The sequence below is a fragment of the Caloenas nicobarica genome, chromosome 1 (assembly GCF_036013445.1).
Source record: "Caloenas nicobarica isolate bCalNic1 chromosome 1, bCalNic1.hap1, whole genome shotgun sequence".
Lineage (NCBI taxonomy): Eukaryota > Metazoa > Chordata > Aves > Columbiformes > Columbidae > Caloenas > Caloenas nicobarica.
This window is the reverse complement of record NC_088245.1, coordinates 142830378-142902466: the sequence shown is the minus strand read 5'-3', so window position 1 is coordinate 142902466 and position 72089 is coordinate 142830378.

Genomic DNA, 72089 nt, shown 5'->3' with positions numbered 1-72089 from the left:
AGCACAGAAAAGGAGAGAAAGGTAGAGCAGTGTGACTTGTCTGTTACTAGATGGCAGGACTGGTGTTTTTTTGGTAAGGTTTTGTGTGTATGGTTTGTGTTTGTATTTCTTTTTTGAGAGTTATCACTCTGACAGGACAGGAGCTGGTTTCTGTCATCTAGTCCATGAGAAGTAGTGCATAAATTCATACCTGGTAATGAGAATAATTTACACTGCAATATTGAGAGCAGCTCTGAGGAGAAAGCCTTAGGGGTGCTGGTTGATGAGAAGCTCAACATGGCCCAGCAATGTGCACCTGCAGCCCAGAAAACCAAGTGTATCCAGGGCTGCACCAAAAGCAGTGTGACCAGCAGGGTGAGGGAAGGGATTCTTCCTTTCTGATCCACTCTTGTGACATTGCACCTGGAGTAATATGTTCAGCTCTGGGGCCCCAGCATAAGAAGGACATGGACCTGTTGGAGTGAGTCCAGAGGAGGGCCACAACGATGATCAGAGGGCTGGAGCACCTCTCCTATGAAGACAGACTGTGAGAGTTGGGGTTGTTCAGCTTGGAGAAGAGAAGGCTCCAGTGAGACTTTATAGCAGCCTTCCAGTACCTAAAGGAGGCCTATAAGAAAGCCAGAGAAGGGCTTTTTACAAGGGCATGTAGTGACAGGACAAGGGCTAATGGCTTTAAACTGACAGAGGGTAGATTTAGATTAGCTATAAGGAAGAAATTCTTCACCATGAGGGTGGTGAGGCGCTGGATCTGGTTGCTCAGAGAAGCTGTGGATGCCCCATCCCTGGTAGTGTTCAAGTCCAGGTTGGATGGGGCTTTGGGTAACCTGGTCTAGTGGAAGGTGCCCCTGCCCGTGGCAGCAGGGTTGGAACTAGATGATCTCTAAGGTCCCTTCTAATAGAAACCGTTCTATGATTTAATCTTGGATCATCCCAAATAAATTTACAGACAGCTGTAAGGGAGCCTCACCAATATCTGATCTTGGAAGCTGAGTCATCCTTAAGTGTGACCAACTCTTCCATAGGATTCTCCCACAATAGGAAGCTCTGTTTCCTAGTATTCTGGGCCAACGTGTAGTATCGTTTAGAGGACAGAGGGCGGCGGTCTTGCCTCATGCCCTGAGTTTTCAGAGGGGATTTATTTTCCCTAAGGGCCACATCTTTCCTTTTGTTGGTTTGCTCAGGAAATGCTAAAGAGCATGTAAGGGAAGGCTTCTGACTAGCGCATCTTGAAGCCCTTGCTGGTTTGAAGGGGGATGTTGTGACTAGTAGTACTGCTTTGATGTCCAATATATGTGCAATTCTGCATTGCAGGTCTGATGTATTAATAGATGAACTGGCTATGTAATATATATATATTATGCTGGGGCATTAAAACTGTCTCCTTGGGCTTGCTTAGCACTCAGTTACTTTAAAAAAAAAAATCTCTTCACTGCTTTCATCCCTTCTGGTTCATGTCTGTAGATGCAGTTCTTGGTGGAAATGGATTCATCCTTGCGTTTGTAGTACAATCATTCTCTTCAGATGCTTTTTTTTTTGTGGTATTCTCTTAGTGTCAGTTTAGCTTATCTTCTGAGGCAGCTGTATGTGTCCCTATCCCACGTGGGCTGAAGGGGAGCAGAGGCTTCAAAAATGGTCCTTGGCAGCCAAGAATGTGCAAGTTCATAAACAACTGTTGCTGTGATAACACATCAGCACAGTCCCTAGGCTGAGTTTTCACTGGTAGGTGCCAACATTTGAAATTATTAACCTGGACTGGGAGCTGTGTTGGTGGCCGAGAACTGCAAAATGGGATTAACCACTTAAGGCATGTTAAGCAAAGATATCCAGTAGTTCCCAAATGGCTCTGAAGGTTGGTGAAGGGGTAATGTAGCATTTAGGGGGTTTTGGCTCTTTAGTGGTATAGACAGGAAATGTGAGTATGTGAGTGCAATAGTGGATGAAGTCCACGAGATTTCTTTTGCCTTCTTTTTGACAGTCTTAGCAAAAAGTCCAAGGACTGATGTAAGAAATTGGCACACTTCAGATATGTTCAAATCCCTCTGTTCCTTGCAAATGACCACTAACCAGGCAGTGCTGGGAGTCTGCTGGTAATGTCCATACTGAGGCCACATCATCGAAATCTTCAGGATGGTTTTCACTAACGCTGAACTTGTGCTAAGGACTGCAAATGGAACTGTTGCTTGGGAATCTAAATATTCCTCTCTTCCTCTAGTGACGCATCTTAAAACCAATTTGCTCTATATTTAGAGGCCATCTAGTACAATCAAAACTATTATTTTGTGTACAAATATTCTCTCTGGACTGGAAGAACAGCATATATTATTCAACTGACCTGTATGCTAGCTTGTTTGGGGTTTTTTGGTATTCATTATCAAATAAAACTGAATCAGATTAACTTCACTGTATTTACATTCAGTTTTAATTTCTGGTGCACATGAACTAACTCCTTGCCCTTATGTCATCTTATTGGGATGAAGAAAGGTTTGTTTCACTGATTTTTTTTTTTAATTATTATTTTTATTTTTTTCAGTATGAAAATGATTGTTACTACTTCTATTTATATAGCAGCTGTGAAGCTTGAGAGGTCAGAATGAATTGAATAATATATCCTTATGTTACTATATAAAGAACTTTTTTTTTCGTGGTCATAGCTGTGAATTTCATGGGTTATAAGCTTGGATTTAACGAAAAAATATTTTTTAATAACCTGTTTTCTCACTGCTACTCCATCCTTTCTCACATGAAATATGTTTTGTTAATATAAAACATGACTTTTTTTGGACTTCTTGATGATGTCTTACAATATTTACTCCTCTGGTGGTGTGCATGCAGTATCACATCAATACAACTTCAATGGCCAGATTTTCCTGGTGACTTGGTAGAGGGCTTTCAGGAGTTTCAGATATGGCAATTGCTATATGATATTGGATTCTCTGCTGTTTTTATGAGCTGTTGATCTTCTGTGAACTTCTAGCACCAGCAGTTTTTGCTGAGGAATTTTACTTCCCCCCCCGCCCCCGCCGCCCCATATCTCCTTAAAATACATGTCTCAAACTTAATCTAGCCTCTTATTTTCCATAGTAAAGCAGTGTTGCTATCTGTTTTCAGTGATGAAGGAAACTACTTGTCTGCCAAAGGCTTGAAACAATTCTATTATTCTATGAGGGTAACAGCAATACCTCATTAGATTCATAGTGATTTGGTGTTTGAGAACTGACTACCGGTGGTGGATTTTTTGCAGACACCAGCAGTGTAGCCCTGCAGAGCTCCCATATGGCCATTACTGAAAAATACATACACTTCGAAGGTGCATTTGGGTCTGAGTGTGGTGTCACAACATAGTTCTTAAATTGTTTAACTCTATATTTGAGCCAAATCCTGATCTGGAAAAACTGGAGCAGGTGGGGTTTATCTTTCCTGCAAGTCTGTGATGCAGCCTGTCTGTTCTGCAACACTTTTTGAACTTTGACCAGGTCAGAAAACCTGTTGTTGTTGAGGTGATTTGCTTGTGGCTACCTTCAAGTGTTAGCATCAGCTGATGGATCTTCACCCAGCCCTCAACAGGATGAGGAGAAAAGAGCTAATAACTATTTTTACCAGTGCTACAGGAAGATGAAATATTTCTCCCCGCTTCCCTCATCTGAGGCAAAAGAGTGCAGCTTCATTCTAGAAACTGGTAAGGTAGTTACCATAAAGAAAGTTTCTCACCACTGAAATTGTGCCCTGTGGCAAGGGTCTGTGAGGTTTAGCCTTTGAGACTTAAGCTCTGCAGCGTTCCTTCAGTTCTGCCCTTAGGCTTGGAGTTAACTGGCAACAAGTTAAGGGAATTTAAAGCATGAAATGAAATTTGGGTGAATGGCAAAATGCCTAATGAATTCAGAAAGGAAATCAGCATTCACTTTGTCCTTCCCTGATCTCTTCTCACAAATAAAAAGTGCTGTTGACAACTAGAGATTGTTCCAGTGTGAGTGTAAAATACCATACTCCTCCCTCCTTTATCTTCCTCCCAACCCTGGAAGAAAATATTGAGGAACAAATGGAACTTGCAGGTAGCTAACTAGTGCCCTACTCTTCCTTTTGCACCTATGGGAGGCCTGTGGTAAAGAGCTCACATGGGAATTACTATTCCTTGCAGGGGAGATTTTACCTAGAGACTTGAGTAAATAGTTTCCATTTCATTTAGCTGCTTGGGATTTTTGTTTGCCCAGGTAGACTGAAACAAGGGACACTTGAAGTGGATATAAGGAAGAACCTTTTTCCTGGAGAACAGTCAGGCAGAGGAGCAAATTTCCCAGCCGGACTGTAGTGGCTCCATCCTTGGAGATTTTGATGACCAGACTGGATGAAGCCCTGGGCATCCTTGTTGGACCTCAAAGCAGACTGTGCCTTGGGCTGCAGATTGGACTAGGAACCTCCTAAGGTCACTTCCAACCCGCATTATCCTATGAACACAAACCTCACCTAAGCCCTAAGCAGTACAGTCATGTTTGGTGTAAGCCTGTATGGACAAACAAGATGCCAAATTATCAGAATTGCTCACCCATACAAGTTCAGTGAAGGTTTTAGATAATTTCCTTCTGGGATGTATTCTTACTATTGTAAAGTAATAAAGGTATTGTATAATAGGGTGCATTTTTTTTTTAATCCCACGGGAATAACAGGAGTGCATCAGCATGCACTTGGTCTACACAGTGCCATGATATCCACAGGTAAAGAACAGAAATGAAGAAGCATCCTACTATTCCCAAAAACAAATGCATAGGAGAAAAGGACAGCTGATCTCCTTCACCCTTTCACAAATGCCTGAATGTTGTGCCTACACTGCTGCTTGAAGCTCAAGGCCAGTCTGGGAGGTAAACTGTAAGGGAAACTGCTTCCTGCCACATCTACTGGATTGCTTCAAAGACTTCTAAACAAAAAAAAAGAAAAGAAGCAAAACGAAAGTGGGGAGGAAGCCCTTTTTTTTAAATGCCTTTGCTGCAGGTTGCTATCAGATTGCTGTTGTGCTCTTAAGTTAGCCTACTGTGCCAGTTCCTGTTGTAGAGAACTTACTTGCACTTGGATGCAGGGAAGTTGTCCTTGCTTCAGATGATAGATTTGGAAGAAAACCTGGTAGGGAAGTGATTTGTAAGTCATTCAGGCCTTTATATGCCTATGTGACCTCTTCTTCCCCTCTAGGGAAACTGAGTTGAGTCTCTACAGAGGAGACTACTACACCGATGTTCTCCATTCAGTCCCTGAATGGCCCATGAGTAGCACCTCAAGTGCATTAAGGCTCCAGCTGATGGATAATAGAAATGAGCTATGTGGGAGTTCTAAGGCCTAATATTCTTGGCTCAAGTGCGTCCACTACCTGAGCACACAGCATCTTGGGATCAACATTATAAAGTAGCATGGCAAACGTTAGCCTTGCCTCTTTGCTTGCAGCACGAATGCTGCCCTGGCTGACTTTTTAAAATTTCTCACTGGAACAGTTGCCTTATCTGTAGTTTTCATGTTCCCGTAGCTAATACCAGACAAGTGGACGTGGAGGTCATTCGTTTCATTTGACCCAGCAGGGTGAGGCTCCTACCAGCAGCTGTTTTAAACTGCCTTCAGGAGATAGGTTAGTTAATTCATAACATAAAGGAAGTGCGGTGAAAACAAAGGATATCAGACTATCTTTATTGAAAGTATTTAGTGGGATCTATGATAGCCACATACAGAGTAGCCAAAGACTCAGACTTCCTTGTCTCATTAGAGGGAATCCAACATCCGGTGCATTGACCCCAGGAGGATGGTGGAGTAGGGTTAATTTTGATAGGTGTTGTTCCAGGACTCTCCTATTGCTTAGCAACAAGAGTTTTGACTCTCTTAAATCCCATCTTTGCAATTGAAAGGTGATGAGTAGGGAATTTCCAAGATGGAATGACTTGCCTGGTGTCATCCTGTCAAGGTTAGAGGTATGAGTAGGGCCTGAAAACCTTGAGTCTTTGTCCCACTCTGGATCTGAGCCCTGGGCTGTGCAAGCCTCTGCTTTAGAGCATGTGTCTAAATCATGGAGCATCTGACATTGATATTGAACACTGCAGGTTAATGTCTAGGACAGGATGTAATGTTTTATTTCTAGCTACTACTTAGTGGTAATGGCAGTAGGGTTTGGTGTGTGTGTGTTTTTGTGTGTGTGTGGGTTTTTTTTGTTAACCATGCCTGTCTGGAAGCGATACACAGGTTGAATAAAGCCAAGTATTTGCCTTTCTGTCCCAACTGCTTTATTCCCTCTTCAAGTCCCAAGACCAGCACATTAAAAATGCAAATGCTCTTTGTTAGGAGTTTCTGTGACTTTGTAGCGTTATCTGTGCAGCTCTTGATTTCAGGGGCGCTTCATACAGACAAAATTGATCAGCAGCAGGCAGAGGAAAATAGCAGTTGCCATGGCAATGGGTGATGACTCATCCCGGGTAGCAAGCAGCAAAAACTGAGGCTGCAGTAATTTTCCAGATGCTTAATCCAGCTCTGGTTTCTTTTTCTCTGGCTGACATGCAGAAATCCTCCTCAGCCTTTCTTTGCTCGGAGACCCACGCAGCCTGCGGCCGTACGTGATGCAGGGTAGTCCTTTGTGGTGCTTACCCAGGATGGTGTCACAGAAACATGTCTGAGTAATGTGCTGCTCAGCAGATTGAACTGTAGCCCCCAAAGGCAGTAAAAATAGAACTGTAAACTGCCCGTCTGCAAAAACACCCCAGTGGGTCACTGGCTGCGCTCAATTCCCATCTATCAACTAGCATCACGTTTGCTGCAACTCCAGCTATGATGCGTTAAATCGTTTTGTCTTGTTCCTTTTCAGTAATGCGGCTGTGCCTGTGCTGCATACAGAACATGCTAAAAGGAGGAAAGTGAACTGTGTTCAGCACATGCATTTCTATGAATTAGCTTCTCTTTCCTATAACCTACTGATTTTTTTTTTTTTTTTGTATATTAGTTTCAGTCTGCATGTGATGAAATGGAGCAGGCTAAGAGGCTTATCCAGGGAAAGGGCAGCAAAAGGAGCAACACCTTCCATGTCACTCAGGGGATGCCTACGTTGCACTTTTCCTGCAGAGATTGTATTGTAGCACAGACATCACCCCATCTGGGGCGCTGTTATAAGTATCTGAGTAATTATTTACCTGCTCTGGTGGCAACATGGAGTTCTCTGTGACTGCAGTGTGATGCTGAAAAATCCTAGAGTAACTAGATTAAAGGTAGCTTAAGCTTATTTACAGGAGGAAGGTACACATTTCCCTCTTGAGCTGGAGGAGCAATTAGCACAGGATGAGAGGGGAATTTGTTTTATGTGCTCACATGAGTTCATCTTGCCGTGGAGGTTGTAAACCTGCCCTGAGGTATGGAGAGAAGGAAGAGCTTGTGGGGAAAATAGGGAAAACAGCAACAGAGCCCTGTGTTTGTTCTTGGAGTGGGAGGAAAAATAGCACTGCTATTGCCAGCTGCTGTATTGTGCCATCCCTGGAAGGCAGATGGATTTCTGCTGGTGCATCAAGTGAGACCATCAGCTCCATCTCCCACAATGCAGTCTCTTGCTTGCAAGCCCTCATTAAAGTTTTGGCAGGGTGTGCAGCTGAAAGGAGCTGCTGCATTGCTGACAGGCTCTGCAGTGTGCTGCTGGCTGACAGCCAAACCCATGTAAAGACACCAAGTGTGTGGGCATGAGGAAGGTGTAGGTGATGTTTGTCTTCCACTACTTGTTGTGGTCAAGTCATCTGCCAATAAATGCATGAACTGTATTACATGAATATGTATTGTCTGGAATCTTTGTCCTCTGTTAGTAGGTGGGATGCGTAAGCATTTGATGAATGTGCTGTGGCTGCTCTTCAGGGGAAACTAGTTTTAAATCATAGAATTGTAGAGTTGTTAGAATGGTTTTGGTTGGAAGGGACCTTTAAATGTCATCTAGTCCAAGCCCCCTGCAATGAGCAGGCAACCTTTTGAGCTCATAATTTTACTGTGAGATCCTGAGCTACTTCTTGGTGTGCAGCTGTTGCTAACTGGCCAGGTTTTGTATATGCAAAGGGAGAAGTGATCCATGATTGTCTGATACTGCAACCTTGCTTATGGCTTAGGGCACTAACCCTGTTTTGTTTCATATCCTCATATGAGAACTAGTGTTACTATGCAACAGGTTGATATATGTGGTGAGTTTGCTAGAAGGCACAAGCTAGAAGCACAGAGTTTTGGAAATGTAACAAAGGTGAAAGCCAAATACGAGATTTTGATTCATTCATCTTGCTCCCCAAGATAGGAATCATTTACTACCTGGATAGAATGACATGTGTGACAATACAAATGCTGATATTCAGATAATCTGCAATTTCAGCAGTAATTATTGCAGGCCCCTATAATTGTGCTAATTTTGTTATAACATGCATGGCTAATTAGCACCAAAAGTTCTGCAGTCGTAACAAACTCCTTATGTGAAATTGTCAAATATCATCAATTACTTTAAGCTCATACGTATTTTGTGAGTCCTAGAAAAAATGGTGATCTCAATCATTTTTTTGGAAAACAAAAAAAACCCAGTTAAAACTCACCCATTTAATGTTGTAATATTTGCTATTGATAAGGATGTGTTGACATGCTAATGCATTTTGTGATCAGTTAGACTTGAGTACATTGCCTGAAACCTCACAGAAGTGTATCTGCTAAGCTGACTGCAGAGAATGGTATTTGTAACTAGTGGCATGCTATTTCCTTGGTTGGCCTGTTTGCAAGAAGGCATGCTCTGGATAGAAGTTTGAGGCCACTGTATCCAGTGAAGGTCCCCAAGGACTCTGGCCTGTGAGATGATTTAATTACTCCTTTTCAAAGTAGCACCATATTTCCCGGTGCCTTTTTGCCTTTGGAAGACGTAATTCCTAATAAATGTGACTAGATAAAACCTTTAATAATCAGGGCAGCCTTGGGACACTTGAAGTTGATGCACAAACCGTACACTATTAGCCTTGCTGCTTCTCAAAATAGGTACAATTGCATATTTCAAGTTTCCCCCTTCTGGATATTTTCTTTGAAAGCCTTTTTGTACCAGGGGTATGCTATTCTGAGCTCACTTGCTGGCCATCCTGTACTATAGGAGCCTTATAATGTAGAAATATTAATAATAGTTCTTATCTTCCCATCAAAGATGTTCAGTGCAGTGCTGGCATCAGCCAGACAGGATTGCTGCTGAAGCCCATGAAGACCTCTCCTGTCCCCTCTGTAACCCATGCTGTGGGTGCCATAAGCCGTCCAGGCTTGCATGCAAGCAAAACATCCAGCCTGCACGTCAGGATCTGTTCCCCCTTCACTGACTCCAACCTCATTAGTCACCAACTGTGCGATTGCTATGCTGTCAGTGTATTAGAGAAACAAATATGAATAGATGTGGAAATCAAAACAAGCTTGCGGGTCACTGAAGTCTCTTTGTGGGGCTACAGTAGGAGAGGTGTGAAGGTGTGTTCAGTGGAGACGCGCTGAGTGGTGCAGTTCAGCATGTGTGTGATTTTTGAGCCAGCTGGCAGCCTGGAGGCTGCTGGAGCAGGAGAACCATCCATCATTGCTGTTAGCTAAGGTGACACCCCACAGAGCCAGTCAACTCTGCAGCTAGAGAAGGGGCTGGCACTGAATCTTTGTGGGATGGGAGCAAAATCAGTAGCTGCCCTTGACTTCACAAAGCCCCAGGCTCATTTGTCTCCTTGGAAATGCTGTACCAATAGGTTTTATTTTTGCTTATCTTAAACTAACATGAAGCAAAATGTCTTTTACAGGAAAGAAATATTCAAGCTGTAGGAACAGCTTGAACTAAGTCCCAGATTCCAAATGCCGAACATAGCTTTTCATTTGGATTTTGAAACTGCCTGTTCTCCTTATAACACCCTCTTTAAATTTCTCTGATCCAAACTATTGTTTACTGAAAATAGGAATCTTGTGTCTCTTGAACATGAGGCCCTGGGGAAGCTTAAAATCCAGGTATATTGTATTTCATGCTGCCCTGTACCAACAAGGGAGTGGGGGAGCTTGGTTCTCATCTTGGTTAGTGCTTGGTACCTCTGTATAGAGAACCCCAATCAGAAGCTGGTTGCTACTAATTCAGTTTTGACATTTGGATGACTGTCCTTTGAAAACCATATCATAGGCTGTTGAAGAAAGACCATAGTCATCCCACTAATGAGATTTATAAACTTACTTGTTTACCTTCTTTTTTCTTCCATAATATTTCCTGGTGGTAATATGTATTTGGTAGTTTTGTGGGGGAAGCAGTGGTGGAAACATTACTTTCTGAAACCTTAAGCCATAGCTACTGAGAATTTTTTGGGAGAGGTTCTAGATCCCTTCAGGTAGGTGGTGTACAGTGTCTGGCATGGCAAGGTCCTAGTGGATATATGGCTGTTGCATTACCCCTGAATAGCACTGATATTAATTACAGTGCTATGAAGTTATGCTCTAATTGCACAGTATCTTCTAATACCAGGACAATGACTGAGAAGGTGAATCCAGCATTACTGGATGACAGCGGAGAAAAATCAAAGTCCTGTTGTGTTACAAAGTTTGTTAGTAGAATTTATTTTTCTCCTTCATACTCTTTTAAATATGCATATCTGAATTTCCCATGTGTGGGGATACATGGAGCTCTCTGTTAGTTTATCTTCTGTATAGGAGATACCAGAAGAAGCTGCTTGTAGTCAAGGTCATGTGATACTAAAGTCCCTGAAGACATTAAGAAAGAAGAATCCAATGCTTTGGATCATTTGTTGTTTGCACTATAATTTAGTCCTATTTTTTGTGGAAGTGAAGCTGAGTATAATACATAAATCTCTGGCCAGCTTCCACTTTACACAGGCTAGAAGTCTCTTTTATTTGTTTTATGAAGCACTTGCAGTTCAGTCTAGGACAGTGTGGTGTTTGTTTTTTTTTTTTAAATGGAGTTGACTACAACACAGTATTATCTGTGGCATGTCCCAAGTACCCACGCCACTCCTGGGCACTGATTCAGAATTGAGTGCCATCTCCTCTCTTCTGTGTCTTTCCCTAAGGTGTAGCGAGGTTTCTCTACAGATCTGTCTCTGAGGTTTGGGCCAAGTCTGCTTTGCTTAGATAAGAACTATAAGTGGTGAATGCAGTTATCTTCGTCTTTCTTCCTGTGCTGGCTACTCACACATTTTTCACCCACGAGCACTGCAGAGTTTCCTGTGCTCAGCAGCAGTGTATCAGCTCTGAAGTTTAATTAGTACCAGTGTGGCTAGGTGATTTGCTGCTGAGCACAGGTGTAAAGTCAGTGAAGAAACTCTGTGGAGGTTGCTTGATTCTCCCTCTGCCCTTTTCTTTTTCTCCCTCTTCGTTATTATTGCATTTGTGTCAGTGACTGCTTTTGCTTCAACCTCTCCTATCCATCTCTTGCACAGCACAAGAGGTGACTTGAACGACCTGTCATTGCAGAAAAGTTTGGCAAAGACTGTTGTATTTTAATAACAGCCCTCTCTTCTAAATTCCCCCGAAACAGGTCATTTATGTGTGTAATCACCTGTCTTGTGCATTGTGGAACAACACCAGGTCATATACCTGCTACTCATTGGTCTGAGGCTTTTGCTGCCAAAAAGAGTATTTGGCACCTTTTCTAGCACTATATTCTCCACAATACTGTCTTTATCTTAAGCAGCACTTACTTTTCCCAGACTGACAACCACTGCCTTGGGATTCCTGGGAGCATCAGTAGAGACAAAGAATTTTCTTCCTTCACAGAATCCAAGTTCTGCCTAATGCTTTCACTTTTTTTTTTTTTTTTTTCCTTTCTATAATATGCTGTCAGAAGACACTGGATCTAAGTGCCTTTATTTCGGGGAGGGAAGGGTAGAAATAAGCTCTGAAAAAGTAGGTTTTCACTTTGTAGCAATCAAACATAGGGATGGATGTTCTAAGGATACTCAATTAATGAATTTCTACAATACTGTTTTGTAGAAAAACACCACACTGTCCTCCTGCAAAATACTTCAATGCCTCCATTTCACTTGGAAGTCAAATGAGGGCGAGAGCGCCTTTGCTGCCCTGAAGCAGGATATCAAACCAGCCCTTGGAGTCTTTGTTTTCAATTTAGAGGAGCCCAGTCTCACCCTGCATCCCCATTTACCTTGTGTTCTTCCAAGTTCTGCAGCCCCCTTGGCAAACTGGAAATGGATGGTGTCTGATCACACAAGAACTTCTCTCTTGCCCAGTACCTGGGGATAATCTAAAACTTCCTGTGTACGTAATCATTTGGCTATTATCTGAAGGCCACTGCCCTTCAGCTTGCTGGGAATGTGTGAGATTATTACACAGACACTGGTATAATAAAGCGTGAGTTTGCTTTTTCATTTAGCTTTACTAAACAATTCTTCAGCTTTATTAAACGTTCTTGAGATTGCTATCTATGGCATTTGTAACTTAGTTTTTTTAATAATGACTTTGCGGTGGCAGTGTCTTTTTAATAAGAATTTATGCCTTTATCTGATGTGTTGCTTCTAAGTATAATAAAAATATTTAGTTTAAAACAATATAGTCAAATCACTCTTATTTGAAGAGCCAGCATCACTTGACTTCCAGAGCTTTCTGCTCTTGCATGGAAGTCTTATGTCCATCAAGTAGAGCTGGCCAGGATTTAACCCATGCCTGTTATTGCAAAGTTAGCATGATGGTTTCCTCCTTGAGCACAGAGCCTAACCGAGAGGAACTTAGACCTAATTCTGCATGGTAAGGGATGGCAGAATGTTGGCTGTTTTTAAATGATAACTTGATTATTCCTGCACGTGTTGCAGTTATGGCAAATCATGCACAGCGTACTAGCCAGTGTTTTTTTCACCTGAGAAGTAAAAATGTGTGACCATACTCGGTATATGGGCATGTGTGAGCTCAGCAAGCCCTTTGCAGGGAAGGTGAAGAAAAGTGCAGGTCACTACCTTAAGGGATAACACTTGGATGCAGAATGATCCATTCCCCATACTCAGTAATGGAGGAAAGCCCATAGAGTCCTCTCCTTGAGAGGATCTCACCCACGACTGCAACAAGGGTTTTGATGGGGCAAGAAAAAGAATTTTCTCCAGGACATCTTACTTTGAGGCTCCAGATTTTCCAGTGATGATGCGTCCTTGTGGAAAGAGGGTCACAAATTTTGCTTTGGGCTTTCCCCGCTGCTGTGGCAGTGTGTGTTCCCCAGCCTGATGTGACCCAGGAGGCTGTTAGGTGTTCCTCCTTCCAAATGGGTAGGCACATCCAGCCTCCCCTCACAGCTGCCTCTTGCTTGCACAAGGGTAATAATCTAAGCCAAAGTGAAAGGCTTAGGGGCTTGCAAATGGATGCTGAAGCATTTTAACAATAGTTAAAACTATTAATTGGGTTGGTTCGGCCCACCAGTTTTACCTGTTGGGCTTCTGTGCTCTATTCTAAAAGAGTAAGCAAGGCCTTGATACCATTTTCACTCCCCTTCTGAAAAGTGCCTTTAATTATGAGCTGCCAGAGCTCATAAATCTGGCAGATGTCATCAAGGGCAGACAGTTTCTCAACACAGGCCACTTAATCACATTCTCACTGCTAACAAAGCAGAAGGAACCATCAACTCCTGTCTTTTTTTGTGGTTAAAAGCTAATTAATCTCTCAAATGAAAACTGAATGAATTCACTCTGGGAGCAAAGTGTTCAAGGACAATCCTTGATTAAAAAATTCCCAGGCTCCAGCTGGAAATGCAAATAATAGTTAATTCCACTGTAGTTTCCTGGAGCCCACCAAAAAAAAAAAAAAAAGGTGCCAGAAGCAGATTTAACTTAGGAACTTCCATGAAAAGGGTATTATTTGTATATATTGGGTGACTTATTACTTTGATCAGAGATGCAGGGTTTGGTTTACTCTGTAGTGTGAGAGACTTAGTATAGACCTTCAAGAAAAATGTGCTGGCATGAGGCCAAACAAGGTAAGGAAGTTATAGATTGCTTGATACTGGAGATGCTTTAGAATTGATCACACTAACACGTTAGGATTATCAGAGTAATCTTGACCTTGTTTCAGAGGAAATAGATGGACTAGATGACTTAGAGCTCTCCTTCAGCTGCATTTCTGCAACAGGCAGTTTCCCTGTGATGCAAACCTGACTGTGATGGTGTGCTACCCGTAGTACCTGATAAGCACAGAAATGGCTTTAAATAGCCAGGAAAAGGGAGCTGGGAAGCCCAGCTTCTATTCCCGCTCTGCTAAGCAGCTGTGGACAAGTCCTTTTGCTTTCTGAGCAAACCTTCTGCACTTTATCCCCATCTCATCACTTCTGACTGTAGCTTAATTGGTGCAGGGCTGATTCTCAGCACGTGTTTGCAGAACACTGAGCACAGCACAGCTCCAGTCCTACTTGGGGCTGCAAGTTGGTAATAATCTTGATTTCTAATTTAATTTACAGATGAGGGAAGTGTAAAAAGAAGAACTTTGAACACTTGAAGTGTTGTCTCTTAAGCTAGGTCACTATTATTACTGCAAGGGATGTTTTAAAACACTAGGAACCGCTTCTGAGAGCAGGTTGTGTATGATGCGGTGGAGCCACCAAGAAGGGCAAATATTGGCCTTGTAAAGAGGATACATTACATTTGCCAGTTGTTTCACCTCTTGTGGGAGCTGGTGGATGTTGTATTGCTGGCAAACAATTAGTAAGTAATCAAGACCTAGAGAAACACATGAGTTTCTAAAATTACTAGCTGGGACTCAGCCTGCAGGTTTGCGTCCTCCATCGTGCTGGTTTTGTCTTTTGTGCTTTTCCTTGAGCCTGCTGACTATATCTGGATTTTTGTTTTCAGTTAAGAAGGGAAATAATCACTTTGAACTTTTTTTCTGACTTTTTTTAGTGAGGAAGGTAGTCACATAGAGCTTCCTACCCTCCCTCTGCTTTTGCCCAAAGTTCCTCATTTTCTCCTCACAACGAGCAGGTTGAGTAGCATGCAGGGAGATGTGAACAGTGCGGCAACATTCCTTAAAACAGCTCCACTATTTATTTGCATTTCTTGTGTCTTTGCTCCTCTGAGCACACACACATGCAGTGTGTTCCAGGCACTATGAACATGGTGTGCAATCACACCACAAAATTAGCATTTGAGGTTTTTTTTAATAGTGGTTTCTACTTTGTAATATATGTCAGCAGGAAGCAGTTTAATGAGTATTTTGATTTTATTTTTCCCCCCCCGCTTCCATAATGCCTGACATTTAGTCCCTTGTTAGTTTTCTTTCTCTTCTTGAGGTGCGTACTGCTGTGTTGGTACAGGGCTGGACCTTGATTCATACCTGAAACACAGGTGCTGAACAAAGGGGTGGATGTAAATCAAAAAGGTTTCCTTGGTTCTGTTTGCCACTGCAGGGGCTGGAGTAAAATACCTCCCACCTCAGCAGGAGAATAGCTGGGATTACTTAGCACCATTTCCTAAGGATGTAGGTTCTGCTTTGCAGCACGAGGTTGCTGCCCACAGCCCAGCAGTGGGAATTGTGGTTTCTTGCAGCAGGGTGCAGCCCGAAGGCCTGGCTGTGAGAAGGCTGCAAGTGCTTGTGCTCCCTTGGAGGTGTTTGGTGTGGCTTTGTCCCCTAGCTCTCTGTGGCCACGTTGGGGTATGAGCAGTCGGTGGGGAGAGAAAGTCCTTTCCCAGGAAAAGGAGGAGATGCTGTTTGTTGCTCTGCTTAGAAACTCCTGCCTGGCTTTGTATCTAATTGCATATAAAGTCAAATACCCTAAATAAGCATAGATAAAGAAATTTAAGCATGTATTAATATGTTTTTGTTCTATTCAAGTGCTGTCCTGAAAAGGTGGTACATATCTGAACTGGAATCTTACTCTTTTTTTTAATTGGCTCTAAATTTAAATTACATCTTTATTCTTGGTATGAATGTGACTGTTCCTTTTTAGAGAATATTAAAACACATTGTGTGATGAAGTCTCTGAGAACTGAGGCACATCAACAAAGTATTTGGAGAATCTATGAATGGATCTTTTTTGAGGGTCACTTAAATATTTTGGAATATTGGTACGCCTCACTTGGCTTGAATGATGAAAATATTGAGTCTACATACTTGTGTTTTGATTTAATGTTGACATTTTCTTGTAAGACCACCTTTAACTGTAGTTTCTTTAGCAATGACACGGCAACATTGGGATGCCAGAAAGTAATGCAGAAATGGGATGAGACAAGAGGATGCCATTTCAAGTCAAGGAAGTGCATCTAAGCCTCGGCCACAAGTGCCAGAAGAACTGCACAATTTAAGACAGATCTTTGTCATATACAATTGATGACATCCCTTATTTTATCAGTAAGCAACAATACCTAGCCTCAGATGTGAGGTAGACCACAAGATGAAGTCTATGGAAGAGAAATCTATAGTAAGAATGACCAAAGCTATTTCTGGTTGTTCATTAAATATATAGGATTAAAAATAAAATGAAATGTTCAGTGTGATTGCTAAAGGAGCACAGCCAGGGTGGGACCAGCCAACTTAGGTATGACAAAGACTTCTACATTGATTTTTGTGATGAAAATATAGCAGAGGTGGGCAGCCATTAGAAAACGGGTTTTCTTATTCATTCCTGCTATTTTAAACATTCTGAATATTTCTGGAGACTATATTGCTCTAGCCTGGAAGAAACAAAGATGAGTACAAATTTGCCGACTATTATTGTCCTGCAATTGTCATCTGGCCATCAACTCCAAGTAACTGTCTAAAATAATGGAATGTTTCCTGGGACATGTCATCTGTCATGGAGATCTTGGCTGGAGCAATGATGTGTAATTGCCAGTGTTGTTGGGTAATTGGGTGTTAGCTCTTTTCCTCTGTGACCCTGCAGCAGAGTTTGGAAACTGACAGAGGGAACATCCTGGCTTTGGCTGGGATAGAGTCAGTTTTCTACCTAGAAGCTGGTATAGTGCTGTGTTTTGGATTTAGTATGAGAAGAATATTGATAATATTAATACACTCATGTCAGCAAGCGATGTTTATACCAAGTCAAGAACTTTTCAGCAAAGAGGCTGGAGATGCACAAGAAGTTGGGAGGGGGCACAGCCAGGACAGCTGACCTAAACTGGCTGAAGGGATATTCTGTACCATTTGATGTCATGCTCAGTATATATTTGGGGGGAAGAAGAATGGAGAAGTGTTCGGAGTTATGGCATTTGTCTTCCCAAGTCGCCATTCTGTGTGATGGAGCCTGGCTTTCCTGGAGATGGCTGAACACCTGCCTGCTGGTGGGAAGTAGTTGAATGACTTCCTTGTTTTGCTTTGAGTGTGCATGCAGCTTTTGCTTTACGTATTAAACTGTCTTTATCTCAGCCCATGAGTTCTCTCACTTTTACTCTTCTGATTCTCTCCCCCATCCCATGCGGGGGAAATGAGTGAGGGGCTGTGTGGGACCTAGTTGCTGGCTGGGGTTAAACCCCAACAGGGAATGACTTCTCTGGTACCCAGGATGGAAGCCACCAACCACTTCAATGAAAAAGGCTTTAAAAAAAAAATTTTGCTGATAAATGGATGTCTCTAAAAATGCAATCTATCTACTAAAAAGAAAAAAAACCAAAGGCAAACTGATGCTTTTGCTCCTATACTAAGCATGTTCTTTCTGGGAGTAGAAACCTGGAAGCTTTTTCATAATTACCTTCTCTGCAAACTCAGGCTGTAGCTGTATGTGATGATGAGCCCCATGACAGAAAGGGACAAGATTATGTGCTCAGTCCACACAACAAAAAGTGCTGAACTGATACAGACTCTGCCAGGAAAACGTTGAGTTGTAAAATGTCAAAGGGAGAGTTTCATCTCATAGCTTTTATGCCACATCATTTAATCTCTTCTTCTGCAGCTGGGATAAAAAAAAGCTGGCTGGCAGTATTGTGTCTTCTGTATTGCTTAAAACTGTAGCTGAGCAGCTGTGCCTAATCCTGATCAAATTGGTCTTGCTGACTATCCAGTGATGCATGGCTCCCCTTGCTGAGGGCTGCAGAACCACAGTCTGCTGTGAGTTTGAAAAGCTCTTCCTCTCAAAGGTTTACAAACAGGTTGCCTTTGCTAAGGATACAGTTGTACGTATGCTTTTTTTCAGTGGTGGTGTAAAGTAAACAACTTTGTCCTGGGGTTTGGCTTCCCCCTGTAAAACAAACATCAAATTTGAGATCTGGCACAGCTGAGAAGATCTCATAATGTAGAGATGGGAAACGGAGAGAGAAAAAAAGGAAAAAATGCTGGGGAAGGGACAGCAGGAATCTTTTAAATCAGCTTTGTCATCAGAGAAATAATGGAACCACTGCTTTGAACTTTGAGTGGATTTACAGTCAAAGAAATTAATGCTGGACTGGGAAAACAAATCTGCTGGTGTGGAGTAGATCCATGTGTGTTTTTCAGAGTGGGGTTGCCTCTGTATTATCAAAGGAATTAAAAACAAAAAGCCCAGGACAGCCAAACCAGCACTTATGTTGGCAAGTAATTATTATTTTTTTTTTAACACTGCTGTTTCTAGTGAAGGTCTGACATTCCACAGTGCAAATGTAACATTAGCCATTAAGTGTGGGTGCGGATTTTGTGTTTGAGTCCTCAACCTTACGTGGTGCTTGCTCTGTAATCCCCAAGCCCAGAAAACTGAGATTCTTCCCTCCTGCCTTTGGGGTATGCTCTACCTTGGGCCTGTATTCAGTGCAGACAGATTTTGGGTCCTCTTTGGCAAATGGAAGGGCAAGGCGAGGCCACTGCAGGCAGGCTGGATAGTGCTGGTCTTCCCTCTGGAAACCCATGCTTGACTCTGCAATGGCAAGAGGATGTCAGGCTGGGCTTTCTCCTCTGCTCCTAATGAACGGTTGTAAGCTTAACCAAAAGTACATGTTGTTATAGTTGTGTTCCTTCTAACACCAAACTGTCCATTTTACTTCTCAGCTTTTCCCTTCTATATACAGTGCTTCAAATTTGGATTTGTAGTTGTGTTTCAGCACTGCTGTAGAGGCAAAGTGCTATTTCCTGAATTCTTGATCCTACCTCCTGATGGTGCAAATGGGCAATGCTGATGTCAGTGAGATCAAGGCAAACGTGATATTGCTGCAGGCGTGAATAGAGGTGGAATGAGCAGTGTATCTGTGCAACAGAGGAGGTGGGGGGAAGGAAAATGAAGTAAATCAAGGCAGAGAAATATAACATAGTCATTTCTGCAAGAAAATATTTGTGTCTGAAATAAAAAGTGTAAAGGAACAAAGTAAGTCTTTTGTGGCCCAGTACTATAAGTTCCCAATGCATCTGGTGATGCAGCTGTCAATGTCAGTGCTATGTGCTGAGAGGGTGGGCTAGGTGTCTTAAAATAACTTTTCCCTGTATTGTTTCCTTTCCCAGATCAAAGATGTCAAAACCTATGCATCTATTTGAAGAACCACAGTCAGGAAACTGAGGCAGTCAGGTTTTTTTTGATTTCTATGAATTTTTCAAGAAAACGAACAGTTGTATCCTGTCATTTGGTCAGTGAAACCCTAATGTGCTCATGTAAGTAAGCACATTAAGCTCTAAATCAGAGGTGTCAAACTCATTTTCAGTGGGGGCCACGTCAGCCTTGTGGTTGCCATCAAAGGGCAATGTAACTACTCCTAAACTTATACAGTCCTAAAATTCCATTCAGCCCTTTGAAGGCAACTGTGAGGCTGATGTGGCCCCCACTGAAAATGAGCTTGACACCCCTACTCTAAATCATTCACATACCAAATGCAACACATTCTCTGGAAGCAATAGCTATTTACAAACTGGTTATGAAAGGAAAATGCATCCTGGTGTTGTGAAAGCAGGATGGCTATGGTTTTCTGAGTTTACTTGTCATTTCTTTCCATGTGCTTTTTCCATGTAATTTTTTTTTTCAGTACTTTCTTCCCTGGGAAACAAATTTTCTAGTACTTGTTTAAGAAATCAAAAAAGTTGTTTTCTTTTAGTATTCATGTGTGTACTTAAAAAACACTTGTGATGAGATTTGGGAAGTATTAGTGTTGATCTCACAGACATAGTCTGTCTTGTATACTGTAGTAGAGATCTTCCAGGAAAATCTGGCAGGCAGAATAAGAGGCTTTAAGTAGTTTAGTCATTGACAGTCTCCTTTCTGAATAAAAGTTGTCTAGTTTGTGAAGCTAGAGAACTGGGTAGAAGAATGTAGGGGTTTGGTAAGTGGCTTGGGTTGGGAAAAGAAGTTGAGCAGAGGAGCATTGCTTATTTGTAGACTTTTAACTTTGTTTGCTTGCTTATTATTCTTTGTGGTGGGATGTGCAATCTAGATGCCTTTGCTGTCAGTGGAGAGGCAGCTGAGTGAGACTCATGTTTAAATAGATGTTGGACTGGATTCTTCAGGATAGTCTTTCTCTGCTGTTCATACTGTGACGAGCAGCTATGTCCTGGCCTGGCTGATTTTTGCCATGCAGGCAACCTCTGGGCTAGTGGCTGGTGTTTGTGCTGGCCCTGCTCCTTGCTTGGCCCCAAAGAGGCAAGGAGGGCCAGACTAATGGCAGCCTGGGAGAAGGGGAGTCGGTGGGGTGCCACAGGACGGCCCTCAGCTGGCAAGTCCTCCTCCACATGTAGCTTATCCCATCTTTCCAGCTGATACTGGGGCTGAGTTGCAGTTCGCTGCTTGCTCTCAATAGGTCAGAGCTGAAATGTATGTGCCATAAAACAGTCTCCAAGCTGCTGCAGGTCTATGTGTAAATTGGTATGCACTTAACTACCTGCATGGCCATAGACCAGCTCTTTCTTTGTAAAAATAAGAGAATAGCATGTGACTATCTTTCAGCATATATATGCATTGCCATTTGCAACTCTGGAAAGACAATGCTGGACTATGAGTATTCCTGACCTTCTCATTTCTTTGGTCACCCAGAGATGAGGTTTTCCGGTCAGTTTGGAAACTTTCCAGATTGGAAGCTTACTAGGAGAAAGGCATGAGTTCTTGTTATGTTTAAACAGCGCTAAGCACATTGGGATGGCAGTGTGTGAGAGGATGAACAATGATGTGTGCTGGGTTTTGACACCAGGAGGGGGTCTGGATGCAAGATGTGGAGCGTGGGGGAGTTTGTCTTTCCTGGTGTGGAGCACATCTTGCAGTGGAGAGCCATAATGGAGGGGTGAGAGTATAATCTTCAGAGCTGCTGTTGAAATTAAATGCCTTCTTCGTTTACTTCTCTAGTAGCCATAATGAATTAATGGGGATGCCTGTGCAGTAAGATAACCAGGCATTGCAGCGGGATTTGGTTTGTAATGACCACAAGTTTCACTTGATATTTTGGCTTATCTGAGCTCCTGAAAGAGTAGCCATGCTTATCTGTGGGCAGTGGGAGCTGGATGTTGTACCTCACTCTAGTTGTACTAAGCAATGAAAATGCTACTTGCACACATATCTTAATGAATGTAACTTCCCAATTTTTATGCAGTTTGTCACACCTAGACAAATGGTTCTGAGTAATGCTATCTTGCTCATTAAGGAGTGTTTTCACATTGAGCAGATTGACAGGCCATTGAAAGTCCAGCAGAATGGTCTCATATGGTATTTTTAATCTGGCCTTTCTGGCTAGGCATTTACTAGCCCATTTAGAGTGAATAGATGCTAATGGTGCTTTAATCCACGTGAGGAATAGCTCAAGCCACCTGTGGAAGTGAGGGCTCTCTGTCACAGGCTTGGCAAGCTGCTTCTTGAAACATGACTTTGCTTTCAGTCGCCTGTCTGTGGGCTGGCGCTGTTGCTTGGGAGGGACACACAGTGCCTCCTGAATGCTCAGTCTCTCAATGGGCATGTTTTGAATGCATCATAACTTTGCTATGAGTTCTTGTGGCATTGCTGCCTAGTCTGAAAGTGGGCACAAAGCATGAATGTGCCTTCATGTGCTCTTGGTATGGGGAAAGGAATCAATTTCTGAGCAGTATCAGACTTGGATCAGTTCCTGGAAAACCACAGGGACTCACATGTACTTATTTTTCCCAGACATTAAGGAGTTTACAACAAGGAAAGATCCTAAGGTAATAAAGGGCTTCTCAGTCTAATCACCTTGTTTACATACAAGTGTCACTCTTAAGATACTATGGAATATGCTAGCCAGATATTCAGGAGTACCTGTAGCTTTGCTGTTTGACAGACTGGTTACTGAGGGTGCCCACTGGTCAGTAGCTTCTGAATTATGTTTGCTGTTCCATTGGCACTTTTTCCTTTTGAGATGTTTGAAAGCAAGTAGGAGCTTTCATCTTTCTGCCTAGCAGTTAGTACGTGTTTTGCCTTTCTTAATTGAATAAATCTTTGCAGATAAATGTGGACTTCTTTGGGGTCTATTTTGTGAGAGAGAAGTTGATCAAAGGAGGATGTTAGAGTGGTGGATTACTTTAGATTTATTTTTTCCTTGGTACACTGAATCGAAGAATATGATTATTTGCAGGCTACAGCTACTTCTCTTGTTTACTTTTGCTGCTTTGCTTGTGGTTTTAATTAGCTGGAGTGTATAGTGAATGAGCCCGGTACTTCCCATGCTTAGTTCAAGAAAGTGATATGGCTCTAGGGAGTTCAGCCAGTTTAATGATTTCCCATTCCTGCCTAACTTCCAGGTTAAGGATAGGAAGGAAATGTATTCAACATACTGCAAGGCGTCTAAGTAATATGACAATACATTGATTTATACTCATGACAGTGCTGTGAAGTACAAATGTGCTGTGTCCCATATTTTATGGATAGGAATCTGAAGCACATAGACTGTGTCACAGTTTCAAGGCTATTAAAAAAGATAACTTATGGTTTTCTGTGTGTGTTTTCTTCTGTTCTTCAAATTCTTTCCTGCAGTAAAATCACTGAAGTTGAAGAGCTTGGTCTTTTCAAAATCCTGGTAGAAAATCTTTCTGTAATTTTAGTTGTCTGAATACACTGCAGAAAAAGTTCTTGAATAGACTTTCAAAGGTCATGCAGAGAGTTTGGGAATTGAACCTGATAATGGCAAAACGCAGAGGTGGACTTCTGCCACCTGATCTTGCACTTTCATTTTCCAAACCAGGCAGTGTGGTAAAGTGCAGAAGTAGGAGGAAGTGGTGAGAAACTCAGCTATATTTCTGTACTGGTCACCCTGTCCTGCCTACTGCTTGACATGGTTCCAGTTTTCTGAGGAAAACTTGCACCTCTCAGTGAGGCATGCCCTCATAAAAAGGAGCCAGGAGCCCAGAGATGCACTGCAGATGGGGCAGCTCTGCCTTTTCTAAACAAATCAGCTCAGGGTTTGCTGGAGCATGTTGCACCACTGTTGTGGTTTGATTGCAGGGTGACAATAAAACTGTGGCAGATGTATTGTTAACCTCGTCTCCCCGCCTTTCCCCTTCAGTCCCTCCCTCTCCCTGCTTCCCACTAAGGACAGGCGATTGGGAGGGAAAGAAGGACAGAGAGAAGAGAGTTGGAAAAAATTAAAAATGTTTTACTAACGCTACTAATAGAAATAGAGAAAATAATACAAAATATACAAAACCAATCTTGAAAGTCCCGGCCACTGCTCCGGCAGATGTGGGGCCGGCACCCGAAGTCCTGGGCTGGACTCTGCAGCGAACCGGAACTGGATTCAGTCTGTCACTGGGCCTCAGTTCGCAGGGACGACTCGCAAGGTCCTCTCCCAATGTCGGCCATAAGGAAAAGGGGCGAGATCCTCGTGATCCCCCACTTTTATATGAAGTATGACGTGAATGGGATGGAATACTTTAATTGGTCAATTTACAGTTCACCTCCTGCCTGCACATCTGGCGGGATGCATCATTATCATTGACCTTGCCTTCCATTGCTATGTCTACCAAAACATGTACCTAACTTTCAGGAAAACTGCAGTTAGTAAGAAGACTTTAGCTGACAGGGAAATTCACTAAAAGAGAAACTTGTTTTTAACAAAACCAGGACAACCACACAGTTATTCCAGTAGTGCAGCCCTTGATGCCAAGTCCCCAGGGGAGCTGCTGGCCATGAGGAGCCTCCTGAGCACCAGACATCCCCACAGCACACTGACAACAGGGCTGCATGCCTGATACCTTCCTCAAATGCAGCATGTAGATGAGGATGCGTGTGTGGGTAGTTCCCTCCGACAAAACTATTGCATGGTTACAGCAGATAAGCAAAGATTTCCTGATAGTTTCCCAGTATGAAAACTGAGGAAATTACAGCTATCCTTATTCTGCCTGATCATTTTATGGCTGACCATGGACAACAGCATGGTCTAGTAATACAGTGTGGTGCAAGCTGGGGTCCTGATGATAAGCATAGAGTATATGATATCAAGCTAGAGGTAGCAGTAGTCCCTGTACATGCATTTCCTCCCTCCACTTTGGTGTGCACCGAAGGTTGTATTTAACAAGTGAATATTTACCAGACAGCCCTGTTTATATCTCTGGCTGTGATGCAAGCTAGATGGAAGTGCTGCTGCTTGTTTTACAGTTGATTGTTCAGCACAGTAGTTGCACGATGTGTTAGGTGCCTCAGCGCCTTGTATTGCTCAGCACCTTATCTTCATGGCTCTGCAGCCCAACTTGCACAGGCAGCTCTGGTCTCTGGCACCCAGGCTGCTGTGGCTGCCTTTGCCAGAGCCTCTGGGGCAGTATTTCCTTTCCGCTGGTTGTTGGAGTTGCTCTCATGGCCTTGCACTTGCACACCCTGAGGTGATATTCACTGCTGTGAGCATCACTCATGGGACTGTAGCTCTTGCTTTACATTAGGGGACTCAACAATACCTCTGCACAGAACTGGCACATAGCACCTGGTCAGGGCTTACGGCGTCATATGCAGGGACAAGCAGCAGGGGATTTGAGTGGATCTTGATGGAAAATCTACCGTTCCTATGGGAAAAGGATGGGAGGAATGACCAGCTACACTGAAGGGGTGCCTTGTTTGGGAACCCCATCACTTCTTGTCCTGGATAGCCAGTGGCAAGAGTTTTCCCTTCCCCTTCTAATTCTGCCTATCTCTCTTCTTTTTTTCCTTTTTCTCCCCACCATTACTGTTGATGTATGGCATCAGCTATGGATGCTGCTAATAAATGTTCATGCATATGCACATGTTGCACTGTTCTTTGTGAGGATGTTCTAGTCTCAAGTAAGTTGGTCCTTTGATATGGCATCAGAATAAATGCATCTAATATTCATGATGGAGGACATTAGAAATTACCTTTGTTTCCCAAGCACTGTTGTACAATAACTAAATAAAATCATTTCTGCTTTGAGTTGTGCTTCAGACTGACTGTGTCCAGACCCAAGGAACTACCACAGCCTACTATATGCTGAGAAGGACCTGGTCTCTGTATTAAATTAATCTTTTATGGCAGCTTGTTCAGACAGAGGCTTTGACAAAGGTTATGACAGACTGGACCCTGCTTCCACGCTGTGTGCGTGAAAGCAGGGACAGAAAGCAGCTACAGAACTGTCATTTTGCTGATGAAGTTCCCCACTGACACAAACTCTGAAGTTGTAGCAACCTCAGAAGGGCTCATCTGTGTCAGGCAGAGCAGGCTGTTTTTCTGCATCTGTATTACTAACCTGAGCAAATGATGGGATCATTGGTGCTGGCAAGGATTATGCTTACTAGTTGATCTGGGGAAAATCGCTCACTTAGTCTTTAACTTGCTCGCAAACCCTTGGTTCCTTTCCATTTAATTAAGTTGCATCTCTTCTGCTTGTGAGGTAATGAGCTAATGGCACATGTGGAGAGCCTGCACATTGAAGGCACAGCTGCAGGGTTTTTTTTTTTTTTTTACCCACCTCTATTGCCTTCTTGCATCCTCTGTCTGTGAGCCCTGGGCAAAGGCTTTGCTGTGCCATGGCAGAACACCAACTGCCTGCGCCTCTGCCTGTAGCTCTGGTTTGTGGCTCTGACCTCTTTCTGACAACAGCATTGACTAGCACATGTGTGACTCCTGTGCCATTATGAGAGGAACCCTATTATATTTCAGTCTGATGGTATTTTTAAAAGGTGACTGTTACCACTGTTGTATGCAGACAAGAAGCTATTGCAGAGCTGTTTGAGTGGGGTTATTGCAGGAAAGTTGATGAGCGGTGGTCTGCTCCTTGCCAGGGGTGCAGAGAGCTACTGGCAAGCTGGAAGGAGTTCACAGGGAAGAAAGAAAAGTGATGAGGTGCTTGGAAGTTAGGAGAAATAGAGATGGTTAAAGTGTTCAATGTGTCAGAGTAGAATAAGTGATAGCTGAGAAGGGACAAACCAGAGTTTTGTGGATGTACTAAGAAGGAAGAATTATTTAGGGCCCATTTTGGGGGCAGAACAGGGAAGGTAAAGTACTGAAGCAAGGAAAAGCTAAGTTTCATTGGATACCATGAAGAACTTACAGATTGGTCCGCATATTCCAATGAAGACCTCAATAATCACTTGAATGCATGATAGCAGTCTTATACTTTGGAAACTGCAGTCTTGGATGGTAAATCCCAGGCTGCTGTTTGCAGTAACTCTCAAGGAGCTGAGTTGGCTGAAGCTAACACATGTTGTAGGGCTACATCAGAACCTGCTTGTTCTGGACACTGTATAAACGCCCAGTAAGAATGTCCCCAGGAAAGAATGTAGGTAAAAGGGAAGGAAAGAAAGTCACCAAGAGGGGAAATGATGTGCCTGGGCTCACATCACAAACTGCTGATGGCTTATGCAACAATTTAGGCCCCTGCTACCAGATCTGGTACTTTGTTCTGCAGGTCACCTACTTTTTTCAGTCTGGGATGACCTGTCTCCAAGTCTGTGAAATTACTACAGGAAAGGGTGCTGCTAGTTTAGTGTGAGCCATTCCTCCTCTGGGCATCTTTGAGACCACTATCCTTGTCTTCAAGTATTAAAAATAATTTTACCAATTTCACTTCCTCACCAGGTTTTTTATTAGTTCCATTCCCTTCTGTCCTGTTTTCAATGTTGTCTCTGTCATGAATTTACACTTGTGGAAGAAGAATTTACTGATACCCTTGTGTTAGTCTCTTTTCTACTTTGATTTTCATGTAACCTCTTTCACCCTTCCAAAGTGAAAGCTGTCATGACGTCAGTGTGTTATAATTATTGAGGTGAGATATGTGACCAGATAATCTAATTCACTGTTACATTTCTGATAAATTGTTTCCTAGTGAGATGTCTGATTTAGTTTTGACATTTTCAAGGTAATGGACTTCTTGATATTTCATTGGTCAGCAAGGCTTTTTTTTTCCCCCAGTCTTTTTCTTTTTTCCTGCTCTCACCTTGTTGTTCTTAATAATGGTCCATTGCATGACACCTGCCCATTTACTTTCTTTCTTGACTTTATACCTTCTGAAAATAAGTTTGAGGTGTGGCACATTTTAATGCTTTATTGATGAGGTCAATATTAGTATTTCCAGTTTAGAGGTGAGGAAACTGAACCACTGAAAGGAAACCAGATCACCAAAAATCCAGGGACTGGATCCCCAAAACCTGGTTGCCAGTCTGATGCTGCCAATCTGATCCTGCTTTTTCTTTTTCTGTGACAGTTGCTAATCTCTGCTAGGTATATTGATTGAATCAGCCACTTTGGCTTCACTGCCACTGCTGCTGGATCTGCCTGCTGTCTTTATGAGCTGATGTGAAGACTGCATCTTCCTGACAGTGGAGATGGGGCATCCTGGAAGATTGTGTAACTATGCTACCTCCAGCCAAGCTGAGTCCTGGTCAGGCCTATACTGCTAATTGTCATCTTCTATTTTCAAGTTCTGCTTCTCTATGATAATGTCAGCTGGCATTGTGCGATCTTATTGCTCCTTGTTTCACAGTAATACTTGGAAATCCATCTGAGCCACCTCTTACACGTGGCAGGTCATCAGTGTGCCATCCAACACACCCTTCTCTGTGCATAAGAAAGGCACACACCATCATGAAGAACTTAATCTCCTGTTGCAGCCCAGAGCATGAGTTGCAGTATCAGGCTGTACTTGCATCACAGCCATTTGTCCCCATTTCTGAATAGGGTATTGTGACAGCTACAGTGCTCCCTTGTGTGCAATTACTTCTAGGAGGTCTGACTTTTATTTCTTAACCTGAAGGAGGGATGCTTACAGTCTAGTTAATTATCTGAGTTCCAGTAGTATCCAAAAACTGCAGTCAAGAGCTAATGTGCTGTTGTGTTGGTGGTTGTGTATGAGCGAGCACAGCAAACTTTTCTGTGTTAAGTGACAAATAAGTTTGGCACCAGTTCAAAGCTGTGCTGGGCTTGTCACTAGTGCCGATTATTCATTACTGCTGTCCTGCTAGTATGGAGTTTTCTTTTTGATTTGAGTTTTTCAAGTTACTTAAAGTTATCCAGTGGTCAGTGAAAGAATTAGAACCAGAATTAAAATCCAACACACAGCTGGATCTTTTCCTTCAGTGTAGTTTGTGCCTAGATCATTAGCTAAACTAAACTTGAGGCTGACTTTATGCTGGCAGAACATTGTTGTCCAACCTGGTCTCTGTCCAGAGAGGCAGAGGTAATGCAGTTTTCTGATGAACGGCTTAAAGTGTATTATACTAATATGCCTGCCTGCTACCTGCTTCCTTCCCAGCTGGGAGTAACCTTGTAAGTGACTCTGATTAGCACAGATGGCTGTGTCTCTGCTCTTCCAGCCCTCCCAGCAGCCTGCTCTGATCTCAACAGATGGAGTGGGCTTGGTGCTCCAGTGTTAGGAGCTGCAGAGGATATGTGTGTGCTTGGTGGAAGCAGCAGACTTAGTCACTCAAATATTTATGATGTTCTTCCTGTTGGAAAGATTAATGTGGAGATGAAAAGTAAAGTGCAGAAAAAATTTCTATGCTGCAGAAGTAACCATGGTTCCCAGTGTGGAACTATAAACAACAAAACTGTGGAGACTGATTTATGAAGAACAAAAAAAGGAGGAATTCTGCAGAGCTCAGTTAAATGACGACAACCGTTTTGCCATGAGGAAGGCAAGCTGCTATTTAAAGTGGGGCACGAGGGCACCACCAAATTCAAGGGAACAAAAACGAGTATATAAAATGTTGATTGAACATCGCAGAATTGTTCTGGGAAGCAAGACATTTCTTCTGCTTCCTAAGGGGAGTGGGAAATAGCCCCAGGTCTCTAGATAAATTGATTTTTGTGGTGAATAAAACAGGGCTACACTGTGTCTTAAAACTTGATGGCTGTGCAGCCGTGTAGCAAGGGAGAAAATATGGACTATTCACATCTTGGATCCGGCAGTGCAAAGGCAAGTTCTTGTTTCTATGCCTTGGAGCAAGTGTGTAAAGAGCAGTAGGTAGATGCTGCAATTCTTTGTCCTAAAACATCATCATCTCTTTCTGCTTCTTTGGATGAAATTGGGGAATTACAGTAACTCCTCTGGTTTTGTGAATCTCCTGTTTCTTTCCTTGTAACCTGAGCCAGTTCTGGCTTGTATAAGATGCAGGTTCTTCCTCATTCCTGGAAACTTCTGAGGGGATTAATGTTAATCTGAAGCTGAGTCCTCAGGCTTTCTTCATGTGACAGATTATCTGGGAGATTTGGAAGGGAAGGCATATGACACACTTTGGGAACAAATTCTAGGGATTTACAGTCAGGTTACCTTGTGCACATATGCCTGTGTCTCTGAGAGGGCAGAGATCACCATACTCCTTTAGCTCATGCACTGCAAGGAAATCTCTCAGTCTCCAGTTTCCTTGGAAGGACTTCAGTTCTGTTCCTTCCCACAAGGTGATCAGTGCAACCATATCGATTCACCAAGTGAAATAGGCTTTGGATATCAGATAACTTACCAGCCAGGTGGAAATCAGCAGCCATACCAGTTAAATCAAAAAGTTGAGTTTGAAAGTGGTAGGAAAGTGGAATGAGACTGCACCATTTAACAATGAAGAGTTTATGATTTTTGAAATATTTTTTCCTTCCTGGGAAGCATCCTACAGCAACATGTGATCAAAAAATAACAAAATGCCACAAGATGAAAAGATAACTTTAGAGTGATGCACAATTCCCCTCAACACAAGGCAATCTTGATCCCATTCAAACACTTCTTTCCTGCCTTTCAAGGCAGGTCCTGTTTGACCAACCTGATCATCTTCTACGACAAGGTGACCTAGTAGATGAAGGTGAGGCTGTGGATGTTGTGTACTTAGACTTCAGTAAAGCCTTTGACACTGTATCCCACAGCCTTCTCCTGAGAAGCTGGCAGCTCATGGCCTGGATGGGTGTGCTCTTCAATGTACAAAGAACTGGCTGGATGGCCGGGCCCAAAGAGTTGTGGTGAACAGAGCCAAATCCAGTTGGTGGCTGGTCACAAGTGGTGTTCCCCAGGGCTCAGTATCAGGGCCAGTTCTGTTCAATCTCTTTATCAATGATCTGGATGAAGGGATTAAGTGCACCCCCTTAGTGAGTGTGCAGATGACACGAAATTAGGTGGAAGTGTTAATCTGCTGTAGGGTAGGATGTCCATACAGAGGGATCTGGACCGGCTGGATCTTGGGCTGAGGCCAGTTGTATGAGGTTTAACAAGGCCAAGTGCTGGGTCCTGCACTTGGGTCACAACAACCCCAGGCAGCGCTACAGGCTTGGGGAAGAGTGGCTGGAAAGCTGCCTGGCGGAAAAGGATCTGGGGGTGTTGGTTGACAGCAGCTGATCACGAGCCAGCAGTGTGCCCCGGTGGCCAAAAAGGCCAAGAGCATCCTGGTTTGTATCAGGAATAGTGTGGCTAGCAGGACTAGAGAAGTGATTGTGGCACTGTACTCGGTGCTGGTGAGGCCCCACCTTGAATCCTGTGTTCAGTTTTGGGCCCCTCATCATAAGAAAGACATTGAGGTGCTGGAGAGAGTTCAGAGAAGGGCAATGAAGCTGGTGAGGAGCCTGGAGCACAAGTCTGACGAGCAGCTGAGGGAACTGGGGCTGTTTAGCCTGGAGAAAAGGAGGCTGAGGGGAGACCTGATCACTGTCTACAACTACCTGAAAGGAGGTTGTAGCATGGAGGGTGTTGGTCTCTTCTCCCAAGTAGCAAGTGACAAGACAAGAGGTAATGGCCCCAAGTTGTGCCAGGGACATTTAGATTGGAGATTAGGAACAAATTCTTCATGGAAAGGGTTGTCAGGCATTGGGACAGGCTGCCCAGGGAAGTGGTGGCGTCACCATCCCTGCAGGTGTTTAAAAGGTGTTTAGATGAAGTTCTTAGGGACATGGTTTAGCGCTAGAGTTAGGTTATGGTTGAACTTGATGATCCTGAAGGCCTCTTCTAACTGAAGCGTTTCTATGATTCTTCAAGTTGTTTTTTTTTTTTTTTTGGTTCCCCCCCACCCCTTCCCCTACTGTAGCTCATATCCTAATTTGTATAATGTTGCCTTCTTGATAGTTCAGCTTCTTACTTTTGATTAAACAAATTAGCCCATTAGATGAGCAACCCAGAAATGTTTCCAGATATATTTTTGTTTGTTTTTTTGTTTTGTGTGTGTGGGTTTTTTGTTCGTGTGGGTTTTTTTGTTTGTTTGTTTGTTTCTTATTGATTCCTGCACAGAAAGTAAGCCAGTCACATTCAGTGTCCATGCAGAGATCTGCAGTTAGGTACTATGGTGCTGTCTTACCATTTTAGAACATGTTTTCTTTGGGAACAGCAAAGCCAATGAATATTACTGAATTCTGATTGTGCAGGTAGAGTGTGTGTCCTGTGAGCAAACACAGGAGCTGCTGCACTTATCCATTGTGAAGAGCAGAACAGCTACCTCCTACAGGGGCTGGTGCTTGTCCTTTAGAAATAGGTATAAAAATTGCTTCTCTGTTTAATGACTCAGGCTGGGTCAGCGAATAAGAGTTCTTTCATATCTTGTGTGGAGTGCAGCTTTCTTGTCTGAAGTAAGAGAACTGAGAACAAACTGGGATTTTATTGTTCCTGGTGTAACAACACATACTGTGCTTCAGGACTACATGATCTCTAACCTTTTGTTGGCTTCTACAGAGTTACCGTACCACAGTGACATCCCATACCAGTCGGTTTTCCATTTTTCTCTTTTTATCTTCCCAGAATCTCTAATGCATAAGGTTTCCTGTAGTTTCTGCCATTTAATCTGAATTTGGAGCCAGACAAAATGCCGCAGTTGTAGCGTGTGGAGGACTTTGAATATCGTATTGGTGTATTGGGCTTCTTCCATTGTCCTGTAAAATGTTTCTCTAGGTTGCTTACTCTCTTTTCCAGAGGATGCTAGCCCTCGATAAGGGAATCATACAGATCACAAGTCCTGGGACTGTCTACCGTCCTACTTGTGATAATGTTAATTTGCAACTGGCTTTTGCTGACTGAGGAGAGATGCTAGGACACAAATTTTAGACTTACAAGGTTGAATATTTATTTACATGCATGAGGTTTCACAACCAAACTGGGGCACCCTGAATGTGATTTTACACAGGGTTCTTATACCCTTCAAGTATTCAGGTTCAACACAATTTGACTAATCACTAACACCCATACTACCAATTCCTTATCATAGTAAACCCTTGCAAAGCAGCTACATTTCTGCAGCATTCTTGTTGTTGTCTACTGGTCCAGATGTCCGTGGAGTCAGTTTTGTTGTAGTTACTTATCTATGATGCTGGACAATGCTGGGAGGGTTTCAAAAGATGTGTTAGAAGGGCTAGGATGCTGGTGTTATCTTCTTTGTCCAGGGGTATCTTCAAAGCCCTTATTTTCAGGGTCAGGTGGTACTTTAGTTTGTTTTACTGAAGCATGAACAGTACTAAAGCCTCCAGTAAAATTCCACTACCTCATTACATTGCAGTGTATTATGTGAGCTGATACATATTAACAAAGTTAACACACTGTTATACCATAAAGGCTGTTTGATATCAAAGTTACGGAAGGGAATTTTCATAACAATGAATCAGTTTAGAATTTTTTGGAGAAACTTTTCTGATGGACTCGAGGATGATTTAGGTTTCCTGTCAATCACTGTGGCAGATTTTTGTGACTTTAATCCATTATGACAGTATTGAAAGTTCATATTTTTGTACCAACACTGACCACGCTGCTTGTTTCCTGAGCTTTTTATAATTGTCTTGCTACCTAGCACTTAATATGGTCCCTCCTCTTATTACTGGCAGGTAAAACTATTTATGTCCTTACCTACAATTGATGGGAGCCTTTGGGACAATGCTAGCTATATATCTTGCCTTTCTGTTATTGATAAATGAGCTCTTTTATTAGGTTTCATGTGCTAGCAGGAGTCACTTCTATTCAACAACGTATTGAACAGAACTTGGCAATATCAAGAAAACCAATATTAGCTAGATAGGTCTGGGGATATTCCATTACATTTCTTACTTGCCTGTAACGATCTCATCCTCTGTGGACTGTGACCCAGTCCATGCAGAGAACAGCAGACTTGTTACGTGCTCTTCCTAAATTCCAGCTGTCATTGAAGACCACTGGCTGATGTCCCCATCCCCAACTACACATTCAGTGGTGCACAGCCCTTTGGGGCTTGATTATTTTTGCTACTAACCCATAATATACTATAATCTTCCAAAGACTTGTCTCTTCTTACATGCTTTTAAAGATCTTGTAGGAACTTCTTAGTGTTTTTTGCAAGAGGTGCCTGCTGCTTTATGTGTTGTCAGTGAGTACTGGGGCCAGTATTATTCAATATATTCATCACTGACTTGGATGAGGGAACAGAGTGCACTGTCAGCAAGTTTGCTGATGACACCAAACTGGGAGGAGTGGCTGACACGCCAGAAGGCCGTGCTGCCATCCAGCGAGACCTGGACAGGCTGGAGAGTTGGGCAGGGAAAAATTTAATGAAATATAACAAGGGCAAGTGTAGAGTCTTGCCTCTGGGTAGGAACAACCCCAGGTTCCAGTATAGGTTGGGGAATGACCTATTAGAGAGCAGTGTAGGGGAAAGGGACCTGGGGGTCCTGGTGGACAGCACCAGGCTTTTCTTGGTGACAACGAATGATAGGACAAGGGGCAACGGGTACAAACTGGAACACAGGGGGTTCCACTTAAATTTGACAAGAAACTTCTTCTCAGTGAGGGTGACAGAGCACTGGAACAGGCTGCCCAGGGAGGTTGTGGATTCTCCTTCTCTGGAGACATTCAAAACCCGCCTGGACGCCTTCGTGCGTAACCTCACCTAGGTGTTCCTGCTCCGGCAGGGGGATTGGACTAGGTGATCTTTCAAGGTCCCTTCCAACCCCTAACATTCTGTGATTTTGTGATCAGAAAGTAACGGTGTACCTGGCATGTAAGCTCCCTGTTCTGAAATTTGCCTCTTTCTTTCAGACCTTGTGATTCTTCTTTTTTTTTTTTTTTTTTTTTAATAATGGAGTAATATGTGCCTTCCCTTGATACTATACACTTGGGCAGGTCATCTATCTTTGGCAGCTTTACTATGAGGCTTCTTCCCCAGTGGCTTCTCATTCTTGTTCTATGTCTTGTTTCAAAGTGCAAGGTAACTCTGGAGAATTTTTCTGTCACTTGCCTGAAGTGCCTCTCCAGTAACAGTTTTCTCTCCCATCACTTTACCCATTTTTGTTTGTTTCCTCTCAGTGTTACAAGTTAATTATACAGAAGCTCTAAATATTTCAGTCTATGTTACTGTTTTGCTGTGATCTCTTCTGAGCCCTTTCTTAAGCTTGCATTGGAGAAGAGATGGTTTCTGTCTGTCCTTCTGCTTCAGATATTTGTTTCATCTGTCACTTGGTTGGAGGGTTGTCACTTATTTGGAGTGTAATCACTCACTTTAATCCCAAAGCTCTCTGATATAACCTTCAATAGTATTTGTAATCAGAAATAGAAACTAATGATTATGAGGACAGAGGGAGTCTTCCACGCTGAAAGTATGAAATTCATTACACCATTTCCTGAAAGAGTTATTTTTGGGGATCTTATTTCAGATATAAATCACACACTGCTTCCTACTTTTGGATATACATTTGCTTAAAAAATTTGCCTGTTGTTGAGTCCTTGTGAACCTGAAGATAGGTTTGCACCAAATGATAAAGTAGGAGTATTAAAACATTCTCCAGCTGAAATACAAGACTGTACTCTGTGTGTGCTACAAGCTTTCAAATGTGGATTATGAGGTGATCACGGTTGGAGTATGATTGCTGTTTGTTACCAGCTCACCTCAGTCAATTTCTGTAGTAATACCTGTGGGTTGTCTAGAGATTAAGTTGTGAGTAATGTTTTTCTTGTGCTGCTCCCAGAGCACACATCTACCTGGATTCCTGTTTACAGTTATGGAGAAACTGAAGAGTGTGTTAAGAAACTTTGTTTTCTCTCATTTCTAAGCCAAAGCAAAATACCAGATGAAAAAATCTACTGGAGTATTTTGAGTGGTGCTGATAGAAGAAATTTCTGGCAGTCCAGTGGGACAGATATTTTAAATGAGGTGTCAAAGTCAGGGAAGTTTATTCATGTGTTCAAGTCTGTCTGCTTTTCCAGACCCTTAAAACTGACCTTGTAGCTTCTGGCTCTAAGTGTCTTAGTACTCGCTTTACAGCATCCTTAGCAAATACTAAGAGCTGAAAGTCAGACCAAATTTAAAGTTAGATCAAAGGCTCACAAGTTAAGAATAGCTGACTTTTTTTTTTTCTGAGTTGTTATACTACAAGCTTAATTTGTTCTGGGCTTTTTTTTTTTTTTTTCTCTTATGTTACAGCCCATAATAAAGATTTGGCTGCTGGTACTTAGTTGATTTCTAGTTCAACTAACAATGAACAAACCAGAACAGAAATGGCTGTTTTCTCTTTGCTGCTCTGTCTCTCCTTTGGGTTCATCAGAGGATGTCACAGCAGAGCTTTGCTCCCATTATGACTTCCCCATGATTGCATAGTGATGATTTTTTTTTTTTTTTCCCTCCAGATCTTTTATTCCTTATGCTGACTTTTCCAGCCTTTGCCATATTAAAAACATGGACCTTGAACAGCTGCATTTGTTAGCTATGCACTGGTGTTGCTACTCATCCCCTGTAGCAAGGCTGCTGCTCTTGCAAGGCTGTGGGACCCTGCACAATCACAAAGGACTTTGCCTTCTGTTCACATCAAGGTAGCACCTACTCTTGTTCACGGCCTCTCCTCATGGCTGCTTCCCGTGACAGCAGTGATGGCCAAGGGTTAGGGTACTACAGTGGTAATGGCTGAGGCATTTGGAGATCAGGAGACAGGTTGCTCACCTTCCTTTCTGACCACAGGCCTGTTCTTAACATCGGTGCAAAAGTCCCTTCTGCCACTATGTTATCCTTGCATCAGTCTCTTTTTCCACAGGCAAATAAAAACAAGACAGTCCTCAGATGTACAGTTTGTTCCAGCAGGTGAACAAGGGAGGAGTGAGAGGGAAGAGCGTGAAAACTTGGGAGACAGCCTTATTTAACAAAAGTGAGGATGGTACGTAGCATGGCACAAGTAACTTCTTGTGGCGGCTTTTTTTTTTTTTTTTGAGTGATTTGAGGAAACATGGGGAATCAGTGGGCCATTAAAGCACAGCTGCTACACAAGATGATTGAGCAGGACAACCAAAGCATGTTATGGGCTGGTGGGCCCCCACCAGAGGTACAGATGTGTTTAGCAAAAAGCTGCTGCTTCGCCTGCCTTCACATGTGCTGGTGCTGAGGGGCTGACTTTGGGCCCTGAACCTCGTTTTATTTTACAGGGAAGTGAGTGCTTGGCATTCAGGCTCCTTCCCACACACAGCAGGTAACTTTGTGCACGATCTAGTACCGTTCCTTGTGGAGCAATTTCCCCTTGGAAGCCTGGGAAGGGTGTTTTTTGGGCGAGTGGGAGGCCGAGCGCGGCAGCCGGGCTAACGGGGAGCTCCCCGTCCTGGCCGCCGGCTGGGGCCGGGGCTCGCCAGCCTGCGCCGGGGCCGGTCCCGGCAGCGACGGAGGGGCCTGTGCCGAGATACAAAGCTGGTATCCCCTCACTGTGACTCTGCAGAGACAGGCTGGCGGGGTCAGCGCAAAGAGTATTGGAAAAAAGAGGGTAGGAAACCCCAAGCAGCAGGTTCTGTCTTTATGTCATGTCGATAAAATGCAAGCGCAGTCATGGCACTGGGTTTTCCATATCCCAGTGATGCCTGCTCTTGTAATTATCACATGCTCTTGTGGTTACCACACGACTTGCCTGATTTGAAGGCTTTGCTTCCTGATGACAAGTACTGACTGGTTTGGGCTTCCTGAGCTTGTGGACTTGGTAAGAGAAGTTTCACATGAGAAGAGTGGTGATATACCTGTCTTCATGGCCTATCTGAGGGAGTCTTGTTTCAAACATGTGACCCACAGCCCAGGCTCTGCACCCAGGCACCATTCACCTGGGAAACACAAACTGGAAAGCTGAGACATGCCGTGCAACAGAAAGTTCACTCCTGTTCCTGGGTGTGTGTATGATGTCTATATAGAGTGGATCATCTTTATATAATGATAGGGGATCTCCCAGGGGGAGATGAAAGTAATCCGTAATGGAAATGGCTTGTGGAAACTGAGGAGAAAGGTGTGCTCACGTTCTCTGTCAAGAGTGAGGCTTTTGCTATCTCAGAGTGGTGGCTGTTTCCTTTCTTTCACTGCAGTGCACTTTGCCTCAGCACTGAGGTCTCAGCCCTAAATTTGCAGGGCACTATGAGTTACAGGGTGTGCAGTAGATTGTAAAATCACAGCTGTGCTAGAGACACTGAAGTGTACTCGTTGGACCACTGCTCTGAGACACTCAATTGAGAGACAGAGAACCAGAAGAGGAGAACGAAGGCCTTGGGAGAGGAGGGGAAGAAAACTGACTCCAAGCCACTTCTGTTGCTTCTGCTGGGTGGCTCATTTAATTCAGCAAGTCTCCCACAGATTGTCTTTCTTTTCTGTGTCTAAATATGAGCATTGCTAGCCAAATACCACTGTGGTGAGCCTGCTCCCATCATGGCAAAAAGGTATAATGATGCACGAAAAATAACAGGGGTTCCTTGCTTCAGTTGTATGTTGGGGAAAACCATGGCTTCCTGTGGCACTTTCAATGTATGTTTGTCTCTTGAGGTGCCTCTGTTCAGATATGTGATAGCTGGCAAGAAAGGCCTCATCCAGAATCACGTTATGACAGCTTTTCTCTATCGTAGTGTTTGTCTCTTTGAAAATAGATGATGAAAGCGATCCTAGGAATTGCAGGGAAATAACCGCCTGATACAAGGCCAGATCACTTAGCTATCTGCAACCCCAAATGCATTTATGTCTTCATGGATATAATTTCCTTTTTACTACTTTCTATCCAGTTAATCTAATCAGTCATCCGTTGGACTCGCAACTCTCCACAGCAAAGCCAGCAGGATACAAAACAGGGGGACATGCTTCTAATTTGTTTGTTTGGGTTTTTTTGTTTTGCATCCTTCCATATCACATCCATGCTTGCAGCTAGCTGCTTGAATAGTCTTCAACATGAAGCCAAGTTCAGTGTGTGCTGACTCTGGAGGGACTGGTTGGTTAATTGTGAGCAAACTGATGTGGTCAGTGGTACTCTGTATCCTCATCAGCAGTGTGAAGAAGGAAAGACAGAGTGAGCCAGGGAATTCAGCTGATCATGGTAACTTGTTTCAGTTGCTAAAAACTATTGAGGTTTGTTAGACACTCTAGGAGGAATGAAATATCTTGATAGTGCAGTGAGGGATGAAATTTGACATGGATAAGGCTACAATAATGCCCATTGGCAAAAGTAATCCAAGTTTCTCTTCACCTGTCTGGGCTCTGAATTTGCAGTCTGCTCTAAAGGCAGAATATTAGGATAGATATTATCTCAGACAGCTTTAATGAACTGGATAGTTCCATTTTAAAAAGGGAACTGAGCTGCTTGCGTGTTTGTAAAAATAATATATTAACACAGAGAGAACTCTGATACATGGGTATTCTGGTAGAAAGTTAATGAACACACACCACAAAATTAGCACTGTGGTTGCCTCCTGCTGAGAACAAGAGCTCAGCAGGTCAAAAAGAGTTATCTGCTTGCAGGGATATTAAAAGCATCTCAGATTAAATGAGATGAGAGAAATACTTAGATGGTTATTCCATTTTTATCCTTCAGAGGCACAAGCTTCCATGCCCTTTGAGGCATGGAAAAAAATGTTGTGAACATTGCAGCAAGTTTGCAGATAACACCAAGTTGAGCAGGAATGCTGATCACAGAATCACAGAATGTTAGGGATTGGAAGGAACCTCAAAAGACCATCTAGTCCAATCCCCCTGCCGGAGCAGGAACACCTAGATGAGGCTACACAGGAAGGTGTCCAGGTGGGTTTTGAATGTCTCCAGAGAAGGAGACTCCACAACATCCCTGGGCAGCCTGTTCCAGTGCTCTGTCACCCTCACTGAGAAGTTTCCTCTCTCATTTAAGTGGAACCTCCTGTGTTCCAGTTTGTACCCATTGCCCCTTGTCCTATCATTGGTTGTCACCAAGAAGAGCCTGGCTCCATCCTCATGACACTCACCCTTTACATATTTATAAACATTAATGAGGTCACTCCTCAGTCTCCTCTTCTCCAAACTAAAGAGCCCCATCTCCCTCAGCCTTTCCTCATAAGGGAGATGCTCCACTCCCTTAATCATCTTCGTGGCCCTGTGCTGGGCTCTCTCCAGCAGTTCCCTGTCCTTCTTGAACTGAGGGGCCCAGACCTGGACACAATATTCCAGATGTGGTCTCACCAGGGCAGAGTAGAGGGGAAGGAGAACCTCTCTCAACCTACTAACCACCCCCTTCTAATACACCCCAGGATGCCATTGGCCTTCTTGGCCACAAGGGCACAGTGCTGGCTCATGGTCATCCTGCTGTCCACCAGGACCCCCAGGTCCCTTTCCCCTACACTGCTCTCTAATAAGTCATTCCCCAACCTATACTGGAACCTGGGGTTGTTCCTGCCCAGATGCAAGACTCTACATTTCCCCTTGTTATATTTCATTAAATTTTTCCCCGCCCAACTCTCCAGCCTGTCCAGGTCTCGCTGGATGGCAGCACGGCCTTCTGGCGTGTCAGCCACTCTTCCCAGTTTGGTGTCATCAGCAAACTTGCTGACAGTGCACTCTGTTCCCTCATCCAAGTCAGTGATGAATATATTGAATAGTACTGGTCCCAGTACTGACCCTTGAGGCACTCCACTAGACACAGGTCTCAATTTGCTGGAGCTCTACAGAGGGATCTGGACCAGCCGGATCGATGGGCAGAGGATTGATGAGGTTCAACAAGGCCAAGTGCTGGGTCTTGTGCTTGGGTCACAACAACCTAAAGCTGCCTGGCAGAAAAGGATCTGGGGGTGTCGATCGACAGCCTGCTGAACATGAGCCAACAGTGTGCCCAGATGGCCAAAAGGCTGACAGCATCCTGGCTTGTATCAAGAATAGTGTGGCCAGTAGGACAAGAGAAGTGATCGTCCCCTTGTACTCAGCACTGGTGAGGCTGCATCTCGAATCCTGTGTTCAGTTTTAGGCCCTTCACAAAGACATTGAGGTGCTGGAGAGAGTTCAGAGAAGGGCAATGAAGCTGGTGAGGGGCCTGGAGCACAAGTCTGATGAGGAGCGGCTGAGGGAACTGGGGCTGCTTAGCCTGGAGAAATGGAGGCTGAGGGGAGACCTGATCATTCTCTGCAACTACCTGACAGGAGGCTGTAGCATGGAGGGTGTTGGTCTCTTCTCCCAAGTAGCAAGAGATAGGGTGAGAGGAAATGGCCCCAAGTTGCACCAGGGAAAGTTCAGATTGAATATTAGGAAAAATTTTTCCCAGAAGTGATTATCAGGCATTGGAATGGGCTGTGCAGGGAAGCGGTTGTATCACCATCTCTATAGGTGTTTAAAAGATGCATAGATGAGGTGGTCAGGGACATAGTTTAGTGACAGCGTTGGGTTTATTGTTGGACTCAATGATCTTAAAGGTCTTTTCCAACCAAGATGACTGTATGATTCTTAAAGGTGTTTTTTTTGACATTTTTCCTTTGAAGCATTAGTACTATCTGCTGCCAGTGGGACAGAACATCAGAATGGACTTCAGGTTTGATCCAAGAAGGAAATACATTAGATCTCCGTAGCAAAATTAGTGATACACAGTACAGTGCCCTGTCAAATCGGTGAGCTCTCAGATAGTACTTAGTTTTGGTCATCCCTCCTTTAAAGAAATGCACTGACATCTTGCTAAATGCAACATCTGTGAAATTTTGTGCTGAGTTGGATGATATTTCATTCAACAGGAGGTAACTTCATAAAGTCCAAAACTCAAATGCAAGAAATGAGGTTTTGAAAGAGTCTGGAAAACTCTGCATTCCTGACAAGAGCAAGTTTTTGGCTATGAGATTGGCCTCCCCAGTGAGGCACAGTAGAGTATGTGGAAAGCATTTTGACATCCTAAGGTGAGGTGCATAAGGATGTACCAGAAAATACAAGGAGAACCAAAGGCAAACACTGCATTTACAGGTTGCATAATGTGCTTAGTATTTTTAGTGAGTGTTTTAAGCCCTTTAAAGTAGGAAATACAAATGTTTTAGAAACATCATTCTCCCCTTACAAATGCACAGGGTAAACAATACTGCCTTTTCGTAAAGTGATCAAATGACACTGGGTTTGTAAGTACCTTTTTCCTTGATATGCATTTTCAGTGCCAGGTTACAACCCAAACGCTTTTTCCTGGAGGGATTATCACATCAGATGGCACAACTTTGGTTTCTATTTTTTTCCTCAATTTACCAGTCTGAATTAGTTTTTGTTTTGGAAGCATTCTTGTGCTGGGAAAAAGTGTGGTTCTGACAGGTGAGATTCTCCTCCTTGCAGGCTATAGCAGCACAGCAAGAGCCAAGCTAAACTCCTGGTCAGCACACCTGGTGCCTCATCTGTAAGATGTGGGCCTAGGAGAAGAGTTCAGTCACCAGGGCCTGGTCAGTCCTTGTGCTGGGAAGTCCATTATTTGGGCCTGCTGACATAACTGCTTCACAGTATGGACTCACAGGCATAAAACTGAAGCCAATCATTTCACAAGGGCCCTTGGACCACCAAGGGTTTCCCATCACAGATCCGGGGTCTGTTCCTGCGGAGTGCCGAGACGAACATGTCACGTCTTCCCACTTTCGGCCTGAAGCTACCAGTGATGTGCACGTCAGTGCTGGTTGGGAATTTGAAATACTTTGTGTAATTTCTTTGAAGTTTTTCTTTCATTGAGTGGTCTGGCTTAGTGCTCAGATGACTTTATGTCAAAGCTTGTGCAAAACACTCTAGGGCCAGATTTTGCAACAGAATTTCACGGTTGGCTGTTCCCAAAGGGGATGGTGCGAGTTGTTGCATAGTGTGCACTTCGAGTGAGGGGCACCACTAATGACTGTGCTTCATAGTACTGACCTTGTATCCATCCGGTTCTTCAGACAATAGCCTGATGTATTTAGTTCTTTTCTTTGAAGAGGAAAAATATGAAGAAACTTGTTTTGCCACAGTTTTGTTTTATGTATTTATCACTTTAGTTTGCAAATTGCCTGCCTTCTGTAAAGCAGCTGTATGGTACGTTCTTCGAGTCTATGTCATCATTTGTTGAAGAAGTGAGTCAAAGACTGACTAGATCCTCAACTGATGAAAAATGGGATTTGAAGCCAGTCACTTTTTGCTAGCTAGGGACTTGAATCCTGCTTTTTAAGAGCCTGCTTCTTTTTTTCTTTTTTTTTTTTTTTTTTAGCATTTCTAGTGAAGGGAGATGATTATGAAGTAAAAAGAGAAAAGGGATCCAACTGTTCTCATTGTGTAACTCTTCCAAAACACCACTGAAGGATGAGAAGGAAGCATAAATAGTGTTTAGATGGGGAAGCAATAAAGCTTTGTCACCCATCTCTTTGCTATTGTCCTGCAACAGAGCAAGGACTTTGAAATCTGCTGCTTCCATAGAGGAGGTTTACTCCTCTAGCCAGGAACAGTTATAGTCTTGTCACTGTAGAGTGAGGTTCTGTGTATTTTGCCAAGAATTCATAGGACTGCCACTGAGTACAGGATACTCATGACTACCTTCAAAGCTGCACCTACAAGCAATGTCTAATCCTTAGTGACTCTCCCTCGATGCAATTGAATTATGAGTGGCTGCTGTTCTTTCTAAAAAGAAAATTGATTTGCAGTCTGTGCTCTGTACTTGCAGCAAACTGATGTTTACAGCCACTTGTGTGGTTAACCCATGGGAATGGAGATGAAGAGCCACAGCTGTGCCTCTGAGCATACAAAGGAGTTAACCATACATTTTCTGCCAAGGATCTTGGAAGTTACAGTAAAGATTAATGTGTTCCACTCAGGTGGTATCTTGCAAATACACATCGTTGCCCCTGAGTTGGTAAGACCACCCGTGGCACTATGTTTGCTCGTGCATGTTGACACAGCCCAGCGCTACGCTGTACTGTAGCAGCCTAACACTGCCATATGTAAGGATCTAGATCTCATTTTCTGTTTCTCATTGTGTAACTTGTGTTATTCAGGCTAGGTACCTCACAAGCTGTCCTAGTGTCCTATGACCAAATGTATGATGTGTTTTTTTTGTTGTTGTTGTGTGTTTTTTGTTTTGGTTGTTGTTGTGTTGTTGTTTGGTTTTGTTTGGGGTTTTTTTTGTAATTTTTTTTTCTTTCTTTAAATAAAAAAAACTCCAGTCACTTCTCTAGCTAGAATTATATTTTTTGTGTTAAGTATAAGTTTTGAGGAAAGCAAGGCAGGTTCTTGAAACAACTTGTCTAATTCCTGTTTTGCTGAAAAATTCTTCCACCAGAACTCCAGCAGCTTGCACTGTGTAATTACTGTCCCATCAGCAGGCTCAGATGAAAATCCTGCTAACCTTATACAAAAGGAAAAGGAACTGTCTGGTCCTACAACAGGAAGAATCCAAAGTGTTTTTTTTCACTGGTGCTGTTACTGAAGAGGCAAACCCAAAATTTTTTACCATGTATTTTTAGGCACTGCCTAAGTGTGCCTGCAGAACAGCATGTCCTGTTACTCCAGTAGGCTGTTTGGATCCATGGGTTCAAGTTTTCCTAGTGTAGAGTCTACAGAAGATTCTCCCTCTCCTTTAGGGAGAATAAAACTTGCATAACAGCTACCAGTGGGGCAGCATTCGGCAGGCTTATGTTGTTACAATAGGCAATGGGCCTATTTTGTACAGCAGCTGAAGTCTTACTGCATGTGTGTACAGTGTCTACTGAAGATGATGTTCGGATGCTGTTGAGTGATATTTGTCCCCTGACAGAAGGCAAAAGCAAATATTAAGTCCAAACTCTCTCTCTCTCATTTATTTTTTCTTTTCCCAGGCAAATACCACAAATGAGAAGAAGGTTTTAAGCTATGTACATAGATCAACCTGCTGAAATTCTGCTGAGCTATGCAGAGAAATTCTAGAGTTGTGGGCTATCTTCTATGGTGTCAGATAATGCTTGGTATCTTTTAGCATCCAAATGCTTGTTTCATTAGTCAGGAGCCAGTATGTACTAGGACACGTAGAAATGGCTTTGGCTACGTTCTGCTGGGGAAGACATAGTAAGTCCGAGGAGCATGTGATTTACCTTAAAACCCCTAGTGCCCCCTTATGTTTTAAAAAAGTTTTATGGTGAATTAGAGCCATCTGAAACTTGCAAGATCTCATGCAAGAGGGCTGACAGCAGGAGTTGCCATAATGACTTCTCTGCCACCTGTCTTAGGGTTTTGAATGTAGCCAGGCTGGCTGCATTGAAATTGTCATAACTCTGGGGCTGGCTGCCACAAAATGTGGTGAGAAATCTGACTGGTCAGAGCTGTTTGTTTGAGGCAATTATGTGGAAATTTGCCACTGTCCACATCCTCTCTGCATCCAAAATTTGATTGTAAGAGCTATTTAGCCTCTCCTTTACAAAGGACATGAAAAGCTAACATTGATTTCTCAGCCGATACCCATGTATTTTACAGACACGCGTGGTGTTTCCATTACCTTTTTAGCTGAACGGCATCTTGACAAGAACAGACTTTATCTCTGGTCTTACTGGGAAAGTTATGAGGGGAAGATTCACATCCAATACCTCAGTGATTTATGCACCCACACAGTGGTGTTGTGTGCAATAACACATTTGATGTTTTATTGGGTTATTTGGATACCCAGACCAAGAGGGTGTGTTAGAGGAGGCTGTTTGGCTTAAGAATGGCAAGCAAGCCCTTGCATTGTTTATTCCTCGCTCTGAATTTCACATGTGGTGACAATACCCAGTAGTTAGTTTGTTTTTATGGTGGCCAGTGTGGAAAGAGTTGGCGTTATCAGCCAGATCTGAATTGGATGGGTCTATAGGCATCCACTGCCAGCCTTCAACATGAGCTGCTGTGACCAGCGTAAAAGTCAACCTCTGTTACAGACCCTCGGGACAGAGCCTGTCTGTCTCATGCTTACTTTTCCCAGAGGATTTTAGTTTCTGAAATTTGTTGTTGTCATTACAGTTCACTCACAGTATGACCAGGTCTCTGAGATCATAGAGCTGGGACCCAAAGGTGGGTGCTGCATGTGGACTGGCCACTAATGCCTGCAGGAGTTTTTTCCTGTAACAAATGGCTCTATGAGGAGAGTCTGAGTCTCACAAGTGAGAGCATGGCTTCTTAAAGAGCACAGCGGTCTTGTGGCTAGGAAATAGTGTTTCTTCATGGTGTGAAATACGTGGTAGGGTGAGGGAAAATATGTATGTGATGCCACATACTTGGAGGGGAAATGTTAGCTGAGTGGAGGGCTGGGGTGTGTGGAGAGAAGGGTTTGTGTGAAGTGCAGGGGTAGGAAAAGGTTTGTGTGGAAGGAGGTTCATGAGAGTGCTGCGAATTAGTGGAAGAGACAGTGGGCTTTGCTGAGTGCTTTGTGTGCTTTGTAATGCTTTGGCTTGCAGAGGAGGAGAAATGTGGTGAAAAGAGTGGTGTCGTAAGAGCTCTTCTGAGGTTATAAGTAACGTGTGGTTAGAGGAGACTTATCTATGGCTGAGTGGCCATCTGAATGGTTAGAATGGCAAATACGCACACTGGATCAGTTCCCTTTCGCTAGTGTCTGTAGTTTCAAAGCAGTGGCTTGGGGTAAGGCCTTTTTTGGTGAAGGACCATGGTGAGGTCAGAAATTCTGACCCCAAACAATATTCCTTAGCATTTGGACTGTAGAGGATATTTTTTTTAAGCACTGGAGTTTCCAGAGGTTAAAAGTCAACTTCTGAGAGGCTGGTAATCTTTTTTTTTTGTGGTGGCTTTGACCATTAGTATTTCAGGCAGCGAGTTTTAATAGCATTTGAATGTTTAACTAGTGCAAATTTCTGGATCCCGCAATGATCTGCAGGTTCTCTGTAGTATTTTGGCTAATAAGCTTCAGATTATTCCATCTTGCAGAAGTTTCTTCCATGCACTGTAGTTGGCAGGGCTGTGCTCTTCCCCTGGGACAGATACACCTCACTGGGTTTGGGCAGTGGTCTGTCGTGCAATTTGCCTGGTTTAGAGACATCTGTTCTGCAGTTAATTGTGTAGTATCCAGAGGACAGTTTGAAAGCCAAGTGTGGCACCTGAAGGCGCTGCCTGAGGTCATCCTATCCCTGAAAATGCAGACTAAAGACCGAATAGCAAATTTAATTGCTGGTAATTGCAAAACCAATGTTTCTTTCCATTTCTTTAAGAAGGAAGGTCCAAGCATAAGTTGAGAATGCCTGTGAGGTTTTATTTTTAATTGAAAAATAAGCAAATAATCCTTGCCTGTTCAGGTTAAATCCAGTTACTTGTCAAGGAATGCCTTGTTCTTACAAGGCTGTAGGCATACATGTTTACCTGGCAATGTATTCACAGGCATCTGTGCCTGGTGCTCTCTGTTTACCATGTTTTAGATAAGTTGCTGATCCCCAAAATGCATCCTGTGAAAACCAGCTTGTAAGCTGGAAATTCTTCTAATTTCAGGCTGATAACTCAGCTAAATGAAATGGCTTTGCACTGAAAGGGGTGTTGAAAATCCTTGGGGTGGAGGCAAATTCAGGTGTACTGTTGAAGGGCAGGTTTGTGTGATCCTGCCAGCTTCAGCATGGTGACTGCTGTGGTGTCCCCTCTCTGTACCTGTGGCCGTCTTTTTCACTAACTTTTCAGTCTCTGGTTCCAAGCAGGTCTGTGACAAGCTCCCCCTGGCTTTTACTTGTTGCTGCATGCAGAGCTTTTCAAAACAGCAATAAACTTTCCAAAGGATGAACACATGGAGAGTTTTGTCTTTACTGCATCCCACTGGTTTAGAGACATCCAGACAGAATGTGTGACAACTCAGTTGCTAACAATGAATTGTGTGAAAGCAAGACTTGAGAGAGAGATTGGTACAGGCACTTGTAAGTCCTTATTTCTATACCACATTCTTAGATTTGGGGGATAAAGGACAGTGATTCAAGCTGAAGGTGAAACAAAACTTGCCAGCTAATATTGTGCTTTCAGTCCCACTGATTTATTTATGCTGAGGGTCTGGTACCTTCTGCTTCTGTTTCAGGTAGGCTTAGTTTTATAACTGGTTATTATTGTTGGCACAGGAGGCAAGGGAGCAGCTGGAGGCTTTGCTTGCTCTGATTTTGAATTTAACTTTTGGCAAAGGTGATTTTGTACCCAGGGTCAGTCACTTCCATCTATTTGTTATAAAACCAGATAAATAAAAGTCTGTCAGCACAGGTGCTGAAGGAATGGAGTTACACCGTTGGATGAAAAGCCAAAGAAGAGGAAATGAAATAGGTACCACATTTAATAAACCCCCATCAACTACCATGTGACAGTATATTTACTGCGCTGCTATAGGAAATAGATTGTGTTTATCTGTTGTATAAAACATTGTAATCTCCTCTCACTTATGGCTAAGGCTGGATAGAAAATAGTGATTTAATTCTTGTGAGGAAAAACCTTTCTCCTCTTAGTCCTCAAGTCCTGGTCAGGAAGCAGGAGAGCAGCAAAAGAGTATGCAAAGAGGAGAGCTAGAAAACCCATGTCCAGGTTGGATCTGGCGTCCATGAAAGAGGACCGATTATGCTGTCACTTGTTTGCAAAGATATTTTTGGGGTGAGGAACATAAATGGGGAAAAGAATTAGTGGAGTGAATAGGCAAGTATTGTAAGACTAACAGCTAGCTTTTTACAGCTTTGCTGGAGAAGGCCTGAGTTGAATTTTGACCGGCTAAAATATTAAGCTAGTTGTCTGCTCATCTGACTGCATGTTGGAAATACTTAACTATATGGTGTATTGTGACTTCACTGTTGGTACGTGCCCACTGGGAAGGTTAAGTGGTTATGTATGAGCATTTATGTTATATTAATGTACTCTGTACTGTAGGGAGGTAAAGGAAAGTCAGGTAATGAAAAATATCCTTTTGGCTCATTAAGCTTCATTTAAACCTACAATGAATTCTCTGAATTCTGTACTAACCTAGGAGTCAGCTTTGTAACAGACTTTTCCACATTCAGCTTTGTCATAAGCTTTTTGGCATAGTGCTTATGGTCTGCATGAGATGTATTTTGCGTAACTGTGCTCTGTGAATTCTCAGTCATGTGCTTGGTCTTTCAAACTTTTTTCAGTTCAAACTAATGTCTTTTGAGAATATTACCTAGGCCCACAGAAGGTTTACTGTCTTTTAATAAATTAGTTTTAATAACTGGAAGGAAAATACGTGTGGAACATAGATCCAGTGTAAAAGTAGATATACAAAGTAGGTACATTCTTTTAGGAAATGCACACTTTCTACTCTTGGTAAAAAAGGTATACTTTTGAAAGCCCCAGTTTGGAAAAAAAATCCCCAAGAACATCTCCAAAATGAAACAGGATATACCTTTTGCCTTTGAACAGCTTGATAGTCTGTAGTCTGTAATAAAACACAATTCAGACTTAAGAACATGGTATAAATTTAACATGTATAGTAAGGACATGGACTAGCTTACAAACATTTAACCATGAAGCTCAGCTGAACATTGCTGAGAATCCAACCCAGAGCTGGGTTATCGCCTGAAAAGCTGTTCCAAGTCCAGAAATAAAACTTCCTTCATCTGTATTTGGTGAAACAGTTAAAAGGTGAATCGACCATGAAGCAGATGTGACATATCAATGGCAGTTTCTGCAGATGAATAACAAAGCTCTTTAGGAGTGCTAAAAATAGTCATAAGCTATATTCGTGAAGAGGCAATCCCTAGTACCCAGTCTATAAATAAGTAAGCTAATGACTAGTATGGTAGGTTTATATCTCTCATATATTTTAAGCACTTTTGAAAGCAGAAGTAGCATGATCTGGAGGTTAGAGCAAAGAACTGGGATATGAGGACCGTTTCCAGTCTCTGAGACCTGGTTTATGGCACTTGCAGTAATCACAGCCATAGATTTGTCTGGGACCTTACAGAGCAGGGGTGCTATTTTCAGCCTTCACCAGTTTCAACCTGCAGTGAGCTAAGATGGGTGGGACACTTTAAAATGCAATCCCACCACTAGATGGGGGGAAATAGTTATCTTGAGAGCACTTTACAGTCACCTTTATTAAAAGGGAAACCAAAACAGCTTTACTGCACATGCTGCTTCTTTCCCCTATATGCTGCTTTTAAGTGCAGCTCATCTGGCCCAGCGTGGATGCCTGCAGTCTGGGCAGGTCGCTTGGACTCAATGTTAAAGAGAGAACAACAGCCATGTCAGCAGCTCATTTTCCTTTTTTGTAGATCTCTAAATATACAGGCAGATAAATGACATTGTGGAAGTGCTTGTTTCCCCTGTTCTGGGCTATAAAAGGTATCCTAAGTGGTCTGTCTTCACCGTAGATGTCAAAAAGAGGATGAAGCAAGCCCCACACCTTTTCTACACTACTTGCAGGTGCTGCCTTTCACAGTCGTCTTTTCTGGAGGAGCACTGATGTCTAGCAGACTGCAAGATTATGGAGGACCCTCATCTGCCTCTAAAATTTGAAAGGTTTGGGTGAAGTCTGTTTCCTTTTCATCATCGGTCTCCTCTAAAACAGGGTAATCTCAGGGGAACACAGCTGCCTTGTCTGTAGCGCGGGGATCCCGCTGTGGCCAGGGCTCCTGCACGCTGTACATTGCTCGTTCCGCCTCATCAGCGTCACATATCTGCTCCAGCTCTGTGGTTATAGCTGAGGGAGACTTAGAGTAATTTCCACACCTACTCCCTTCTTCAAACAGCCGTCGCTGTAGCTCATGAAAATGTACAAATATTTGTGGGGGCTTAAAATGTGTTTTTGGAGGCAGTGTCCAGTTTTATAAGACTTACATCTGTTATGATACCTAAACCATGCTGGCGATGTTGCCTCAGATAGTTCTTTACCTTTAAACTGATGTTTTCGAGAGACTTAGTGCTTGATGCAGCTCACAGAGAAAACTAATAGCAAATTTCTGAGTTTCATTGGCAATGACTGAGGCTCAGCATTCAATCAACAAATCCAAATGGGCTCCCATATTCAATTTTTCCAGCAAAAGTGTTTGCAATTACAGTTTAGTTGGAAGCTGTTACATTGCGGGGGGGGGAAGGGGAAGGAAAAAAATGGGGGGAGGTGGCATAAAAACTCCCAATCTGCATCTCGCAAGGTTGTCCAACTTGTCTGCTTCCCTGATCTCTTTGTTAGTGCTAAGTTAAAAGTACGCAAGTTATTGCGACCTGGGTTGCTGATTGTTTATCTTCATTTTTCTTCCTACTTTCAGGCAGAGTCTTGCATGAGAATGGACACAATATACCTGCCAATAACTTCTGATGTTTGCAGAGGCTTCCTGCTTCCTATGTAACAAGTAAAACTGTGGTTTTACTTGCAAGATGTTCATGGTGAGAAAATTGTCAGACATACACCTTTGTATTTAGATATTGCTGGTTTGCATTCAGTACTTTTTTTTCTTCAGAAGTGATTGACAGGAAGTGCTTCTAATGGTCCTGCAGGCTTTTGGTGAAGGTCTATTTCAAATCTATGTACATATATACACATAACATACACACAAAATTTTGGGTGGCTTGACTAAAGTGTTCTGATTTGCGATGAATGGTATGTCAAAGTATAGCTCATTTGGAAGGATTAATAATTTTAATTAAAGAAATAAATTGCTTTTGTTGAAAAAATATTTATCTCAAATTGTCTCAAAAATAAAAACCTGAAATCTTTAATTTTGCAAATTTCAAAACAAAATAGTTCTGTTTTCTGAGACCTAGAAAAAATATAAAATCATATTTTCATCTAGATGCATTGCATGATTTCACAAATATTGCTTGTCTTGAAGACTGCAATTCTGGCAAAAATAAGTACTGATGAGAGAGGAAACCAGCAGCCCTTACAAAGCAAGGTAGAGTCTCATTAGGCAAGCCAAGGACAGGTGTCATTGCAAAAGATAGGGTAGTCACTTCAGATACAGCTGACATGCTGACAAAGCAGGGAGTATTTCAACTGCCAAGGCTGATAACCTTGACTTTTTATTGCCATTATAAGAGATTTTTTTTTAATAAGGTCCAGTTGAGAAGCTGGATGTTTTTTCTATGATCAGAGGTCTGAGAACCTTGTAGAGTTCTTCCTAGTCTCTTGAGACAGGAACTCTGGCTGGATATCACACAGGAGTAGTTTTCCTCAGCTGTTAGTTTTCTGTCACTTTTCAATTCTACTAAAGCTGAGAGGGGAAAAAAAAGCCACACACACCAAAAAGCAAACCCACAACACTTTCACTGGGAAATACAAGTTCAACATGAACTGTGAAAGAAATATGCTGCAGTTTCATAGTGGGAAGGTTATTTTTCTACCTGAGCTATGATATAATAATACTTTTAAGCTTTCTATTGTCTGTCTCCCAGCCAGGACAGGATTGCTCTTTGAGGCATAAATTCCTTTGTTATGCCAGGAGAGCTCTGAATGCAGAGAGAAAGCATGATTTAGAAGCTGAGCTGAGAGCCACAAGAGCTGTGTTCAGTCCCTTGGACTGTTCACTTCAGCAAGTCACTCCTTGGCTTTGTGCCACATATAAAATGGGATGAGAGATGTGTTTGTCTTGCCTCTGCAGGTTGTGGAGCATATGGTACACGAATTGCCTTTTCCTCAGTGCCAAGGACACCGGGGACCCATATCGTGGCTGTGGCTTCTGATGGAAGCCATAAACAATATAAGGAAATGCAATACTTGCCTTGCCTCTGTTTTGGAGAGACCTTGTTAAGAATTTCTGTTAAATATATCAAGGGTGGATGTCAAGAGGATGGGACGAGACTCTTTTCAGTGGTGCCCAATGATAGGATGAGGGGCAATGGGCACAAACTGAGGCATAGGAGGTTCTGTCTGAATATGAGGAGAAACTTCTTTACTTTGAGGGTGCCAGAGAACTGGAACAGGCTGCCCAGAGAGGCTGCGGAGTCTCCTTCTCTGGAGACATTAAAAACTCACCTGGACACATTCCTGTGTGATCTGCTCCAGGTGTACCTGCAGGTGGGTTGGACTAGATGATCTCCAGAGGTCCCTTCCAACCCCAGCCATTCTGTGATTCTGTAATTTCTTTGCGTTCCTCTGCTTAATCTGTAAGGATACCCAAGTAATTCCCAAATGGGGGCTAGCCACTTGAAAGGTGAAAGGGGTATCCTCAAATTATCCTTGCCAGGAGAAGCTCTTCCCCACCTGACCCTGGTCTTCCGGACAAGGGACTGTGTTTCTTGCTGAGACTGAACCTTGACTGCTGAACCAGCAAGGAGGGAGGTGCTTTATGTATGGAGAAGAGAGGGGCCAGCGAGGGGGTGTGAGGGAGAGTAAAGAAATGGGACACATTAAGCAGCACAACTATTAGTGCTGGAGTAGGTACATGGGAACACAAATAGGAGAGACAGAAGTCTTATGTAGAGGAGAAGGATCTGGAGGAAGCGTATGTGTGTAGTATGATAGGCCTGTACAGGGTGAATTAAGAGCTACAGAATACTGTAGCTTGTTCTGTTATTGTTGGCATAGTAATTTTACTGAAAATTTCTGTGGGGAAATGCTGTCTTTGCATAAGAAACTGGAGTTTCCATTGAGGAAAAGCTATCTGAAAAAAAACCAGGTTAAATCAGTATCTTGAAGAGAAGTGATGATTGTCATTTTGCTTTGTCTTAAAATGCTTTTCTCTTTTGCTTGTTTTTTGAATAAAAAAATATTAACCACAATTCTGTCTTGAATTGAAATGGAACAAAAATAATTGTTTTGCATCAAACCAAATGGGTAAGCGTGAAACGGGATTTTTCTTTTCTGTTCACAATTTCTTGGCTTAATAGTTGTGAATAAAAGGGTTTTTTCACTTGAATTTAATCAGTGGAAAAAACATCTGTGTTTTTCAGCTCCTTTTTAACTATCGCTAAGTTGCACAGTACTGTTTAGGCACAGATAATGTTTCTTGACAGTTAAGAAGATAAAGTGTTTTGTTGGGAATGAATGGCTGAAGTGCACTTATGACTCACTTCTCGGGTTATTCATTGCTTGCATGGTGTCTCTCCTGCTGAATTTGCAGACATAAATGAGTTTCAGAAGGACCACTGTACAAACATGGAATAGTTTGGGTTGGAAGGGACCTTCAGAGGTCATGTACTCCAACTCCCCTGCAATGAGCAGGGACATCTGCAACTAGATCAAGTTGCTCACAGCCCTGTCCAGCCTGGCCTGGAATGTCTCCAGGGATGGGGCATCTCCCACCTCTCTGGGCAACCTGTGCCAGCGTTTCACCACCCTCATTGTAAAAAATGTCTTCCTCCTGTCCAGCTTGAATCTCCCCTCCTTTAGTTTAAAACCATTACCCCTTGTCCTATCCCAACAGGCCCTGCTAAAAAGTCTGTCCCTATCCTTCTTATAGGCCCCTTTAAGGTACCGACAGGCCACAATAAGGTCTCTCCGGAGCCTTCTCTTCTCCAGGCTGAACAACTCCAAATCTCCCAGCCTGTCCTCATAGGAGAGGTATTCCAGCCCTCTGATCAGCTTGGTGACCCTCCTCTGGACCATCTCCAACAGGTCCATGTTGATCCTGATATGACACCGGAAAATGGCAGCCTGCAAGTCTTACTGAAATCTTTCTGCTTTATCATCATCTGTCCTATCTGCATGGCCTGCTGTGGGTGCCAGAGAAGCAGGCAGCTGCCCAAGGTAAGGGGGCTGTTGTGGGCAGCAAGAGGGCTGCCTGCTTGCCCTGTGCCCAAGCCCTGCAAGCTGGAGCTGCTGCTGGAGCAGCATGAATGTGTGGCTGTCCCTTCCTGGGACCACAGCATCCCCCACCCTGCTGTGGGCCATGCTGCAGCTCCTCATTCCAGGTCCTTCCCACCTTTCCCTATGGCAAGAGCAGCTTGTTCCTGGTCTCTCATGTTGGGCACGCAAACTGAATGTGTATATGGGTGGAAAGCATTGAGCTGGCTCTGCTGGGCTGTGCAGCAAACAAACTCCGAGAGTTGTCTGTTCCCTGCATTAGGCAGTGCTGAGGCTTTCATCACCTGCAGCTGCTGATCAAAGAGGAGGGAGACTTCTCCTTGAAAATACCTCCTTGTAGATTAAACTGTGCACATCACCTGAGTCAATCTGATTTTTAGCAGACTGCCATCAATGTATGCATCTTTCTCTTTTTAGAGCAGTATCTTCAGCTTTCCTTTTAAGATAAAAAGCTGAAAGAAAGTCAAGCTGGCAGCAAAAGTAATTCCTTATATGTATATACAGTTTGCATAAAATACATTCCAGCAATATTTGCTCTGTCAGCTGGAGAATAGAACTTTTTTTTTTTTCCTCATTTACACTTTTTTTTTTTTTAAGGCTCTGACATACCAGATACTCTGGAAGAGAGTGTTAGCCTAGCTGTCTCTGAGTAGAAGCAATATATAAATGGTTCCATTTTTGGCACAGATCTAACGTCAGAATGAAAGACTTTGAGATGTCAGAAAAGAAACTAATTATGGTCATGAGTTTTGAACTGCTACCCTGTCTTGACAAATGGCATCGGTAACTGGAAGCAGCAGAAGAACTCGTGCACTCTCTAATCACGTTGGAAAAAGAATGTCATCTATCATAAAATAAATCTCTTCAAATGAATGTTGAAATGAGAGTTGTATGTTCTCTAGTGTTTGCTGTAGACTGTATGGAAATAATACTCCAAACAAAAATGAGTTATTGTCTTAGCATTATCTACGTGCTGGAAGCTGTAAACCCAGTATCAAGGGAAAGGAACTAGTATTGAAAAAGTAGACTAGCATTTGGAACTCAGAGAGATATATGGTATCTTGGTCTTCTGGCTCTCAGTAGCAAAGGCCATGTCTCTTAACCTTAAAGACTGTCAGGTGCACATGTGGATAGGAGCTCACACCCATGCTTCCTTGGCAATGGTGGCAGTGATTTGTTTTCTCTCTGTTAACCAGAGATTGATGCAAAAGAGGGTTTTAGACTTCATGTTGCAGGAAATACCACCCTTTAAGTGAGATCTGAAATTGAAGACTTAGCCTTGCTTTTTATCATTTTGTTCTGCTCATTCCCCAAAAGCTTTGTGTTTGCTCTAGTTTTGTTGTTTGTTTCTTGCTGTAGCAAGGTCTGATTTGTCTGATATTTCTCCTTTTCTCTTTTCAAACTCTGTTTCAGGCATGAATTCAGCTTGGATTGTTTTTACTTCAAGCTTCTCTCCCCAATGCTCTTGTTATCTCTGTATGAAGCTGAAGCCACTTAAAGAAGTGTCATTTGGAATTGAATGTAGCAAGTGCTCTGGATGTCAGAGTCATTTTCAGTGCTTGACACCGTTTTCTAGAAAATGGCTTAAACCAGAGCAGAGTCCTAGTGAATTCAGTACAATTCTGTTCTTGTTCAGTGTTGTATAACAACAGTTGTCACATGAAGATCTGAGCCTTATTGTACCAGAAGGTGCATCTCCTGTGGAGAGACTTAATATTCAGGAGTAGCTGGGAGAAAGTCTGTGCTACCTGATACTTGCAAACAGTAATCTCCTCAGCCTGATTTTTGCTAACATAAATTTAAAGGCTGTCTTGAGGTAGTATTTTTTTTGTGATATATCATACTTTCTGGCCAAATACACTAGGAAAGAATTGACTTCTGATGATACTCCACTGAAGAGGTCCAACAGGAAAATTTCGGAGTCATGATTTTTTTTCTTCAGAGAAAAAAATGGTTTTGACAGCTGATGTGAAATGGCCCACTTATCTCAAATGTTTACTTTTCATACAAATTATGTACACGGTGTTGGTTCTACCTCTTGTTGCATTTGGAAAAATAGCCTTTAAAAAAACAGTATCGAGTCAGAGTCAGGTCTAGAAGTGTGCCCAGGAATACAATTCAGAGATTCCCCCCACCTCCATGGCTGTAACAAAGGGAGTTGGGGCAACAGTTTCCCAACCTTGTTAATTTATTTCTGTCTCTCAGGGCTCCAGTAGACAAGCTCTGGTAAATCATACTGCAGCAATCTGGGATGTCACCTTTCCCTTCCTCAATGTCCATCATGCTGTCGGCTTGCTGGATTTCATGGTCATGTAACAGCACTGGCAGATAGGGATGTGTGTCTTTGTGCCTTGGCTACTCCAGCTTGGTATATGAGTCTAGTCTATTAATTTACATTTCTAATGAAAATGAGCCTGTACTGTTTTGCTGGTCTGGGAACTGGAGTCCCAACCAGGCAGATGCACCAGTCTAAGCTGGTGTTAAAGTTGGTGGAATTACAGCAAAATTGGAACAGAACAGCTGTGTTTCTCCTGACTCAAGCTTGGTGGACTTGAGCAGGCCAAAGGGGCGAGCACTGTCAGGTGCTGGGCAGGGTGGGCTTCAATCTTTGCCTGTGCAGTTGCATGTCAAAGAGGAAAAATATCTGCCCAAGTGTTTGTGTTCCGAACCCTTTAGTTTTAAAATGAGTAGAGGGTAGAGACTTTTTTAAAAGAATCTTGGAAAATATTCATAAGACAAACAAAATTACTTAAAACCCCAAAAGTCCTATGGACTTGCTATTTATTAATCTTTCATACTGTAGTCAGTGTCACTTATGCATTTTGCTGAGGCTGTTATAAAGCAGAAGACAGTTTGAAAAATGGTCTCTTTAACTTGTATCATCATCTCTGTATCTCAGTTCTCCACAATACTTAAACTAGTATGGCTTAAGGCTAAACTTAGTTCCCCCTGTGCCGCTCCCCAGGTCCAAATTCTTTCTGATTTTGGGGAACCAAGCTTTGATTTGTTAATTATACAGTAGTATTAAAGTACCTAGTTCTTCCACACCAAAAAAGGCAAGTTGTTGTCTGTTTTGTTTTTGTTTTTCTGAGAATATTGTAGTTTCGTAGTCTTCAGTCACGTTTATATTTCTCTTGAAATCAGAGGAGCATCCCTGGTAATTAAGGCCCAGAGCCTTCAAAGTCCTTTCTGGGATCTCTGTTCTATAACCACATCTCTGGAGGCTCATACATGCCCAGATATCCATAAGTATATGCTTAACTCTTGCACAGCCTCAAAAAAACAGAAGGGAGGTGGAGAACAATGTGGTGAAGTAGATTTGTTCTGAGAGGCCTGAGGTAGTACCACTCTTTGTAGTCTCAGCTCACATAAACCTAAAGCTACCATGATCCACACTGAATGGGAGCAAAAATATTTAAATTTACAATTGGCAAGTTGTATCTTTAGCCCTAGGCTTGTTTTTTCACAAAGTCAAATGTGAAGAACAAAACAGGAAGCTATTGATAAGCCATGCTCTGCTGGTTTCTTATGCTGCTGCTTTTTTCCTTTTTTTTTCCTCTGTTGACAATTGGAGAAGGGTTCCTTCTAGCTTCTTTGGCCAACTCAGAATGGTTTCTGTAGAGAGGTTTCATTAATGTTTTCAGCTGGAGAATATTTTACTGGTTTTAATATTTATTTTAATATTTTAAATATTTTACTGGTTTTATCTGTTCTTTTTTTCCCTCTGTAGGATTTCTTAAAGAAAGGAGCAAGCATAGTGTTTACTTGGTGAAACTGAATCCAATGTCTACTTCAGGGGTGTGCTCATCTGTTCAAGTCTTGCTTCTGGCTTCACTGAAGTAGATGGGTTCACATTTCACGTAGCTGACACACACCATGACTGCCCTTCCAGTAACCCTGCCCAACCATCTATCCTCTGGGTATTTTGTTATGAGTATGTAGTTTCATTAATAAATCACACTGGTACAGGACATGGGCTGCTGCAGGGTTCACTGCTCTAATACAGACAAACCAATTTACACATGGCTGAAATCTGAGATCGGGGTGACCAGCTTTTAGCAATACTCTTTAGAGGGGATGGGTTTACCTTTGGCTCACACCTACCGCTCCTGGCAGTGTGGGTGTCTGTGCCCTTCCCAGCTCACTGGGGGCTGTGCTGACTTGCAGGTAGTTACGTTAACAAATTGTAGAACAGTTTGGGTTGGAAGGAACTTTCAAAGGTCATCTAGTCCAACCCCCCTGCAATGAGCAGGGACATCTTCAACTAGATCAGGTTGCTCACAGCCCCGTCCAGCCTGGCCTGGAATGTCTCCAGGGATGGGGCATCTCCCACCTCTCTGGGCAACCTGGGCCAGTGTTTCATCACGCTCATTGTAAAAAAATGTCTCCCTCTTGTCCAGCTTGAATCTCCCCTCCTTTAGTTTAAAACCATTACCCCTTGTCCTATCCCAACAGGCCCTGCTAAAAAGTCTGTCCCCATCTTTCTTACAAGCCTTCTTAAAGTACTGACAGGCCACAATAAGGTCTCCCTGGAGCCTTCTCTTCTTCAGGAATGTAACCTTGTCTTTTAGGACAGGTGTTCCTGCAGCACTGGAGAATCTCTGCCTGTTGCTCAGACAAGAGGTGCAACAGGCCTGCCCTGATCTCTTAAAGGCAAGGGGGAAGGCCCATTGTACAGGGCTACTTTGGCTGCTGGAGACAAACAGGACGTTGGGGCTGAATCCAGCTCTGAGGTGGTTTGAAGAGCGTGGGGGGAGCTAAGTGCCCCTTCCTGCCCTGTGCTCCCACTGTCGTCCTCCTCCTCTTCCTTCCTCATGGTTTATCTGTTCTCTAACACCACGCTGCCTCACACAGGAAAGCTGCACAGACCTGTGAAGGGCTGAGCAGCAATGACTAGGAAAGGAGCTCATGGTTTGACTGTGACATCTTGTTTATATGTTTGCTCTTGCCTTGGGCACAGCATAGTGTGGGAAGAGGTGGATCTAAAAATAAGATAGGAGCTTCTATGAAGTAGGAATAATTTAAAGGAGGGTGACAGGGAAAGCAGCAGAAATAAATGGGGCAGCAGCACCAGCTTGAAGCAGAAGGTGTGGTAGGAAAACTAAGGTGAAAGCAGTCACTAAAGTTCCCTCTTCCTACATCATCTTAACATGTAGTGCTACACAAGGCTCACCTTGTGTTCACACGGAACACAGCCTGTTTCCTGTGAGGTTTTGTGTAGGTGTGGAGATCCATCCTGAGAGCTGCTCGCCACTTAGCTAGCTCTGCTTGAGGAAAGGGACAGTTGCCAGGAGACAACTAGGGACAGATAACACACTAATACTGGGATGCAGCCAGACCTGCAGCATCTCAGCACCAGCAGAGGACAAGCTCAGCTCCTGTAAGAGAAAATGAGATCACCTCTCAGGAGACTGAAGAGAGATGCTGGTCTCCAGTATAAGCCAGAGGTTTGGCAAAGGGAAAGCACCAAGTCAGCACTGTCACCTGGTGCTATTTTTTTTTTTTTTTGATCCCATTAAAAGCTCAAAAATACATCTTAGTAGTGGAAAAATATCTGCGTGGGGTTTTTTTAAATAGGCTTTTATCATCATAAGATGATGAAAGCTTTCAATGAACATCCACTGCATCTGGGAAGGTTGAAGGTACTAACCTTCAATTTTCAGAGCCTGGGATGAGGAATCTGCTGACAGGGCTTTAAAATTAAGTCACAGAGAATGGACTGTCTTGTGAACCTGAAATAGATTGTCAAGGGAAAACACCCTTGCCTACTCACTGGAAAAGCTCAGGATAAAAAAACCTGATAATCACTGTGTAGCTAAGCAGCCCATTCAATTCCTTTGTGGAAAGTTAAGTTGGAATGTCAGAAACATAGGGGTCTTGGCTAGCTAAATCTGTATTTAATGATAGACCTATTGTATAGCTACATAATGTGGGCTAGTTTACAGTTACCAGGAGGCTGCTGTTCCCCTCTCTGGCACTGCACAGTGGTAAGAATCTTACCCTGTATATATGAATGTGTGTATAATATCTCCAGCTATTTATATAAAATGAGGAGGAGGTTGAAACAGTGCTGGCTATTTCTGAAAACTCCTCTGAGAAAATCATTTATGCTTCTGTCTAGATAGTGTGTGTGTCTGTCTAATACACCATTTATTTCAAATTGTTTTTCAGAAATAGCTGTCACTCTAAAAACACTCCCCTCACTGAGGATGGGGCTGATGTTTGGTGGTTTTGGTTGTGGGGTTTTTTTTTAAGCCACCATTTATCAGTGGTTTTAGTTGGAATTTGGTTATGTCATCTGAGACACGGTGTTCTATTTCTGAAAATACATGTACAAGGACGGAGGAGGAGAGGTACTTCAGTGGTGTAAGGAATTTTGTTATATACTTGGCAATATTTGTTTGAGTTTTCTACATAAACAGTGCAGTAGGGCTTGCTGTAACACTTTACAGCTTCTGAAAGCTTCCTTTAAGTAATGGATTTCCATTAGGCTTGCCACCTTAGAAGCAAAACTAAAAGAAAAAGTTGTTAGCCACCCTGGCTGGAGGTGATCCGCATGTTTAGTGAGTGCAACATCAACCTAATGAAAAAAGACATTTATCACATTTTTGTGTCTCTTTTCATTCTGAGTTTTGAAACTGAAAAAAAATACTATTGATGTACAGGTTTAAAAACCATTAGTGAACAGCTTTGAAAAAAACTTCCCTTGCTTAAAGTTGTGGTGTCCTCCCTAAGTCAGTTCTAGTTCAAACTGAGTGTTAGACACCACTGAATCAGGACAGGTTTATGACTGATTTACATGGAACCCAAATTCTTCCTATAGTATTCACTCTCTTTTCAGGAGTGTAATGAGCCAAAGCAAAGAACAATAGAGAATCAACTCCATTGTCAGTCTCCATATAGTCAAATTAACTTTCTGCTTTCTTCCTAATGTTACATATATGTTTGATCATCATATTTTTTTCAGTTTAGAAAATACCCCTGTCCTCTGATGTAGATATACATACAAAATTGTATGAAAACATATATAAAACTGATGTATGGATGGACTGCAATAAGGAAATTCTTGCATTACAGACCTATTAGAGGACTTCTATCAGCAAATCTTTTCCGGAGATGACTGAGACTTGACCCATGTTTAAAGAATCCACTAAACAGTAGGTAAGCAACTGATGATTTATACTGCTTGAAATTCTTGTGTAATACTTAGGATATTTTTGATTTGATTGTTATATAAAGCAATAATAAAGACAAGAGCCTGGCAGATTGGAGCATTTTTTAAGACTCAAGAACGACCTGTCATGAAGACTTTTGCTCTGTTCTTAGGTCTAACACTTACTCGTAGTTTAATAACAGATGTTCCATATAACTTTTGTGTCATTTTACTCATTACATGATGATAGATAAGATTTATCAATGCCTAATTTCTGGAGTTGTCATAAAGTCTTAATAGATATTCATTTATGAAACAAGACATTCTCAGGTAGGAAAGGCTATTGCAATGTTAAGTTTTTACAGCTAGAGGTAGTGGAAATTTAAGATTATTGACCCTTGAGAAATTATAAAATTCAGGAAAAGGGGGTTTTGTTTCCACTTGGAAACAGGAAAAAAACCTAGAACTCTCTGCACAACTGAAAATATTTTTCCATTTTGAGGAAAAAAGTTGAGATATTTTATTTGTTTATTCAAAACACACCCCAGCTTCTCTGGGACTTCAGTTCTAGGGATTCTTAAGGCTATTGCCAATAACTTAAGGATAGCTGTTATCCCTTGGTACAGAGAGTGGATTGGGTAAACCATGTTCATGCTGCCTTGAGGAAGGGTTCTTTGGGCTTTTGGGCTCATAACAAAGTTTGTGTATCTGTCATGAACTTGCTTCTGAGCAATGCCATGGTATCTGCTTCCCTGACATCAGGAACCCCAAAGCTTTCATAATCTGAAACTGGGGTTTTTCAAAATGCACTGCTCCAAGGGAATGACAGAACATGTGGGCTGTGCTGGGACTAGGTCACATGCAACTCGTGCATGATCTGCTGAACCAGAAACACAGATGCTTTGAAGAGTCACTGTCTTCCCTGCTGGACCCATGGCAGGTGAAATGGAAGTTCTGAGAAACCAGATTTAAACCACAGGTGTCAGCGCTTCCCCTCTCCTTGCTACTGCACATCCCATCGAGCTCCTAGAGCTCTGTGGTCTCCTGTGTAAACTCTTGGGGTAGTCTGAGCTTGAGAGAGTCCTGTGGAAGTCTGCTGGAGTCCTTATGAAGTCTCTTGAGACCTTGCTTGGCCAGTAGGAAGTAACCAGGCAATGAATCAATCAAAGCTCTTTGGAACTGTGACACTTCTGTATTGAATTTTTATCTTAGGGGATCAGAGTTTTCTTTGCTAGGAAAGATTTGTCAAGCTGTAATTAGTGTTGGAATAGTGCAGTTTTAAGGCTGTGTGCTGATCTCTGTTAGACTGACTTCAAGACAACTCTGCCAGTGTTTCCCCACTCAGCAGCAGGCCCTTAGCATTTATCTCTCCATCCTGAATTGTTCAAGAGTGTTGCTAGAGAACGGTTTCACACAGCTACTGAATTTCAGTGCTTTTTAATTCTTTGTGCATTTGTATGGAAGAAGTATTTACTTCATAAGCATTTGTAAGACTTCATTTGCTTGGAGATGCTTTGGGTGAAAGATACTGTAGATGCAAAATAACAGTAATAGAGGTCTATTGTACCAGAACTCAGAGCAAAGGAATATTGTTATAACAAAATTTTTCTATTTATTGTACTCTGCTAAACAATGAGTAACATAAGGATATGAAGGAAAACACTGACTGACTTGAATTGAAAATGAGAGAATAACAAGATCATCTTAGCATTGATTACATAAATAAACATGGAGAAGAGGCTTATCTGCCTCTGGCAAGTAGATGAAATGAATATTTCAAAATAAGACCTTTCTGCTCAGCAGAAATCATTCTGTTTTATAGCTTGGTCTCTCCCTGATGCTCATTGTCTGGTTTAGAAGGGAGAGTGCATTATGTTTCCAGCCACCTGAGCTTAGCTGGGAAAGTGCATAATGCAAGCACAGATTGAATTTCCAGCCTTGCATATACCATCCCACCTTCTCAGCTGTAAAAGGGATAAGGATTGTGAAGATTGCTATAGAAACACTACTGGCATATTTACTGTTACATCCCTTGGATGCTTTCCCTGTTAGTCACAAGCTGGTGACCACAGAGACTACCCTCCCATGTGAAAAGTAATTTGGTTTTATAGCTGAATATGATGGTATTGAGATGATCTAGACTGAGAGGCCTAGAACTTGATGCCCTCTCTCCATAGAGTGGTTCCAACCTGAACACCTTTGAAACTAGTCTTCCTTCTCCGGGCTTACAGCAGTGTTTAATGGGTACCACCAGAAGAAGCAGGAAGGGATATTAATCTATACAGTCTAGATCCCCACTGTCCTAAGTGTGGGCTATGAAAGTGTCCAGAGGGTTTTTATGAAGCATAGGAAAAGCTGAGCCATCAGCACCTTGGTTCATCTAGAGAGTGGCTGTGTAGGGAGCTCAGTTAGGTCAGATCTTCCAGCAAGGTCCAAAAGTATTGACATAGATAGCTGCGCATCAAGTGGCCAAAAGCACTTCCTTCATGGTGAACAGCCTGCCAGGTGTTTTCACAACTCCTGTTGCTACTCATCTACAAAAAGTATGGTCATACCGCTGATGTGGGAACAGTACAGCCTTTTTAGCCTATTTATCAAGTTCTAGCTATCATGACTAAAGAGAATTCTTCATAATTTCAGATGTAGATTTTATAGTTTAAATTGTTAGGAAGGATTCCTTCTCATCACTAGCATCAGTCCGAAATGTCTTAAAGTCTAAGTCATTCATTATCAGCATGCAATGCATTCAGATATATGCTGTATTTTCCTAATCGAATTGCATATGGGATCTACTGTTGTTTCAGTGGAAAACTCCCTTTCTGAATAGTTAACAAAAAGCAAAAACATACTTTTGATGACACAAGGACCATTTGTGCTTGTGAAATAAGGAGAATTTTGCTTACGCTCAGCTAAGCAAGTAAAGTTAGCAGAGAATTGTCTCTGGCATAACAATGGCTTTGCAGAGACCCTGATGAAAGGACTGCGTGACCCTTCATCCCAAAGGAAGCACAGGAGACCCAGGTAATCACTGTGTCTCCCAAATGCAAACACCTGCTTCCTGGCTGGGCTTCTCTAGCTATTTCAAGTGTTGGAGTTTGCCTGCAGGCAGCCGTTTGGGTGCTTGGACCTTCTTTTTGAAACCTGTTAACTTAAAATTTGTTCAACAGGTGTTTTTAGCATTCAGAACAGAAAGAGATTAAGCAGTTAAGGTTGTAATCTGAGTTTAAACTGCAGCAATATGTCTGCCAGCTAAGTTGAAAGTTAACAGGACATCTGTTTTACACCAAAGAATCTGGCCTACAGTAAGGAGAGACATTCTTTTGCATGTCTGGAATGGGTTGATAACTGGGTTACAGTTAGCTCTGTAATTCTAGCTGATTTGATCTGAGGCCAGGAAAGAGAGATGTGGCAGCTCACATAAAAATGCAGTCTCATGCAATATTATTTCATTCTTGGCAGTTCTTTTGCCTTCTTGTCTTACCTAGCTGTATGTGGAGGATCACTGGCTCCTTTCTGACTGTACCAGCTTGCACTTGGAGACTTGGAAGGATGGCTCTGGCTGAAGGACACATGAAACTTGTGCAGATGTGGTTGCCTGTACCACCCAGGAGCAGAAAGGCAGTAATTTATGCAGTGCTGAATAAATCCATGAGAGACCTTGGCAGGGAAAAGGAGCTAAAGGTTAGTTGATCTGAACAATCTCAGACTTACACATACCACCTTCCCACCCCCACCCATCAGATCTGAATTAGCTCTTCTGAAGTGTGGAAGTGCTTTCCAGTAACCCAGTTGAGCAACAGGGAGAAGAATTCCTGTGGAAATGATCAGCTAAAACAACCATGATTTTGGCCAGTTAAAACTCCTGAGGCAAATTCTGCAAGTCCTTCATCTGCATTCTGCTAAATTCCTGGTGGCATAAAAGGGAATAATTTTGTTTGAGTAAAATGATAGTGATTGTGTGGTGCTGCTGGACTGAATGAGTATTTCTGGGTCTGGTTACCGCTTGACTGCAAGAGCACCAGCAACATTTGTCTGCCACAGGAATGAGCAAAAAGCCAAGGCTGGTGTTTGCCAAGCAAAAAAATCACACCAAGTGGCTAGGCAGAAGGACTTTATAGTGCCCCAGAATCACAGCTGAACTGACAGATGAGAAATAGGGAAATAAATAGGGCTGCATGATTTGTCCATAAGATCTACAGCTTAAGAAGGAGGAGGTCTGGCAGCATTTTTAGGAATGTTAGGAGACTTGGAAGATGAGTGGTTTTGCTTGTGTTCACTGTACTTTAGAAAGCTTCCTCCAGGCTCTCTCCCTCAATGCTGCCTGTGAGGGCTGTTCTTTTGATGGCAAAAGCAAGCCTCAGATGACAGCAGATTGGTGGGTATAGCCAGACAGAAAGAGGCTTCATCAAGTCCTCAGGACCAGCCTTGCTTGCTCCAGCTGAAGTACAGGATAGGGCTTTTTTCATTTAACATGAAACAGTGAGGGTAGATAGGGACTACATCCATGGGAAATTGAAATAATAGAAGGGAGAGGGGAAAAACTCACTACAGAATAAGGCTGTAAAACCTGTGGTAACACTCTGCTCGCAGAGTCTTTATCTGGTGGTGGGCTCAGACTACAGCAGAACAGACTTCTGCGCCCTCCTTTGACGCTGCTCTGTATATGAAGAAAGCTTGTATTCCTGGGAGGATCTTAGTTCAGTTAGCAGCTTCTTCAGATTTTTCAGGAAAAAATTGTAGGTTAGTTGATTTGTTAAGTATATTCTTTTAATTGACTCCTAGAATTGCAAGCTTCCTAGGTTTAAGGGTATCCTTTCTTCTTTGTTTACCGAGTTCTCTAAGGGATGAGCTAATTATATTACAGCAAGTTCAAAGCAGCTGTGTGTATGCCCTGGGCAGCTCTCAAACATTTGCTGAAAGGTGTAAGAGGTGGCTAGGTGGTCATAAATAATTCTTTACTGTATTACGTTAGGATTCACACATGCCGCTAAGTTGTGTCCTCTGTCTCCTCTCCCTGCATTTGTATGGAGACAGTGTCTGGGTTTTTTTTTGTTGAGGGCAGGGATCAGGACTCTGCACTGAGCACTGAAGCAAGCTGCTCCATGCAAGATAATTTCCACAGTTGTTATCTGACTAAAAGTGAGGTTGTTGGACTTTCCCCAACCACCCTTATACAACAATTGCTTTTTTCATTGTGGCTTCCCTGTTTGATGTATTTTCCCCTCCATTAGCCCCCTTTTGCCAGCCCACCACTTTGTCATATGTGGAAATGTCAAGTGGCTTTAAAATGAATCAGAACATTATTTCTAACACCCTCAGTTATCTAATCACCTCCATCTCTGTACTTGCCCTCTAAAATGCTCACTGTAATTACTCAGTACAGGCTGAATTGGACTAATTTAGTAACAGACAAGTGTAAAGTGAATTACTGGAACTTATTCAGTTCCTCAACCATATTTCAGACTTCTCACATCTCTTTCCTTAGTTGTAACAACTAATATGTTTAGTAAGTCATCCCACACCATGTTAGCATTAATGCCAGGGTTTGGAAGGGTTTGCAAGAGTACTCATTCCTCATTTGGTCTCATTAGGCCAAAATGCAAAATTTATAAAAACAAACTCATTTTCCAAGAAACTAATCTTTGTGATTTATTTTATTTTCAAGCTTTGGAAGATATTTTAAAATTAAATATAATTTAATGTAATTTATATCTAATATAATGTAAAACATGTCAATATATGTTTAAAATTTAAATATGAAATGCAAATATAGACAGTTTAAACAGTTAAACCTTTCAGGATTTTTGTGAGGTTTGCTGTTTGTATTCTCAGCCCAATAGTTTGCCAATGTGAACATGAACAGAACATTTTGTAAATTCTACCTGAGACTTTTTTTTTTCTGATTTCAGTAAAGTCTCAACCACCAAATACCATCTTCAGCTGCATGAGCAGGATTCTTTACTGGAGTGAAACAATACAATGCTGTGGCTTAAAGGAGCTGGTTTGTCTTATTCAGTGAACAAAGGGCTCTGGAGGCTCAGAGAACTTGAATCTCTTCTTTCCATGTTACTAGTAATGGCCTGTGTGATGATATATACATTCCCCTATCGCATGATGTAGTTACGTCTGGGTGGCTTTTAGCCTCATACAGTAGTTAATTCCCAGAACATACAAGCAGAGGTGTAGGGTTGAATGGAGCCCCTGTTTGTATAGAGACTTTCTTGCTGCCTAGTTAGTAGCAGTTCCGTGTAGTTCAAGGTGCAGGTGGCTGGTTTGCTATTTCTTCCTATATTTGGTGCCACGGTTAGTCACCTGCTGTAGATTTGCACTGTCATTTCTGAGTGGGTTTAGGAGTGACTGTGGCCCTGAGAGTGTATCTGGGGAAAGAGAGTGTGGTGAGGAGTGGATGTAACTTTAGGAATGGTCTTAGGAATGGATGTGGCCTTGGGAGTTGATTTGGGAGAGATCATGGCCCTGAAGATATATATGAGGAAACATCTGGGGCTGGAAGAGAGAGTGGGCTTGAGAGAGAATGGAGCTTTATGAATGCATTTGGAAGATAATGTGGTCTTGGGGAAGGAGTATCAGGAGTGGGCATGGTCTTTGGAAAAAATGCAGTCCTTGGTATGCTCTTGGAGGTAGTTTTTGGACTGATTTTACGTGATGGTTTGGGAGCTTGTCTTGCCTTTTATGTGTGTTAGGACTGGAACTTCTGACTCTGCTGGAAGGTCGTTTTTTGGGGTTTTTTTGTTGTGGGTTGTTGTTTTTTTTTTTACCTGTCTTTTATTTGATATTTCCATGGCATCTTGCACCCCCTGGAGGTCAGTCCTCACATAGATCTTGCGGTAGTAAGGAACCTGCAGAAGAGCAGTAAAGCGAGGCAGCCATCACACTTCTGGTTTCTAACCCAAGATTCGCTGTAAATGTTACAATCAGACCTTTTAAATTCATTTCTCATCACATATTCCATACAGAACCAGACAGCAATACCAACTGTTCATACATGAATATACTTACATATAGTATGAGTATATATAATTATACTCACGTGCAATATATGGTGCTGCTGCCTGCAACTGTGAACCACTCTGGAGAGCCTTGTGTACAGCAAATAGCTGGTGAACAGCTGGGGAAAAATGTTACTAAGCTAAAGGATAAAGATACCTGGCAAAAAGTGTCATCTACGCGCAGAAAACAGGTATGTTTGTGGAGCAGCACTAAGTAGCACTAATCAGAACATCTCAAGATGTTCTCCAAGGATAGATGAATGGTTACATAGGATGACAACTGTGCTTCCTTTTTCTCTAAGTATATAAACTGCAGTCGTTTTAATTTGGGTGCCAACTTCCAGTACTGTACAGCAACTCTAAATTCTGTATGCGCAGCAGCTCCTTAAATGAAGGTTGATTTGTCTTAAGGTAGGCATCCAAAAATAGAAGCCACCTCTTCCTCCCTCTAGTCTGTAGTTTTGAAAAGAATGAACTGTAAGTGTGAAAAGGCCAACAGCTTTGTAGTGACTCCTAGTGAGGTGCCAGTGATTCCAGCCACTGTTCCTCTCTTCCCCATATAAGTGTGTTCTGCAGAGGAGTGCAGTGAGTCTTTACTATGACAGCAATAACAGCCTAAAAGTCTGGGCAGCTCTTACCAAGAAGCCTGTAGTATCTATAAGCATGTTCTTAACTCATGCTGCAGGAACCAGCCTTCTAAGAGAAACCGGGAAATGCCATGAGGACCAAGGTCCACACCTATAATTCCATTTATCTCCTTTTCTCCTACTGTCACTCACCTTTCTGATCCTTTTTTGCCTTTTCTCCCTGTATTTGACTCCCACGCTTCTTTGCCACTAGTATTCTTGCCTGTTTCCTCTCTGTTTCTTTTTCACATGACAGGACCAATATCTCTTCTCTTTTCCCTCCTGTAATTCTTTTCCCTCCTGTAATTCTTTTCCCTCCTGTAATTCTTTTCCCTCCTGTAATTCTTTTCCCTCCTGTAATTCTTTTCCCTCCTGTAATTCTTTTCCCTCATAAAAGGTATGGCTGCCTGCTGTGCCTTTAATATTGGCTTTTTAGAGAAAACAAACAAAAAACAACCAACCAACGAGAAAAAACCAACCAAACAAACCCCCAAAACCTCACCTTGCAACCAACAGCCAGTTCCTTGAAAAGTATACTTACGATATGGTCTCCAAGCCATGGGGTTTTGTCTCTTTTTCACTTTGTTTTTAGAAAAATCTCTCTTCATTAGCATGTTAGTGAACAGAACTATTGGTTACTGTGGCTACTCCTCTAAGCCTTGTCACCTCTGCAAATTCCTTGTACTTAACAACAAAAAATCCCAGGGTATTTTTTCACATGCTTTTTGCTGCATGTCTCTCTCTCCACAGGGCAAAGTTTTATAGCAAATCATCCTTCCCAGGAAACAGAAGTACTTGGTTCTGAAAAGCTACTAACAATGCTGCAAACAAAGAAGACTTTATATAGAACTACTCTCCATGAAATCACTGAGAATAAGCAGCACCAAAAACAGTGGCAGTAACTTCAGGCTGTGCATGGGTCACTTCACGAAAAAGGTTGAGGCATCCTTGGTTTTGGCTTTCCCTTGTATTGTGAGTGTGTATTTTTTGCACTTTAATCTTTGCATTTTGATGGGTTTGCATAAGGCTACATGTGATTGGTTTGCACCTGTGATTTTTTGCAATTTCAAGTCCATGCAAAAGTTTTTTTCCTGCCATTTACGATTATACACACCACGTAAGAGCTTTAGGAACAGGCATGGGCTGTGGATTTGGGGCCACACCACATCACCACTGTAAATAATGGGTGACAGTCGTCTAAACGTCCTAACTGTACAAAGTCAGGAATAAGACTTCATTATATAAATCACTTGTACTACTTTGTCTCAGATGTTTTAGTTTCCACTATCTTCACATCTATAACACATTTATGAGCAAGATAAGAACCCAACAAAAAGGTAAGATACTTTGTCAGAGGGCTGACAGACTGATAAATGAGAATATGAGAAGATTAGGTCTATATAGGTTAAAGAAGGGCAAATAAGAGGTGAAATACAAGTATGCACAGCAAAAAGTGAAAGACTGTGTCTGAAACTGACTCAGGAATGTTCATTAAAATGTCATTAACCCATGCAGCTCATTGCAATAAGACATCAGTGATATTAAAAGACATTATCTACATAGATAGCTTCAAGATTTCATAGTTGGGAGAGCAATTAAGAGATTTCGAAGGCACAGAAACTCTCCTTTCATTAAGGTGGAACGCACCACCAAGATGAATCTCCCATGTAGGCAAGTTATGCTCTAACTGCCTTCAACAAGATTTCTTGCTGGTTCAATCACAGGAACCAACTTTGGCTGAGGATGAATCCTGAACTCCTCAGACTGCAGGTGCAATGTGATTGGGAATTCCTGTCTTCCTGTTGGCTTCCAAATTTGCATCTCACTTTGTGCACAATGAAGAAGATATCAAGCCAAAAGATGACCAGAATAGCTGTGGTGTGGTGTTTCATTGTTGGTGCCTTCCCTGTCAAGACAGTGAAGAAAGTGATTAATGGGAGCATCCTTTCGTGGAGTTTACGTACTGTTGTTCAGTTGTCAGGTCCTGGTTTTGCCAAAAAACTTAGTGGAGTAGTGGGAAGGAGGTACATACGTAGGAAATTTTAATTCTGATGACAGAGAACCACCTCTTTCCTGTCCATTACCTGTTAGTAGCCCTCCTGTGAAGGCTTTTCCTGCTGAAACTCTGTTGTGGCTGAAGTTCTCAGAGTTGTGTTTTATTTTAGCCTGTTTTAATTTAGCTACTTTTCCGCTGTACTGTGCGATCTACGTTTTGAACATTGTACATAAAGATTGCCATAAAGCACAGAATGACACTCTCTGACCAAGAGGTCACTGTCGAAGACAACATGCATCAAAGGAAAGCTTGTTTTGTTAATGGAAATGGGAACAAGGTGCCCCAATCATAGTAGCTGTGTAAGCTGACGGTTACCCTCAATGGTGTCTTTAGAAGCAGCTCTGGAAGGGGTACCACACATCCCTTCTGTGGGCTGGAACTTGTCAAAAGTTTAAGGCTTTCCCCTGAACTCCAGGGAGCCTGGGCTGGTACCACAAAGTGCTTGGGCTGGCTGAGGGAAAGCACAGAAGCCATGGGCCCACCTGCAGGACATAACCATTGCCACAGGTCACCTCGTGAGTCATGCTTTTGAGTAGGGGTTTGGTTAGGCAGCCACAGGGAAGCTTGGGGAGCTTCAAAGTGAAGCATACGTTTTAGAGAGTTTGCAAATCTGTTCATGTAATTCCAGACCATCAGCTGAAGTCCTGAGATCTCTTAAATGATATTTGAAATGAAAAACAAGCAAACAAAACAAAACCCCAGCTATAATTCTACCAAAATCTTTAGCTGTAACCACAAAGCTTCTTCAAAGGTTCTCTCTGATTTGATGGCTGAGTTGTAGTTTTAAAGACTGAATTTAGACATTCTTGGAACTTATACTCGCTACAAGTAGTCACGATAGGGAGGAACCAACCAGTTTGAGTTTAAAAAGTGAAGTTTACCCCAGCTATTTTTTTCCAGTTGTATGACTTTTCATTTAAAAAGTTAAATCAGAGCCCATGAAGCATATGCCTTAGAATAAGATTTTTATAATCATATTGCTAATTTTATGTGGTAAGTAATTACCACTTTTTTTCTAGCATGATGAAAATCTAGAAATGGAGATCTGCAATATTTTGCCAATTTAGTTGCTCAACTTGATTGGCATCATTACAGCAGGCCCTTCTGAGCAGACAAGGTCTCCTCATGAGAGATGTTCATGCTAGAAGGCCTTAATAAATCAAACCTGAATGA